Source organism: Glossina fuscipes, unplaced genomic scaffold (assembly GCF_014805625.2).
Source record: "Glossina fuscipes isolate IAEA_lab_2018 unplaced genomic scaffold, Yale_Gfus_2 214, whole genome shotgun sequence".
Lineage (NCBI taxonomy): Eukaryota > Metazoa > Arthropoda > Insecta > Diptera > Glossinidae > Glossina > Glossina fuscipes.
The window spans coordinates 84,876-156,964 of record NW_023998557.1 but is presented as its reverse complement, the minus strand read 5'-3'; the positions used below and the strand labels follow the sequence as shown (position 1 = coordinate 156,964).

The 72,089-nt window shown below is 32.8% G+C and overlaps 1 protein-coding gene across 3 annotated transcripts; it reads right to left on the bottom strand.

Annotated features, from left to right (window-relative positions):
• Positions 1-37,937: 37,937 nt before the first annotated feature.
• LOC119642111 (calbindin-32) lies at positions 37,938-71,249 on the bottom strand. 3 transcript variants are annotated; one of them, XM_038041093.1, is made up of 12 exons: positions 71,114-71,249; positions 70,759-71,051; positions 70,155-70,240; positions 66,277-66,366; positions 65,630-65,716; positions 64,681-64,821; positions 59,660-59,715; positions 57,759-57,804; positions 49,544-49,555; positions 44,307-44,363; positions 42,056-42,127; positions 37,938-38,187 (listed from the first exon to the last, which is right to left on the bottom strand). In XM_038041093.1, the coding sequence occupies exons 2-12, from the start codon at positions 70,961-70,963 to the stop codon at positions 38,041-38,043; spliced, it is 999 nt and encodes a 332-aa protein (XP_037897021.1). In that variant the 5' UTR covers positions 70,964-71,051; positions 71,114-71,249; the 3' UTR covers positions 37,938-38,040. The 3 variants fall into 3 exon arrangements, with proteins under 3 accessions (XP_037897021.1, XP_037897020.1, XP_037897022.1); XM_038041092.1 differs by having other exon boundaries at positions 70,759-71,249; XM_038041094.1 differs by lacking the exon at positions 49,544-49,555 and having other exon boundaries at positions 70,759-71,249.
• Positions 71,250-72,089: the final 840 nt, after the last annotated feature.

Here is a 72,089-nt window from a genome sequence, read left to right as displayed (position 1 = left end):
TTCGCAAAGATGATGATACCGCCTACAAATTTGCTAAAGAATTAGAAAATGATCCAAATTTTTCAATAAACACGCCTGCAACGCTCAGACCTCTACATATATAGACTTTGTTTTCCCTGACTTTTGCTTGTTACTCATAAAGTGCAATACTTACACCATATACGCTTTTTATTCTGAAAATAGAAAAAAACCAGCTGCGCCCATCCAATATTAACGAGTATGAAAATTTAACACTTTTCTTTTTTTTAGACTTATTTTAGGATATTCGATGAAGGCCGAAAATAATTTTCTCTCTTGTTTCGTTTATTATATTTACCTATATTTTCAACTTTAACGGAATTAGCGTTTGATGATACAATTCAATGTCCGTCTCGTATTAATAATAATCATTCATCATTTTCATATGACGTTGATGCAAAGTCAATTTTTATCATTATGTATTTATAAAACGGACTAAATGTTACCTTATTTAAGCATTGCTTTGCCTCCTTCGTTTTCCTATTTCTTTCTTTCGTACACGGTCATTGCGGGTTACGTTTAAGAGTTTTTGACATTCAATTTATCTTAACTAGCCATCAGGCAAATAAAGCGCAAGCGGATACGGTAACCATTCCTAATCTGAGAAAAGGCTCCATTAGCGCTCGCAAATGAAGCAATTCTCGAACATTTTACGGGTTATCTCTGTAAACCGAACTCAGCTTTTTTCCAGAGGTGCGTAAAATAAACAGTGATGCAATTTGGGTTGATTTGGCTTCTGGCAAAGGCAATGTGCGCATGAGAACTCTTTTGGCCACGGTTTTCTTTACGTCAGATGCTTCTAAAATGACACTGACTTGGTAGACGCGATCCTCATGTGTATCAATGGTTACATATATAAGAAATTAGATCAAGGATGTATATAGGATATTCTATTGATTAACTCTTATGACGGCTAATGAGGGTTTTATAGGTCTGCGCGCATCAATTAGAAATGTCTCATCGGAAATCAACTTTATTCTTAAACATAAGGGACTTTTTAGTTAATTACCATAAATTTATAGTAACGGGATTAAAGTGGCTTATGTAAGCCACGAAGATTATAGTCATAAGCCATATCAGGTAATTTCAGTATAATTACTTTTCCATCAGATATCAGAGTCAAGCATGACATTATCGTATCGTACAGTATACAGTATCGTACAGTCCATGTTCATTGTTTTTTTTTTTTAATAAACTTTGAAATACATAATTTCGAATTCTTACGTAAACTATCAAACCATTTTTTAACAACTGTAATAGAAACAAAGTTGAAGCACCGGATTTAAGTTTTAGCGATAAAGGGTTATTTGAGATCTAACTCAATGAAACTGGAGCTATGCTGCTATATCCATAATTGTATTGGTTCGCTTAGGTGCTGCGTCCGATTTGTTCAGCAACTGCTGTTAATAATTGGATGATATTACTGAAGTCAACGCCTGCTCATTCTTTGGTGATAAGACTTAAAGAATATGCAGAAGATTTAATCTCGAACTGAGAAAAACAAAATGCTCTTAATGACTTCGCTGTTTATTGTGTTTATTGGCATCTGTCAAAATATCTTCATAGGAGCATTTGAGACACAAGAAATTTTTCCATGCGCCATGATGTTTGGTTAGCTTGGAATTTTTGAACTGTTCATATGTGCATTGAAAACTTGAACGTCGTTGTTGCTGATTTAGGTGCAGCAATGCAAGACCACTTTTGACCAAGATGTCTTACCTCATCATGAACATCATTGCAATCACCGTCAAAGAATTCTTCATCGGCATAAGTAGTAAATTCAAATAATTGTTGAACGATTTCTAATGAAAAAAAAGTCGATTTTTTCAATTGCGAGTAAAGTGAAAACGCATATCAGTGAAACATGTCATGAATACAAAATTGTAAATTGTAAATTTGGCAAAGTGCTTGTAAAGAACTAATAAGCACCTCAAACATTACGCTAAATTTCTTTGCTGCATCGTCATTACCATTTCTCCCATTCAGCAACGTAATTCCCATAGAATTGTTCATTATACACACTATTAAAGAATGTGAAAGTACTCTGTTTTTGCAAGCAATTGAATTACCCTTCAGAAATTCGGTAAAGCTTGTATATTCTGGATCAGTAGATAATTCCGGATGGATGTAGCGATCGCAATACCCTTCACAAATTCTGTAAAGCATGTATATTTTAGGCCTGCAGATAATTCCGACTATGTAGTTGTTTGTCTGTCTAACCATTAGCTTAAAATGGCGCAATACCCTTCACAAATTCTGTAAAGCATGTATATTTTAGGCCTGCAGATAATTCCGACTATGTAGTTGTTTGTCTGTCTAACCATTAGCTTAAAATGGCGCAAGAACCCGGAGTCCACGCATGTATGCTGATTTTGCAAATGGGCCAAATCGCTCGGATGGGGCATCTACATTAGAAAAAGAATTGAATTCATTTTTCCCAGACTATTGATAATCTTAGCTAAATTCTCTGTCCACAATTTAAATTCTCAACAAACGATCAGAGCTAACTCCCTTCGCTTCGTATTCATGAGACGTCTTCTTCAAAGTGTTTTCGCTTATATGTAAATCTTTACACGACATGGAATAAGTCTGATCGGCAGTTAGTATTAAATATAATTACGACACGTCAGATTGTCGCGGCAGTCAACATAAGCAAACTGATGTGTATTATTAGCTTGTGAAAATGCCCAAGGGGCGTGAAATTGCATAGACCATGAGAATCGTATGCTTTCTGAATTTTTTTAAAAATTCGCTCATGTTCCCGAAACCATTATAACAGAAGTGTTCACGCACGACAGCAAAAGCTAGCGAATTTGCACGGCCAATATTCGGACTAGCACGTCTTCCGCCTAATGCTAGTAGTGTGAATAGCGATTAATTAATTACGGGTTTGAAACTTTTAATTGAATTAGAAAGCATGAAAAGTTTTACATAAGTAAAATTCAATTCAAAGTTAAGGAGAAGGATTTTTAAAAGTGCATCGCCAATGCCTTCTCTTTAACAATTTCTGATATAATTTTTTCTTGGAAATATTCCATATTAGCTTGCTAGAAGCTGACCTCCTTACTGCGCGATGTACTCAACAAGCATGCAATATTTCTTGTTGCGGCACATCTGGTACCGATTCAATTGTGGGCTGGCTTGGTAAGAATATTCATATAGAGATTTATAATTTGTTCGGAGCCAATTACAACCACATAAAGTGCTGGCCTGGCCGTATCCAGATTGAATTTTGATATCTAAATTCGATACGGTGACCCAAATATACAAGCAATAATATGTTTGCGATAAAGTTTTGCGAAATCTCTAAATCCGGCTTTAATAGTATTCTCCTCATAATCACCGACTAGCGATGATTCGTGTTCAACAATTTGAATGTTTTTCGAGCGATCTTGCATTTCAACTTCAGGATCATGCCGTTGATTAATTAATTGTTTACCAACTTCGTCAGTTTTATGATGCTCGCAAAGTACATTAATCCTGTACAGAGACGATTTTGATTTGGAATTTTCATGCCAATTATCCGTAAATCCTGCTAAGGAATTCAACCGACCTCGGAAAGTGCTGACTGGGTCGATAAATTTCAACATTGTTTCTTCTTCACAATCGACACGAGCCCGGACAGTAAGAGTTTCTCAATCCCTACGAGTGGATTGATGAACGATCCTTTGTTTTGCAGGCTAAAGCGATCTAGTGTAAGCAGCTTCATCAACATCTGAGTTATTTGTGGATGGAAGGCAACGGAGTTTAAAAGATGAAATTGTTCAAATTTTTGTAGCAGTTTTCGGGGGAACTATTAGCTGATGAAATGAAACTTGGCAACGATGTTGTTTCACGTCGGTTTGGTTTTTTGGTTTATGTTTAGCCGCACGATGCTCGGTTCAGTTCGTCCTGGTCTGCTTACATAAATTTACGCATTTTTTAAGGTCGCCATAGCCGTTTTGTTTCGCGCAAAACGCTTCATGCCATGTAAAATAGGAACTGAAGTAAAATTTGCACCTTCCGAAGAAGTACAACTGCTACTATGGCTTAAATTCTGATTACCGGGTTTACAGTAAACGTAAGCTTGTTTTATTTTCAATTGTTTGTATCAATAGACGATTATTGTAGTCCGATTGCATGTTCATGATATCTGCTGGTGTGATTATAATCTGGTGATCCGTTTTTTTTTTTCTGGTAGGCATTATTAACTTCTTTACAGTGCTATATGTATATACTTAAGAGTTTTTGCAAAAATTAGCGATTATTTTTTATTACGGTCTATTCAATCTTAAAGAAGCAGCTGAGGGATATTAGGAACGGAGCAGCGGTTAGGTGATAGAAGAATTTAAATCTTGCGAACTAATCATCTGCAAGTTGGAGTCCATTCCTTTGGGTTCACAGGTACCCTTGCCAGTATATACACTAAAAAAGCTACAATTTATGTGAAAAATGCTGATGGCTTCTGTTTTAAATGGTGCCTATTAGCGGTAATCTCTTACAGACAAACCGACTAAAGTAAAATAATTGCCACTAATTGCCTATGCTGAAATTAATGCCTTTTTAATATATAGTATTCGAGGTGGCATTACTCAGTATACCCAAAGGTTGTCCGAATCAAAAAATAAGCCAAAATTACGATGAAGTCTGAAAAGTTTTTTGTCTATATGGATGCAAACAATTTATACGGTTGGGCTATGTCTTAGAAACTTCCATATGCAAACTTCTTATTTTTAAGCGAAAGTCATGTAAAAGATTTTTACATGTACTCCATTGGTATCGATGGAAGTAGTGTCTGTATTTTGGAAGTTGACCTAGATTATCCGTTTGATATTCATGATACATATGCTGTCTACTTTTCTGTGCAGATAACAAAATTCCTCCTACTTGAAAGTATAAAAAATTCATAGCAGATTTAACCCATCAAATGAATTATAAGATTAATTTAAAAAATCTGCTCCTCGGCTTGCAACAACGGTTGCAGTTAAAATGTATTCATAGAATACTATAATATAGTCAAAAGGCTTGCTTAGAGCCCTGCATTAGCTTAAACAACAGTAGAGGAAAAGTTGCCAAAATGTGTGGGCATGGATGGCAGTACTAAAATTATGACACTGATGCTGGTCAAATACATTTACCATGTTCTGAATAGTATCCGGCTACTACAACGCTGAAGTCTTTCATGAAACGATTAACTGAGCTGGTTGGTAAGAGTAATGCAGTAGTATTATTTCGAAAGCCGAATGGAGATATTTTTAATCAACTTAAACTTTTACTTAATAATGTTGATTTGCGCGTTATATTTAATTTGGAAAAATCATAGTTTTACTTAATGCAAAATCTTTCTAAGGAAAAGCAGCTTAAAATATTGGAAGCACAATTGTTTATGAATCACATAACTGTTAATACTGGTCGCTCATCATAAAATATTACAAACCAAAGCAGCTTTATATCCATTTAACAAAGTAAAAGTCAAAACATTCACTCTGTGTCCTGGAAACCATACTCTATTATTAGAGAGTGTTGTCATAAGACAACTTCCAATTTTTATAATTTTTTGTATGTTTTACAATAGCGCTTATTCAGGCGATCGAAACAATGGTTGGTTTCAAATATCCTCTCAACAACTCGAATTCGATCACTCTGAAGAAAAATAAAGATCAACCAAAGCTTGCAGCAGATAGGTGCTTTATACTAGCGTTTGACCTCTCCACTGATCATTGCAGTAACGATTTCTGTGCAATATATTAAGATAAGGAAACAAACGCATTGAAGGTAAATCCGCTAGGCTATTATCATCAAAGGTAATTTGCAAATTTACTGCGTGTATGATTTGATGTTGGAGATAAATAAAAACAGGAACGTTAAAATTACACTTTAAAATGAATACGATACCAATAGATCAAACATTTAAGTCTCTCTGCAAAGAAGTATTTTCAAAATGTTTTCCCATTTAGCAAAGTGAGATCTTATAATGGCAAATACAAGTTACTCTAATCAACCAGGAGAACATTGGGTTGACTTTTACTTTAATCCGAAGTTCCGAGCAGAATATTTTGATTCATATGATCAAAGACCATTAAAAAGAGAATTTTGCAATTTTTTAAATAGAAACTGCGAGACATATGCACAGCAGCATGGTTTGCCGGAGAGCCCATCAATGAGATAAGCAAAAAGAAAAGGACTCTTTTCTGCGGCCCGAAATTCGCGTCGATGTTCCCCAATATATGTACTACAGCCCAATACCGTTTGAACGACTACTATAGGTACTCGACGAATAAAATGAAATAAAACATAAATTGTATTAACATGGCTCCACATGCGAATTTGCAATTCGTTCTAATTCAACAACTAGAGTCAAGTCAATTTGCACGTATTCTACCTTCAAAAGATCTCATGAGGGTGTTCGGTTTGCACATGGGAGAAAAATGTACGAACGATTACTACATTCACAGCCATACCAAGTGACTTCGAATGAGATTATTAAACCGGTTAGAATCGTCGGTCCCGTCTAATATAAGTTTTGGTGAAACGAACTGCACATCGTAATTTGTATATTGCGCTTTTAAACAAGTTAAAAAAGATTATAGTTGGTTTATGATCCATCGTACACCATTTTGCTTAGTATAGCTGTATATATAACGACTTTTCAAAATAATGTGTTAAACAAGTAGTCGAAAAAAGCTTGGATCCGAACGATTTTCAATAGTGATTTGCGTCGGTGTCCTAAATTTCATCAAAATATCTCATCTCAAAAATAACATGCGAACTGTAACACAAAAATGTATGGATAGACATTGGTCGGACGGACAAGCTTACATCGCCTCAGAAAGCGATTCTTTTGCGTATTGTATATATTGGTAGAAACTCGACGTATAGTATGGCACAAGTGGTATAATGTATAAAAATGCAATTCATTTTTTATATCTTTAGATTTGCTTTTTTCTATCGTTTTACTGAAAAAACGTACTCTTTTTTTAATTTAAATGCCGGCATGCGATCGCTGAGGGATTTGTTATCCATAATGTGTATTATAATCGTTTAACAACAAACCATACAATAATTACAATTTCACTTTTGTTGTGGATTTATTATATGTACATGAAAAAGGAACACATTCTGCTTTAAAAAGAAGATAGAATAAGAAAGCGAAAAGAATTCCATTCGTCGTCTCTATTATTTGTTGCTCGAAGATGACGTTCCGCATCGTGTATAAAATGATAGATAGTGTAAAAAATATGGAGCTTTTTTATCAGACTTGAACGAACAATCCCCTAAGTTCTAGTATACTTAGGTTGCCTTTTTTCACTTTGAATTGAGATATCTTGTACGGTTTATGAGGACCAAAGTCATAAACTCGTTGTGGTCCCACTTACAAGCATCTTTGTTTTTTACACATGGTAGTGTAGCCAAAGAATTTAATGTAAGGGAATATGACAAGGTACGGGAATATGAACAGGAACGTTCCTTTTGAATATAAGGATCTCTCTGATCATATAGAATGATGGAAAATTGGACATAAATTACTTCGTATTGTTTTAAAGTAAGTAAGATATATTGTCCGTGATATAAGTTCAAGATTAATTCGCCGTCATCCTTAATAACCAAGGCGACATGAAAGAATGAAACCGCATGTAAATAGTCTATAAAACACGTCTTTCGATTAGTTAGCGAATTAAGTTGTAGTATTGGGGTTAAGTTATAGTATTAAGGTTTATATACTATATATTATAGGATTAGCTTAAGGTTTTGACATTATTCAAAAAAAGTAAATTGTAACGTTGTCTTAAAGTCAAAGTGAATGAAAACCAATATTAATTCTTAAAGTAACAACGTAAATTTAATATAACAAACGAACACATCGGCGAGTTCCACACGAAAATTTTCAATGTTTGCAGCTTTTAAGTTGAAGACGAAAAAAAACTTCTAGGATCAATACATACAAATTTTAATTAATCCTGCGTTGCGGGTCGCTGTCTCACAATAGAACTTAATATGAGAAATTTAAGTGTTATTCCTTAGATCATTGTCAGCTTTGTTCGGTTTGCCAGTTTGGTCGACAAAAATAGTGAAATATTCATATGCCGTTCATAATTTACTATCTTAACACGGATTAGTGTATTTAATATACAACCCGTACATACCCGTTCCCGAAAGGAGACGGAAATGCAAGCGTAAGAAGAACATTGCATCCATACGATGGACACACTGTTAGGAGTATGATCAGTTTGTGTGGTACTTTGCGCAAAAATCTTAACTTGTGCAACTTAACCAGTAGACGGTGACACGTGATCTGAGGGCGAAGGAATATCAAGTGTTCTCTCTTCGTCCTTATTCAAGAATATGGATAGTTTTATCACAAAGGATTTCTTATCCAAAAAGTAGAGTGACAAAACTTCGTCATTTCCTCATCTAGAGGTCTAGTCTCGAAGTCTTGCACTAAATGCAATTTTACTCACGGAGCATGTATATATTGCACTTTGTTCAAATCTAATAATCAATCATAGTCACTTCCCGACAGTAATGTCTAGTCATAAAATGAAGAGTTTGAACATCTCCCGCCTGCAGTTAAAACACGATAGGCGGTTTTAAGAGCGAACCCGCATTAGGAACAGATATACACAATGCTTAAAAAACAAACAACAAAACAACAAATATCAGGCCACCGTCACATCATTCATTTCGTTTATATTTGCCTTTTTACTTATATTTAGATTAAATGCTTTTAACAACGTACAAGGTAAAAGTTAATCCGGGCATACACTTAAAGAAATATAGGCACTGATCCTATTAAAATCGGAATATCGACTTACTGGCATAGCGATTTAGTGTCGCACGCTAAGTGGACGATGCACCCATGAATGTTTAGACCTACGATTCTCAAAATAAACTCACTTTTCGTCCGCTGTTGGTAAATATACCTTCCTTCCAATTGTTCTAGCAAAGAACAAATACTGAAGGTGAACGCCTTTCTTTTGGTACAAAAGTCGACCTTTTCGACGTTCGAAAAGTATTTTCGCGTTATGGTACATGATTGATTGCTTATTTTTGGCAAGTATTCAAGCACTAAGATAAAACATTCTCCTCTTTCTTCCATATTCAGTGTTATCTATTTTATCTGCGTTGCTATAAGCTTAAAAAGTCTTTTGAGAATCTCCATTGGAAGCTTCCCAAGCGCACGAAAATCATTATCGAGCGCCTTCAGTAATGGCATTGAGTAATATAATTGAGTTATGAATAAAAACAAAAGCAGACGCAGTGTGCTAAAAATATGGTGTTTCAGCATGACAAGCAGTGGAAGCACCCCACCCTCCGTATTTATCTGATTATCCGTTTTCGTTTCTTGTTTTATGTTAAATTGATTTCTACTTTTTTTTTTCTGATAAAAATTTCGAAATAAACTTTTTATGATTTTATAAAAAAACATCATCTTTTGATGTTCACGGTTTGAATTTTTGAATAACTCTGCGAACGTTTCAGGATTTAATAAATTTTTTAAAGAAATGAAAAAAACAATTCCCGTAACACTGAACTTTTTCCCGCGAATAAATTTAACAATTAGTAATTTATGAGGATAAACATTTCAAACGTTCTGCATGATTAATGGCGAAGGAATGTCAAAATGTGAAGAAATTAAATTCATAGAATTTCCTCTCTTCACTTTTTGCAGAGAAGCAAAGACTTTCTTTCCTTAAAAAGACCTTGTAAAACTTTTTAAATAAATATTAATCAAGAAACCATAAATAAAATAAAGAAAACTACTTAGGACAAATAAGCGAAATGGAAACAACAGGAAGAAATTACACCTGGGACAGGACGAAACCCCAATAACATTGGGTGGGCGTTATCAATTTGTTCCATTTTCGTGCTTTTGCTACAGCATCATCCGTAGAATATGGTTTAAAATTTTTGTACATTTATATGTTATAGCTTACGTGGTGGGTGTGTCCTTCGTCCATTTTTGCGACCACAGACATTGTAAAGATCTACACTTAGACGGACAGAAGGACACGCAAACAGAAATCAGTTCACAATTTGACGTATACGTGAATATCAGATGTGAACATCTCAGTCCTTCTGTCCAAATGTTTGTTAATTGTTGTACTAAACCTGCTCATGGTTGCAAAAATGGGGGTATCTCCTTCAAACATGTGATATAAATTTTCATTTTAATTTAAAAAAAATAGAAAAAACGGGCCACGCCCATCCACCATTATAGAATATGAAAATTTAGTTCTATCCGTTTTTCTTCGACTATTTTTTAGAATAACGGATGATGGAAATAAGACATTCGGGCGATATGTCGATATGAATGTACATGTGTATATGTGTGTAAACAATAGTAAAGCAAAATCTTATTTAACGATGAACAATATTTTCAAGCGTCAATCGTAAGCATCAACAAATGTAAACAAACGTTGAAAAGCATAAAATTTAATGTAAGAATTACAACAATTTGCAACAATCTAGGATTGTTTTGCAAATTGCTCCATCTCTGTGGTATTAAGAAAAAACAATACTTTGCCTGTAGGTAGCGATTTACACAACATTTGTGTTACCTTGAATACTCGCATACTTGTCTAAGAAACATGAAAAGTAACAAAAAAAAATAAGAAATTCGATATAAAGCTTGCATTAAAAAATCTACACATTTGTGTCTAGGTATGGGCAGATATATTATTTCCCTATAAGTCTGTGTAGCGTTTTCAGATATTGTGCTTGAAAAAGAACACATGAAATTTGTTATTTATTCAAAAACGAAAACATTTATCAGTCTCGATATGTTGGTGTTTGTGTTGCTTTTAAGTTATTACCTGTTGACGTTTTTTACCTTGTACAGTGCATGCACGAAAGGTTTAGTTAAAACCCTTGTTCAGCCTTTTTGAGAACGTTAAAAAAAAAGTATCTGAAATGACCGTACAGTCCTTATAGTCACTTACTTAAAATTGCAAATAAATTAAAATCGCTTCGTCGCGTTGCTGTAATGCGGTTCATCAGTGTCACTTAATATTCGTTTGTTGTAAGTGACGGAGAGGACTGACATAGTTATAATTCTGAAAAATTAATTGAATATCCACGTTTTAGATCCAAATGACCTAACTTTTAATAACGAAGAATATCTGCTTAACAATATTGAATGAAATAAAAAGACGTGCAACAAAAGTCTTAAAGAACGAACCGCTCAATTTGCAAAGTTCATGTAGCTTAATTTTCAAAAGAAAAAAAAACAAGAGAAAATTATGTACGGTTTTGGTCGAATCTTCTATACGCGCCGCCTGCGTCTCGAAAAAAAAAACTTCGATAAGCTTTAATATTGGAATGGGGCTCAATTGTTTGTCTTCGTTCTCTTACTAGGGAATCAATCATGGAGTACTCTTGGAAATTTTTATTGTAGTGTTTGTTGCAGTTTATAAATAATGAACAAAAAACCTAATTTTCTTCCTTTTGAAAAATAAAAATGTTCTCAGTTTATATTGTACTGTGGCCCGTTTTCGCTGACAGTCTTGACTGATTTTCAATAACCCACCTGCCTCCAAGATTTTCTCATGGAGTGTGTTTACCACAGACAGGCACCCAGGCGGACGAGCAAACAGACGCGTAAGTGCATGCAGTTGTATTTAAATTTACTGCCCAAGAATATCTATGCTTATTAGGGTATAGCGCCTTCATGCGTCATTGTTAAGTACAAAACCAAATAATCTTTTCCGAAAAATGTTACCTTAATAGTATCTCTTCGTTTAAAAAAAAAATCCATTTTTTAAAGAAAACGGCCTTGTGCGACTTTCAGAAAGAACGAATAATTTAATTTAAACAGGATCGTTTGTAATTTATAATTATCATTGCCTCATTGGACCTCACTCTCAGGGGAAGAAGTTAAAAGTAAATCGGGTAGTGAGTCTAGACAGTTTTCTCTGCTTATGGGCTTTAACGATTGCGAACCTGTTGTGAATTCACCTTAGCCAGGCAGCCTACGTATCAATTTAAGATATAGAAAGTACTGTGTGGCGGAAAGAGAGATTAAAATAATTATTTGCTAGCTGTGTGTGTGAAAATATTGGTTGTCCCACTTTCAACTCGTATTTCATAGATTCCGTGTTTGAAATTGTGTGGAATTTGAAAAACGTATTGACTTACGACTAGAACTACGTGTTTTATAGTTCGCGACCAGTTTATTAACGTAGCAGATTGGGAATCCCACTTCACGCGCAACTCGCCGTACGGCCAATCGCTGACACCTTAACCCCTGTATTGTTCCAAACGCCTCCCAAGGCTAACTTGTCCGTTTCTGAAGTTCATAAGAAAAATAACGTTTTCTTGTGCCGGGCGTATATTAATGAAAAAGAACTGAAATGCCCTTAATGTGCTTTTTTTTTTGTTTTTTTTTTTCTTAATAAAATATCTAAACACAAGGAGGTGAAAACCGAAAAGTGTTATCTATGTCTTTTAGTATTCAATTGAAAATTATATATTCTTCTTAAAAAGTTTTTTTTTTTTATTTTTATCAATTTGAATATAAAGTTTCATGGATTCTATCAAAAAGCGACGGATAATAATAATTTGATTTGACTGAGTTAATCATCAGAATACCTGTGTAGATCCATTGCTTGTCAAAAATCTGTTGAAATTTTTACTTTTTTGATATTTCAATTTCAAATTTCCGAGTTTCGAAAGTTCTTCGGGCTAATGACCGGTCACAATACCAAGCTATGGCCGCGAGTTTTTTGTTTTAATGAAAATGAAATGATACAAGATAACGAGCCAAATAACACGAAATCACTGTCAGATGTTAGTGACAGTCGATTGGCAATCAAGAAAAAGCGATAAAAACGAAGCTTAAATTATTATCGTTAGTCTTTCATCTTTTATCAGGTAGCTTGCGGACGCTCCACCGATAGAAGTGTCTTGATGAAATAGTTATCGATCCTTTCTCGCAGAATCTTAATTTTCGTGAATCGGTGATCTACTATCTATGACTACACCAACCGTAATCATGAAGCAATCGTAATCAAAAGGAGGCAGTTCCGAAATATATGTTGCAATCAGGCAAGGTTTCCAACGCAAGCTCAAGATCACTTAATGACTAGCTCTTGCTGCGGCCACGGATGGACATGTGCAAAGGTACATTATCCGATTGATATTTTTTGCACGAAATTTTGCAGCCGAAGAAAAATTAATCATTTTTATAGCTTCAGCTTCATATTTTTATTCGGTTTAAAAAAAAAAATAAAATGCAGTACCGTAAAGTCTATTTGGAAATATTCATTACTTTGCATTTTGACATACAGTGAGCAACAGTTTTTCAACAACTGACATTTACACCGTATGAATACCTGCGCTAGTTATACTCAAAATTTCAGAAAAAACAAATGTGTTCGGTATTTTTTATAAAACAACCAAATGCAACAATGAAAACTTACCAACAATATTTTTTAAAAAAATTCTCCCCGTTTTTTGAACGCAGTTGCCGGATGAATTTGAAATTCGTATACGCTCTCCTTTCACATTAACAAATCTCTGGCCAGGTTAATTTAACGAATACTACACTTGCAATGATGAACATAACAAATGGCAAATTGAAATTTTGTAAAACAAATTCATTTAAAAACACTTGTGTTGTTTACATTGTATTTTTCAAATGAAACAGACATTATTACAAATGTATAGCGTGTTCACTTCCTTCACAAAACTTTCGCACAAAACTTTCTTGTTGTTTTTAAATTTAAGTTATTCATTGTTTTATAAAATTTTGTTAACGTTTTTTAAAAACAGCATTAAAGTGTTGAAAACCGCAAATGCCTGTTGGAAAAATAGTTTTAACCGATTTACTAGAAAAACTTACGATTGGCAGAAATATTATGATTTTTATACAATATTATTTGAGCATTCAGGGGTATGCAAAATTTGTCCTGATGTAAATATACTTTCAGCTCTAATTGTATGGTTATGACGACGTTAAATAAGCGTCTAATAGGCGTTGTTTCAGAAGTGTTACGTTCGTGTTTTGCTCATTTTATGAATGCATTATTTATAATTTAAAAACGTTCATTTTGTAATACAGGTGATAATTGAATTGCAAACTTATATTTGATAACTTTACGTTCAACACGCTAGTGTTTTTCTTTTTTCCGTTCTTTTAAAAAAAAAGATTAAGTTCGAACAAAATTAAAATTGAATAAAAAAGAAGTTAAACAAAGGAGCATAATTTCAAGAGAAATGAACTTTTTATTTGTTTCTTTTAATAAGAGATTCATTACTTTCTTTAGGTGACAAAGCTACTTTTTCAACAAAAAAGGAAAAATATTATATTCGGTCGTGATCTTTTTCTTTTACGCCCATCACACTAATTCTAAAAAAAAGGAAAAATTAAATTTTCATAAAAAGAAATTTTCAAAAAAAAAAAAATTCTGGTTAGAATGCAAGGAAACTGTATTTGTACGCGTATAAAGCACTACAAACGTCTGCGCTCTATTTCATTTTCATCACTCCCTTTCCCTTCCATTAAATAAATGCTTTCAATCATGTATTTAAAATCCATGAGAAGGCAATAAATTTAAACCATGAAATGTACTTAAGTGAGTTTTAGTATTTCAGTCATAAATCTTTAAAGACAAATCATTTTTTTTTGTTTATATTTATTTGCCATCCTTTTAAAATTATATCCTTACAAATACTTTAATAACTTTCAATTATGCTCTTAAGAAACTCGACAGTTATTTTATAAAAGTATTTATCAGCATAATATTTAAAATCCTTGGTCTAAGAATTTTCTTATTGCTCTTTACAAGATGAGTTTCTTCATACAGAAATTTACATAAAACAACAAAAATTTCAGTATCCGAAAATGCTAAAATTTTAACAAAAATTATTCCAAATGTTTACCAAAAAAAACTAAAACAAAGTCCTTGAGAACTTTCAAGGTTATTAATATAAGGAACGAAGTTATTACAAATTATCTAAAATTGATTCAAAGTAACAAATTTAATGTACCCGGCTGGAGTAGAATTCTCTATACAAGCGGGGATGATCAATGGGGAAATCTTTACAAGTTAAACAAAAAAATTTACCCACACATTTTTTCCGTAATCGCATCATTTTCATCATCCCTTTAGTTCCGCTGACGAAAGGCAACATATTTCTCCTATAGATATGCTGCTTCGTTTTTGCAGTCCTTTGCCTTCTTGTATGCTTTTCCTTTCTTTCCTTTTTTTTGCTTCGCACGTCTATATTATGTAACATTGAAGCTTTCATATGATTTCCTTTAAATACGCTATGCCTACGTTTCGGTTGTGCACTGATTTGATTTACTTTTTCATATTTGGTAAATGATTCAACTCGTATCCACATAGGCGGTTGTATGTCTAACCGCATCGAGTATTAATAACATTAGGTCACCCTTTAAAAGATGGTTTCCTAAATTAAATTGAATGAGGTACAAGTTACAACTGTTTAATTTAATTAGTTCATCTTCACAGGCTATCTCTGCTGTACAATTATATATAATGCGTCTTTTTCAATACGTCCCTCCCTTATCTTTATTTCAAACTCAAGAAGAGTACACCATTAGTATAACTGTCGTCCTGCGCCTTTCATTGAAAACTCTAGGGAAACCAATCAAATGGAATCATACGGCGGATACATGGTGGGTAAGGAGCACCCCTTTCGATACGGATTGTTCGGAAGAACTAATTTGTGAAATCTAAAACGCTTATTGTTTGACGTTAAGAATATAACTACATTCTCCCTCGATCCGATGGAATTGAGAGATCTTATGCGAACTTTTTTATAGGATTCCAATTTTTTTAATGGTATAAGTACATCTTTCTTTATTTACGTCAACCTCGACTTTGACAGATCAATCCAGTCTGTCGTTTACATCTAATCCCCGATTTGAAAAATTTCATTATAGCCATTGACATCAGCTGATGGTTATTGTTTGATGTCTACGCTATTATAAGGTTTCTTTTGACCACGCTTTTGTGTCTAGTGAACTTACAGAGTAAAAATTTCACAAAAAATCCAACTTGAGCTTTGCAAGATTAAAACAAAAAAAGACAAGTGAAAACATCGTAATCGGGTACGACTTAATCCGTATTATTTTCCTGATAAAGTACAATACATATCATAGGGTGCCTTGCATGGGAGCGGCCGTAAAACGTGAACATATGGGACGCCGATAAACATCTCATTATTCTATAACAATTTTCTTCACAAAATTAGGCATTGTTTTATGCAAATTCTCATCAGATCCATACATGGATTGTTTTTTGTTACCAACAATTTCTATCTCAACTTTCATTATAAATTGTTAAAAATACAATTTTCAATGAAAACCCCCACACAAATTCTAGTCCAAAAACGTTGCCTGCTTCGTAAAAATATGTTACAGTTGACTTTTACTTTAATATACTATCGTGGATCAAAAAATATTACAAATTAGTCCTTGTTCTCATATAAAGGTTTACTTTTCATATGAGCAGTTATAGTGGAAGTAATTAAAAATCATGCCTCATCGCTTTACTAATACTATTATCTAACAAAATTTTTTTTTCGATGATATTTGAAAATTGCAATTTGTTCCAGATATGTTATTGTATCCGAAGTCGTTGTAATAAAGATCAAAAAACCTCAGCGTAGTGGCGACCTGCATAGATGGACAGATAATATAAACCTAGGCATACAGACAGAAAGCTTAAATTATCAGAGTCATTTTCTGAGTGGATTGGTCTACTAGAAGGCGTGTTGTTCCTTGAACCTGTCTGGGTGTTGCATGCATTTACATAAACTTAATATATTTTATAGGTGAGAAAAAATTATTTTCATCTTGCTTTTACAGGACGCAACATTAGCTTTCAAAATATTCTTACGCAAAACCGCAGTACTTGTGAAGCGACCTAATTCTTTTTTGTGGCATTGCGAAAATATTATACTAATAGACTATATATTATATTTGAGTTTCCAGTGTTTAACAATAGGAGCTGCCGTTATCGATGAATTCTTACGATTTTTAGATAGTATCAACTTTAAAAAGAAAATGTGCGAAATTTCATAACACAACTTGCAGCTGTTTGATATTATTTAAATTGTCCCTACAATCGAGTTATCCAAGTGTTGTAGATACGAAGATACGAAGGCATATACTTACGGCGATTGCCCATGCGGTATTCGCTTTCCTCTATGTGCCACACGCGGAATAGTGAGATAAGATAAATCCTTTCTCTAAGAAGAGCTTTTGATGAACTGTATTTCAAACAGTCTTTTGAACCCATTTCATAAAACGCACTGTGGTCCCACAGCTAATTTAATAATATATTTACACAGTGTCACTCCGTAAAGTACCATACAAAATACAAAGTATGTACACGCGTAGCAGTTTTTTCTGCTTTTGTCTCTTGCTTCTTTTTTGCAACTATATATGAGGTAGTATAGTAGAGAAGTATTGTTCACATATCAATTATTTTTTAATTACGTACGCAATATGGTAGTGTTTAAAATATAAGATTTTTGTTTTGCTGAAATTCAATAATAGTGTTGAGATGTCAAAGTTTCGTAGTTAATCTTATATTTTATTTACTTTTACATTTTAAATTAGTTTTATCAGTCATTTTATGTTATTTTTCCGTTTTTGCTAAAAAAAAGCGAGAACTGGGATGTGTAAACACAATTAAATATAGGAAAACATCGACATCATTAAATTCACTTGACACATAATCAAATTTACGATTTTTTGAAAAAATATCGCATAAAATTAAAAATTTCCATGAAAATTCAAAACAACATTGGACAACAAATTTGCGATATATAGTCGCCGTCAACAATATGGACAATGTCAAATTTTGTGGCATTATTGAAGTGTCAGTATATAATTGCTGACAAAATTTGACAAGCAAAAACATCATAGTGGGGCAACGCCCGTTGATACTTATCCATACATCGTCTCTTCATCTTATAGCGTTATATGGGAAGAGTTCGAAAAAGTGATTTGATCCGAACAATTTGCAATAGCGTTCGCCCTTGGCCGGAAATATCTCAAAAGTTACATGCTGTAGGTTGAACACAAAAATACGTGAGCAGACATCAGACAGACGAATGAACCGTCAGACAAGCTAGAATGGTTGTCCGAAACAATCCGTACAATAAAATGTGGTTCTTGGGCAAAATACGCGCTTAGGAAATGATCCTGAATCGATCAGTATAATAAAATATGGATCCAGAACTTAAGCTCAGTGAATTCTTAACACACTCTTCATACACTTTTCTACCACAATTGGTGTAACGTACAATTAAGAGGTTCTCAGGTGCATTCGAAATGATGGGGAATATTTTCATCTGTTTGAGTATCCCACTTTAAGTTTGAAGATAAGTTGTCAAAGAACTCCTTCAGCAACAACGAAGCCCAATTTTGTAAGATTTTTCAGCTGGCGGTTTAATTGAGTTACTGTACACAATGGTTGTATGGCGGAACTATATTGAATGATTTTTTATACTCTCCATCGTTTATGATACATTGTATACTAAGTTAGCGCGAAGGTATACAACCGTACTTACTTATTCAACTGTCTGTTATTATACCGATCGATTCAAAATCAGTTTATGAATCGATCTAAATTTGTCTGTCTGTCTAGTGTCTATTCACAAAATTTTGTAAAATATACGCAATATATACAGCCTGTCTCAGAGCTCCTTATAATACACATATCTGGCGAGAAAAGCCCGGTGCTGCCACTTATAACATTTTTGAAAGATAATTTTTTTAATGCATAAACTTATGCTTCAGTAACCTTATCATGCAGTATTATTACATTGTCTTTCTTTCCATCCCAAAAAAGCGTTAAAAATGGGCTTTTAGACTTTTATAGTTTACGATCTTAATGAAACACTTTCATCCAATCATCCGAACCTATATTTAAAATTCGCCTCTCTTTGTAAGCAGGTATTTGTCGTGGGAAATTGGTTTCCACGTAATACTTCCTCTTTATACCCAGTCGCAGAAAAGACTTCCTTAAAAAAAAACATTTTAGCTGACCACCGACCGACCGTTAAACACCCAAATCGCCCACCCACTTCGCCTAAAGCAGTTATTCAATCGTTTTGATAATAATACACCAAAAATTACACATTACATGCAAAGACGAAAACGTCAAATGGCGTAATCCAAATTCAGCAAAGTTAAGTTCTAAAAATTTTATTATTTTTCAGATTCCGTTCACGTAAGGATTTAATTTTCATGATAAACTCTATATATGTTAGGGTCCATCGTTAACTTTTTTTGGGCAATTGCTATTATGGATCGATTTTCATCACAAAATATTAAAAACTAAAATTTATTACTTATTAGGACTTACTATTGTACATGGAATGGGGTCCAAAAAATAGACTTATGTGTCTATTTAATTTTTATGTCATATTACAATCATGAACAAATTTTCATCACAATTAGGCATTTTCGGCATATAAAGACTTACGTTTGCTGGAATACTTATATGCGGTGTTATCCAAAACATGGATCTACGTGGTCGAAATTCGGTAAGGCTAAATTCTTTCTCAATTTACTACTGTGATTCAATTTTCATCACGAAATGCTGAAAATTAGATCTTTTTAGTTTATAAAGATTCAGTTGGTATTAGAATGATTATATGAGAGAGCGTTCAAAAAATCGCTTCAGCCGAAGAAAACTTTTCATGCCAATCCAGAATTTGGTCCAATCCAAATCATTTTCAATAGCGTTCGTCCGTGGGCCCAAGCATTTCAAGAGATGCGTCTTTTAGGTTGAACACAGAAATACATGAACAGACATCAGACGGTCAGACATATGAGCTAGAATCACTTTCTCAATCGATCGGTTCAATAAATCGTGAGTATACCTTAAGGCCTGCATACATCCAAATAAACTTAGTATACCTCGTACCACAAGTAGTATGACATAAGTAAGAAGATGATAAAAAAAAGAAGAATTGAAACTATATTGAACGAAGGTTCAATAATGTTGTTCATATATTATGAAGGTATACGCGTAATATTAACATAAACCTCATGGGTGAAATTGCTCAATTTTTTTGTGTTTTCTCTACAGATGCAGACACATACAGAGAAGATGAATTACTTTGTTATAACTAGGGGCTACAATAGTTTTTCTTTATATTTTTCATATATTGTTTATAGCAATACCGGTTTTGATCTGATATTGATCCATTGCAAGCATATGCAGAAATTTAATCGAAATAATTTAAATTTCCCATCTTTTAAGGTAATTGTAGCTAAACGAGGCTTTCTTTTAAGTTCTTGTATTAAGTAAACTAAAACTTAAATCTCATTAAAATTTTTTATTTAAAAAATGTTCCTTTCACGACTTCTCTTTACTTTTCATCAAAATATGATATACATATACAAATTGAAGCCAGACTCAATGCTTTTATCTATGAAAGTTATTTTATTCTCCGGTCTTCTTAACATAGAACTAGTTGCAAAATCACTTGAAACGAGATCTACAAGACATGTTGATTAAAACGTAGCATTTTTTATTGTAGGCAATTACGATGATATAGAAAGAGTAACAATATTATCACATTGTTATTATGTTAGTTGCAATAGGAGGAACTTTAATGAAAAATATATCATTCCACAAGAAAATTTTGTTTCATACGTTACTCATTACTTAACATATGGCGGATGCAATGGAAAATCATTCCTTACTTTGAATATATCCACCTCGAATAAGATAAAATTGGTCATAAATAAGTTTTGCAATTTGCTAAAAAGCCCAATCGAGTCCAGACATTTAAAAAAAAAATACTCAAATATTTATAAATATGTAAACCCCTGAGTATTAAAACAATCGATTTCATTTGGATTTCGCAAATGAGGAAAGGAAAGATGAAGCGTTAAGGGTGGGCGTTTTAAAAAAAAAAGAAAAGCCACGCCTGATTCTTTCTTAAAAAAAATATTAAAAGTGAAAAACCCTTTAAAATTTTAAATTTTCACCTCTGAAAGCAGCTAGACTTACTATGAGAAATCTAGGCTCTATAAGGCTTGTTTTTAACTTATTCAAGCAGACATAGTATGCCTAAGTATATGATTTCGTATAAAAACAACATTGCACTGAATGTAACGCAAAATCTCAATATCTCCTAAAAAGCGGGGTTTTGGCTTTGTATATGAGGTTGGATTCGAATATGCTTACACAATTTTTGTATTCTAAAAACGAAAATTAATATCGTAAGCCTTATAGTATGCATAATGAACATTTTAAATACAAACCCAAATATATCTATTTTCTTGCCGTAGATTTATATAAAATCTAATAAATAAATCTTTTAGTCGACAGAACATAGAAGGAATAATTATATACAAAAAACTCACATTGCGCTATATGAGAAAATTAATTACATTTTTTGCTTTCTTCTTTAAACTCTTCATCAATGATGCAGTAGCGCTTTGGTAAAGTTAAGCTAGTGAAACCTATGCTGAAATCTCGTTTTATAAGCTCTTGTGGAGAAAGAAAACTAAAATTCCCCGTTAACTTTAATCCTGCACGATGCTCATAAAGTTGCAAAATATCTTTACCATTTCTCTACCATTTTGTTGTTTATTTGCTCCTTCAACGTTCGTATACTCCCAATGCATACGTATGTTCATGTTTTTATTTACATGTGCTACCGATGAAATCAGAAACCGAAATCAGCATACATATGGTCTTCTTTAAAAGCAAATGTGAATTAAAAGCTAACGAGTAAGGAAATTATAACCGTTCATGAGTAGATCTTTTATAAACATCACCGTTATTCTAAAAAACAGTAAAAAAAAATTAAAAAAGTAACCAAATTTTTGCAGTCTATAATATTGGATGGTCGCGGCTGATTTTTTCTATCCCTGTTTTTATTTTACCCGTAACACAACTGATATAGGGTATATTAAGTTGGTGTAACACCCAGAATGGCTTAAGGTACACTCTTATCAGGAAAATGAGGAAAATGTTTACCACAGACAGACAGATGTTACACAGTTGGGCAGATGGACAGATAGACAGATGGACAGGCGAGCAGACGCATATGTATTCTGAATTTGAAATGGGCCAAGAATTATTTACTCTATGGGGTTTTAAAGCTTGCTTTCTAAGCCTTATAAAGATATTGAAAAAACATTCAATTTTTATATTCTATAATGTTGGATAAATGCGGTCAATATTTCCCATTGCTCATATATTGTATATGGTATGCTGTAGTTTATGAGTAATGAGCAAAACACAATATTTTATTTCGTTTGAGATAAAGAGGTGTTCGGAATCTACGTGGTGCTGTAGGCATGTTCCTTGATCAATTTGACCCATCTTCAATGCCAATCTGCGTGCAAGCAGAATTTGCATTCTGCGTGAGAGGTGAATTTGAAGCCGATATCTTCATTTTTGCGGCCAGGAGAATGTGTATAACAGACATTACACAGTCGGACAGACGGATATGCGTAAATCCGTTTAGACTTTGATACTTGTCAAAAAGTTATGTACTTTTTGAGACCTATAAAGCTTCTTTCTGGTGATTGTAAACTTCTTGACGAAATGACTGTATCCCCCATCATTCGGTGATAGCTCTAAAAAAGAGGTTTGTAAAGCCCTTGAAACCTATGAAAAATGTAAAAGTTTAACACATATTAGGTTTCATACTATTATGAGTGCGTGTGCACTTTATGTGGAGCTAGGCGTCTTAACATAATCATACGTTATTATGTAGTGTAGTTGCCATTTTCTCTCCCTGTTGTTGTTGGCTGATAGTTGTGGAATTTTCATAGCGGTTAATCTTCCTGTTTTGGTTTTTTCGGTAATTAATTTTGTCCCACCATACTATTTAATTATATATTAAAGTGTTTTCATTACTTCTGTCTACAAACGCTAGAGTAAGAAAGTAAAAAAGTTATAAGCTGGTTAGGGAAGAGATTGTAAAATAACGTAATTTTTTAACACAATATTATCTTTCAGCATGGGACGGCTGCACATATTACGTATGGATTTCGCCGTTTCGTTTTTAACGTACGGAAGGAAGTTTTAAATTTCTCACAGAAAGCATATCCATTGTATATAGTACAACCAATTTATAATTTTGAAGAAGTTGCGAACAGGTGACAAATGCTTTGTGCTGACTTACCGTAGGGATTTTGTGCACCCCTTGCAGTACAAGGTCGTGCATGCGGTTGCGTAGAATACCCAAAGAGATCTGAGATAGACCCACTTTTTAAGCTAAGCTTGTGCGTATGTCCGTCTTCCACTTTTGTTTTTGAACTGTAAGACGCAATTTTTCAGACAGCTGGATGCAAATATGCGGAGCATGTTTTCGGCCCCTTCCAGAATTCCAGAATTCTCGTACGAATATGGAGAGATAGCTTACCAAGTGAACATATCTTCGAACGTCATTGATAACATTCTGGCTGATGCTGATGAAATGAGCTAAAAAAGAAAAAAGTAAAAACGATTTATTCAATGGGGGGTGTAAACCAGAGAGAAGAGTTTTTTGGAGAATTTTTATTGGGATACAAGGAAAGGTAGTATATTCGATAATAATATTGGCGGAGGTTATTAAGCGTACCTTGAAGAAATGTATTAGTTTCGAAAAATATAAGAAACAGGTACACCACCGCCGTACACCGCCGGCAGCATTTTGTGCTGAAGGGACTCTGCGACAAACAGCATATCTGACGCAAATTGGAAAAATTAAACAAATAAAAATTATTTGATTTATATTCTTATATCCCTTTCCGTCCAAGTTCCTTGTCTTTCCCTTTACTCGACAATTTTCTGCTCAAAAGTGTCTCTTTTGTTGTTAAAAACAGAATCACTTGTTTCATACGTTAGATGAAAAAATGAAATCAATCAGAAGATTCTATAGTCGAAAAGTCATAATAAATTCCAAAAACTTTTCACTAAACTTTTAAAAGCTTCGAAATCACCCTCAGCCTTGTATTTACTTGAATGTTACCTTCACAAAGCCATATGTACATATTTTCGTTTCTTTGAATATGCTTTTAAATGCATACAGACTATTTCTAACAACATTCGTTAGTGTACTAGAGGAGATAGAACCATTAAGATGCAACCTTCCAGCTAAAATTCATTTGAGAAAAGTATTCTTGTCGTAGCGCTTTTAAGGTAATTCTAAATTTTCATGGAAAATACTTTTTGCGGGCAAAGAATTTTCTGCCACGTATAGTACAAACAATGCATCTATTAAACCAAAAACCAAACCATTTTTTTGAACAATTTACATTGGATTACCACTTTGAGGTGAATCTTGGTAGCTCCTCAAGTAAAGTCAAAATTGTATCGTTTTTATGTTCACCATCGAAAAATGGGAATATAAATGAACGTTTTAAGTCCTCTTGAACCACTCCGATATACACATCAAAATCGAATTGGTTCTATTCACATGTGCGTCCTTCTGTCCGCGCACGCTTCATTTATTATGCATGCTTATAGTCCTTAAAGGAACACACCAGGAAGTTTGCATACATGTTCTTAATGATAATCTAAAATTGAAGTTTGAAAATAATGGGCTCTGTTAACTCACAAATTCGTGTAGTCTAAGCGAGCAATTGAAACAAGAAACAAAATTAATTAACATAATTTATAAATGACTGCATATACTGATTTATGACTCTCGCAAATATTCCCCAACTGAACTCTTTTGCGGAAAGGTGTTTAAAATATCCCTCTAGGACTACAACTATTACTTTTTCGCTTTCCAAGCTAACATCTTTCGAGGTTTGCCGATTAATAGTTGCCGAGTCCACTTAATTTCCAGCACCTCGTATTTTAATTCCTTCAATTTTTTCATTCAATCGTCCGAAAAGCTACAATAAGATTTGGCTAACAATAAGATTTTGTTAATTTACAGGTAATCAAGGTGCAAAATGTCTCCTAGGAACCTTTGACTAATTTTTGTTTTCATGACCAGTCACTTAAGAGATACGTACGTAAACGTAGTGATGATCACTCGTCAAGAAGCGGGGAAAGCGGGTTCCACTGTGCCTTATTTTGAAAAGTCGTATGAAAAAAATTGCAATTTTCTAATATCGCTACCAAAATCGCTGAGTAATAGTATTTCGGCAATCTAAATTGATGTAGATAATTTTAATCGAATGGGACAGTTTTTGACCTCCTCCTATATAAACAGTCTTATGGAAACTGAATCTTTATTTTTTAAAAAGTAGTCCTAATGTTCAATATTTCATGTTCGAAATTGGTTCATAATAATAATTTCCAATAGAAATTAAATTTAACTAATTTAAACTAAACAGGTTTACCTTGTCAATTGCAGCCCTTACAACATTCCCAACGAAATACTAGCTACTTCATGGGGCAAAAATATTCATTTTTTTATATTTTATAACGAAAATTGTAGTTTTAGTAACGGAAGCAATCAAAATGTACTTCAATCAAAATCTTCAAGAGATATATTAGGTGTGTCATTTCGAATATTCTCCAATATGACCGTTTTAATGAAATGTCTGCCTTCATATAAAGATAATGTATAATTTTTAGCACATTATGACGAAATTCGATGTATCTGTGTTAGGTGAAAAATGTACGGTGGCTAATAGTCGGCCTTTCTTGACTACAATATTACCACTTGCTTTAATCATCCTAAAAAATTTTCAATATCTTCAAGCTTTTCATTTGTTTGTCCATCTGTGCAAACGTTTTTATTCTGCAAATTCTCCAATTACCCGCAGTTTGCATAAAAACTTGAATAGTTCAACTTACATACTTCCCTCAAATCGACATGTGTCAACTGCGTTCGTAACAGCTTAGAAAACAAGCAAGTTTCAAAAAATATACATTAATACTTATTTTCAGTATATAAATACTTCGAAGGTTTCTTTTCTTCAATTGTTCCCCGTCCACTTAGTGATGAAAATGTTTTCCACCCTCAGAACATTCCAGGCAGATGGAAAGTGCAAAAAGTCAGCCAAGGACACACATACCTTTCCTACTCACTTAACTTACTATATTCATGCATAGAATAGTATTAAGCGATAATAAAGGTTTAGGATATGTTATGTAGCACAATATGGTAAGTATTTCGTAACGTGACGAGTTCCTAGCGAATATACTAAATAAATCAATTTAAAATTTGAGTTGTTGAGCAAAGGAAATCTATCGATATGTTCGTAGCGCGGAATTGCATTGAATCTTACATTCTTAGGTGCAAGAAGAAAAACAGCACTGAAATTTGCATAACAAATTTTTTTACAAAATGTTTCCTCTTTTTATTAATTTCAAAGAATTTATTTTCGCGCAACCTTTTCTCGAAATGTATATATATTCTGTTTGCTTCCGTTTAAAATAAATTAAAACTCATGTTGCCACCCGTGTCCCCGCAAGTGTAAGTAGCCTTTCCAACAAAGACGAATAACAATGTGGTACAGTTTCTCCACTGCCAGTGTTGCAGACCCATAATTTTTCGAAAAAGCTGTTGGTTCGATCATGGCAGTGGATCAGAGCGTGGACGCTTATTTTCAGCAGAATGATGCCACCTATCATACAGCTTATAAAACATTGGCTTAATTGGCCCTTGTTCCTCCCGTTGTAAGAAACTATACACATTGTCCATAATTGAATAAGTTTGCAACGTAGGCGAAGAAGATTGTTAACACAAGATACCGTAAAATTTTTAGAAACGATTGGCTAATGAAGATCGAAACTATGTCGTTGTCGTATATTAATCGACAATAACTGACCGAGCACAGAACTAGAATAGTTTTGAAATTCTTGAAAAATTTCGTATATTTCAATATTCGAACCACACACGGTTCGGTTAAGTTTGCTTTCTGTTTTTCTTTATTCCAAATTTAAGAAAATTCATCAAAATTATTCTACAAAACTTTCGAAATGTATTTAAAATATGTGCACGATACTTGGGCGAGTGTACAACTACAAACGAAAATCATTGAAAAGAATTTTCATAAGCCTCTACATAAAACTGCCAGCGTAGTGTTACTCCACCTTTGCAACGAGCTTTCAGATGACGGTGATGAATTTTTGTATGAGGTCGGTATTTAAAATAATTAAAGCAAATGTAACTTTCCTACTTGGTTTTGTTAAACATCTCACAACAAAGTTGTCATGTCTAACAAACATTTAAAAAAAAGGTCGTAAATGGTGACAAACACATACAATACACAGCTGGTAACTATATTAAAACTGTGAATTTATTTTTCACTTATTTTTTGCTTTAATACAACCCATTGTATGAATACACTAACCTGAAAATGTTGTTTACAACACTTACGGTTGACTCACCCTTTATTTTATATACCAAGTCGATTTAAGCGTTTGTGCTTTTCTATTCAGTGATAATGATCGATGATGAAGATTGATTTAGTTGCATCTTTATTTTAGACGCTGCCATGATGGGATCAATTTAACTGTGTCTTTTTTGAATCTCTTTGTTATACCAAATCTATTTCGTCACGTTCAAAGCAATCACCCTCCGGTACAATTATATCAACGTTTTTTCCAATCCTCGAAAACTTGTTATATTCGATTTCCATAACGGCATTCAAAGTTTTCTGCGATTCATCTGGTCTGTCTTCAGTAGAGTCAAAATGTAGTATTACTTCGCCGAAAGGAACCCCTGTCCACACAGTAAGCTATTTTCTGAACTTGAAAAGTTGACTGAAATCTCATTATGATATTTAAATTTGTGCCAAATTTGTACATTTCTTTAATAAACTTCAAGTGAAGAATAATTATTAGATGCAATCAACACATTAATGCGTGTTTATTAGGTTTTTGTATTATGTATAGTCCTTGACTGAGCTGGTTAACTGAAAATTTCACCTTCGTACATAATATAAGACTTGGTCTTGGTTGGGTTACGGTAGAGTAAATGGTGTTGCCAGATATCTAGTAGTCGACCAGGAGTTTCGCTTTTCACTAAATTTCCATTTTATGCGAATAAGTATTGCTTCAGTAAATAAATAAATCTTACTTCATAATATAGAAATGCAATTGCTTAAAGTTATATATACGTCCCTGTGTATGTTGCGAAAACAAAATGTGACTTAAAATTTATGATTATTGCTTATGTAAAGTAGCAAGCAATGCAAAAAACAGGTATTATACCAAAATAATGCAAATTAATGCGTTAAAAAAATAATGTAGCCATAGAAAGCTTTCTTCCTCTCATTAAATTTTTCGAGTCATTTGTTTATACAAGATATTAAAATTTAGTAAAGGCAAAGAAAAGGAAACATTTATGTCTATATGGCCATAATACCAGCATAGACTCGAATAAACGCTTTTCTTACCTTTTTCCTAAGCCCCGTGAAGGAGTCATTGCGCAGAGAGTCATTTTCCAAATTTATATAATTTAGATGCCATGCCGTAATTCATATGACGACTTTTCAAAATAATATGTTATATAGGAAGTGGTCGAAAGCATGGTCCGATCCGAAACATTTTCAATATTTCTGTTTGGGCCAAAGTTTTACCAATTTTCATCAAATTTTCTCAAAAATCTATAGCATGAACGCAAGAAAGCAAGAAAAACACACTGACAGATGAGCTTAGATCGATGCATCTATAGGTAGAATAAAAAGTGAGTCTATCTTAATCTCTTCTGGGTGTGGCAAACATTTGCATGAAGTTTATTTGAACTTGTACCATAAGCGGTGTGGGGTACAGAACGTAAGAAAACTGTAACTGTTTATAGTTAAACATTCTGTACTCATCACGGTTATCTTAGAAACAATCAAAATAAGTCGAAGAGAATGAAATTTCTATACCAAAAAATGTTGGATTTGCGTGGACGAATTTTCGCATTTTTGCGTATGACCGTAGGATCACTCGTAGAACATATGTGAAATTTGTATTTGTGATAGATTTATAACTAATAAGCTATTGTTTCATTTTCTTCGATTTTGAAAACGGAAGTATTCTCAGTTTCTATTGTATTAATAGGCGTGTCTTTTGCCGATTCGGCCCATTTCTAAGCCCCATCCGCATGCAGGAACTACCGAAACTAAAATGATCATTTGAATTTTTGCGACTGAGAGAATGTTCAGCACTGACGCGCACACAGACAGAAAAATAAAGGATTGGATAGATCTTTGTCCAATAAGTATGTGAGACAGATCAAAATAACAATCTTTGACAACAAGTAATACAGTTATATTCGAGTTCTTTTACTTGATAACCATATCGCCGTTATTATTAAGAAAAAATTAATCGCGGTTTCTACTATATTCATTTTAAAATGAACCCACTTTTATGCAGACAATATATTTTCATTTGCGGAGTGTGCAAAATAGTTTTAAACATACTACCTTGTTTGTCTTATGATTATAAGAAATAAGACCTCAAAAAAGTGAAATAATAAAATTTAATAATCGTAATTTTTTATGGGCATAACCGATTTGTTCCATTTTTTGGCCTAAAGAGTAGAGTATTACGTAAAGTAAATTTGGACAATTTCAGCTTTCTATTTTTAATCGTTTTCGAGTAACGAGTAAAACTCCAAAAATGTTTGTTAAAAAAAAGTGGGTTATGTTCAGCTTACGTCCCTCTGCCAATTGACTAATTTGACCAATTTGACCAACACCAATCTGCATGCAAAAACTTCTAATGTGTCTACTAAATTTGAAGTCGACATCTTTATTTTTGCGACCAGGGGAGTACCAACATTACACCACACAGACACACAGCCGGACAGACATGACTAAATCAATTCAGAATTTCAGGCTGATCAAGAATATATTGACCGAAAACTTTGTGAACGTACGAGCCAAAATCTAGCGTGTACCACGGGCCTTTTTAATAATTCGCATGAATTGCTTCGTTATAAAACATCCTTGTTTAACGATGAAAATTAAATCCAAAGATTTGTTTACAAACACCAAAAGATTATGTACGTACGACGGCAATACAATAATGCAATATATATCCAACACTTTTGTAAACAATTTTTGAAGGACACGATTTTGCTAATAAGAACAAATGTATTTTTTACACGATTTTTTTCCATCAGCGCGAATGACAAAAGAAACTGATTTTAAATTCTAATGTTGAGTTTCCGAGTGATTTGGTCTTGGACGCGAATATCATAGAAAGAGTTCTACAAGTCGATGTTCATTCGTTGGTATTCCAATACGTAATACACGTGCACGCTTTTTAAGAAGTGACAATGAATAGTTGCGAAATTGATTTTTATACCTAATTTAAATTTAAATCTTTTTATGTTGTTCTTATTAATCGAATTTTCCCTGTATTCTAATATGAGTGAATAGTTTTTCTTTTATTACTAAATATTATAATATGGATTTCACTGGTATTCTTTTTGCACAGGTTTTCGGGAAAATATTTAGAGTTTTTTCATTTCACTCGATTCTTTGAAGCTGTGTAATATATTCCCGAATTTACCATACATCGCATGTACGTTTTACGTGGTTTTTTTGAATGATTTTCTAAGGAACGTATCTACCGTATAAAGAAAGACTTGGCTTTATTTACATACTACATACTACATCTTATATATATTTAAACCCTTTATATATATATTGTAAGGATTTTTGCCCATTGCTTGGTGCTGGGGTAAGCTGAACAGCACCAGGCTCGTACTACTACAGAAATTTTGTGTTTTTGATGTTTTTCTTCAAATGTTTTAGAATTCAGAAGCTTTCAATTTATTTATTAATTTTTAAATTTTGCTTACAATCAGCATCAATAATGCTATTCGCTTCGCCAGCTCCAAGCGTACTACCCTACTGCCTAAATTTAACTTACTCTTAGCCTAAACTTAACTAACTCGTAGCCTAGACTTAACTAACCTTTCGTTTGGATCCCCCTTTGTTCTGGTTACCCTACTCGACTGAACCAGTCTGCCCCTCGACAAAAACTATTTGAAGCCAGCTCTTTTGTGGCTCCGTCATGGTTGCCGTTTGGCAGCCTTACCATATCCCAATCAGAAACATCTGTTTCTGACTGGGACTCCCCTATCTCACGTCTTCCGTCAAGTCCCTCGCTTAATCCTAATTCCTAACGTATCCTAGTCTGGCACTCCCCCCTCCGAGACGAAGAATCTGTGAGGCCAAAACTAAGGACGACTTTGGCTCCTCACAATATATATAAATATGTATGTGCATGTACATATTTACATATTCATATCTACATACATTATAGTTGTTACTTTCGATCGCCCAAGTAATTCCATCAAATGTAATGATAACCGTTCATTAACAAAAACTGCTAGCGACACCATGGATGAGAGGTTACTTTCTTTTTCCTGCCCATTATTTTCAATGGTACGCAATTTGCTTACTACAAAACACTTTTAAGCACACCATCATCGCCACAAATGCCTGCAATATCTGATCTTGTAAACACATTCGCAGAAACGCTTTGTAAATATCTTCAATAAGCGAATGTAAAGCACAAATACAGGCATACGATATTCGTTTGTTTGATGATTAATATTCGTAGGACTGAATTTCAATTTGGTTATTTCAGATGGATCCTGTTTTCATATTCCTTTGCAAGGCTTTTTGTGTTCCCTATTCAAAAAACGATAGGGTTACGATAAACATGTTATGCTGTTTTCTAACTTTTAAAGCTGTCCGAGACCTCACAATGTCTACATTCTTGATCAGCATGAGATTCACAGGGCTGCGAAAATCGCGATACAAAGGTCAATTTACAACACATGTACACATAAGTAAGTATGCGTATTACTCATCGTCAACTGTGCATTTTATCCATCTTTCTGTCGGAATATAAACTCCATACCGCACGACAACTGGCCATTGCGTGACTACCTACGCAAGAACTCCTCAAAAAAATGGGCGCGTTCTTGAATAAAAAGGCGAACACCAGCTGAATATATGTTTTGATGACAGTACATTTCGATTCAGTTTTGTTAATGCTCACCGTTTCTTCAACTTCGACAGCGAATTAAGGTGGTCAATATGGAGTTTAAAATAATTCAATTGAGTTGAATATCTGCCTACATTGAACATTTTATCTTTATTAATATCTTCTTTCCTTGTTTTCAAGCCTTTATTTTTTATATCTGCAAACCATTAGTTATTTGTCTAACTACGATCACTTTATCACATAAGTGGACTACCTTGAGCGAATTTGTTACAATAAAAGGTAAGGGAAAAGCGTAGTTACATGCAAAGACCATGGCAAAGTGATAGCACTGAACGCGATTTGTGGATTATAACTTGCGTCAATTTGTCCTAAGGATTAATTTCATTATATAATATCAATAAATAAGACGGTTAAACATCGCAGTTGACTCTCCACAAATTGAAAAAGCTTGACCGGGAAGTCTTAATGCTTTCATTAAGTTCGAGTGACATTCTTTTCGCTCTATGATAAAGTCAATTAATGCTTTGAAGTTGACTTCAAAGGAAGGAAATGACTTTAAACTATTTTCGAAATAAGATTTTTTTAGTTTATTTATTTATTTTATTCCACTTATACTAGAAACTCAACTAAACAAATAACAGTCGAGTTGAATAGGCTCTTAATGCAAAACTAATATTAATTAACAATAAAATTGAGTATAAGCATAATAAAACAAATAAGAAGAAAAAAAAAAGAAAAAAAGCATGTACACTATCAGCATAGGAGCACACTTACAACCGGTGCAGGACCAAACTGCAAATGAACCCCTAAGCCATCGCAAACATGCATAAGCCTGGCAACCGATAATAAATTGACAATAATTCACTTTCGAAACGTAACGACTTTTTAAGGATAAAAGCTAGTTTAAATACGACATGGGTAAATCGCGCGTATTAAGCAATGTTGCTTTAATGGACTTTAAAGAGTCCGATAACGAGAATAAGTGGTTCTTGCAAACGACTCTGAGCGGATTGAACAGCTCATAATTAAATTTACACTGATTAAGCTTAACCAAGATAAAGTGCCTAGAGAAGCGGTTAGGGACATTAAAGCTTATTTCACCAAGTAATGAAGGCGAGTCAATAGCACCATTTATTCCTTTAATTAGAAAGGAAACGCCAAGAACAAATCTACGTTTCTCAAGAGACGGTAGGGACAGCAGAAGCAACCTATTTTCATACGGAGGAAGAGAGGCAATCGGATCCCAACCCAAATTTCTAAGGGCAAACAGCAAGAATTGCTTTTGAACAGATTGAATTGAATCTACGCAGCGCCTATATGAAGGAGACCACACAACGAGTATGGGTCTAACCAAACACATGTACAGCCTTTTGTAGGGATCATCAAGCTCTTTGGACCACCTTTTTATTTTATATTGTATTGAAAAGAGCTCCAATTATTTTTTTTTTTGTCGTGGTAATACCAGTTATGTAAATAGGAAACCGCAATTGGCATGTACATTGCATTATATTTCCTTGTTGGCGTTTAATAGAAACATTGCAACTCATAAAAGTCCTAGTTTCATTCAACGGCATACGTAATTTGTAATAGCGTTGAACGAGTCGAATTTAATCCCAAAAGAAAGCATTCATCTACAACAATTGCTAAGCAGAACGAAAAGAAGTTCTTTTCTTGCATCGTTATTGGAATCCGAGGCGCAAAAAATTTATAGAGAAATTCAGAGGTACCATGCACATTGAACGCAAGATTGGATCGCTATTGCAAACGGTGAAACGTTTAATACCAAACCCTCTTCGTTGCGTAAAAAGCAGCGAGAATATCAAAAAAAGCAATAAAAGTACACGATTAAACATCCATCGATCCATTAAAAAACCGGTTCGCGAAATGTTGGGAGCCCTCAACTGGTGACATTCTGTTTAGTCACTAATAAGCATCAGATTCTATTTAAGTCCTTCCAATTACCCCCTGTTTGCATCGACGGGTCACGCACTTATTAAGCAAACCTCTAGTTTGTATGAAAAATGAAAAAAAAAGACAGGATGAACAGCTCGCGATAAATTGGAAGTGCTCAACGGGGAACTGATAGCCCCCAGAGTTTACTCACCTGGCCAAAGTCTTTTCGATTACCACCTGCTTACATCAATGGGTCACGGGTTTGTTAAGCGAACCTTTACGTCATGCGTAGATGTGAAAAAAACGACTCAATGAACGGTTCGCAATGGAAGAGGAAGACTTTTAAAGGCATGAATTGTCAGAAGAGTGAAAAGATTATAGCAAGCTGTGGAGCGCCCTAATAAAATATGGAAAAATATGTTCTACCATTTCATCCGACAACAGACGTGTATTTTCTATAAAAGAACTACGGGTTCATATTTGCGTTGATATGCATTAGGCTATATCTTGCATTGTCTTTTCTTACTAACCCTCCTTATACTTACTTGATTTAATCTTTTAATAAGCGATACTTGTAGTTCTTATTATCATATGACTTTTATATTAACTTTTATTCATTGTGTCCTTCGATTTATAATTACAACCATTCAAACTCGTATCAGGAATAAGTTTTCATATTAAACGTTTATTCTTGGTATAATTATTATTATACTTTTCTTCCTTTCTTTCCTTTATTTTCAATTTGGAGGAGCAGAAATCTATTTTTTATTTATTTAATATTTTTTTTGTTCTAAAGCTTTGATATGATTTTGAGTAGGATTTAGGGAACATGCTATAGTAGTATAGTAGCACAGATTTTTTTTCGTGGAATACATTAACAATAAAGACAAAATAATTAAAGATTAGTATTTTTCAAATGAATTAGTAAACAAAAAAATTTTTAGCACCGCTTAGTTAAGACAGTATAAATTATTATATATATATGTATATACACATATTTTTTTTTAAACAGCTTCCAAGTTTTTTTAATTTTTTAGATTTTTTTTCTTCGTCTTTTTTTAGGAGCATAAATTTTCTCATAGATTTATAAACCACTAATATTTGGCCTTGTTGCTGTTCTTCTTACATATATAGTTTAAATGTAGTTTAGCATTGATTTAAATATTTTTCTTCTTAATAGATCTTCAATAGTTGAAGTTTTTACTTTCCTAAAAAAAAATTATTTTTTCTTTTTTTTGGCATTGATTTCAAACAATTAACGTTAATAAAATTTTAATGGCATATAATTAAAAACAAAAAGTGATTATTTTCAGCTATGAGTCATTGTTTATACATAGGTTGTTTTTTTTCTATACCTACCACTCGATTTGCATCTCATTACATTGAAACACTTTAAGATTATGTTAAATATAAATTTAAAACGTTGAAAATCACATCACTTAATAAGACCCCAGCCGAGCACGTTCATGGCAAAGCTATTGACATATTCAAATCACTTTAGGAGAGAAGCAATTTTTTTATGATAGATGACAAAATTTTATGAAATGGTGCCCAAGTGTGTATGACAGTAAGTAGCAGTAAGTTCTAGGGGCCTTTGGCCAACATGATCCTTCCCGATTAGTGTTTTTCGGAAGAAGTTGGTATGTCGTATTAAAACACGATATTCGAGATAACTGTCAGGCATTATTGAGAGAAAACGAAGAAAGCTCTTTGATTTCTTCCTTCGTTTGCTAGCGAGCACATGGCTGAAGTAACTAGTATTGTCGAATAACGGTAATATGATGGCTTCATCGTATTGAATACTATGTATCCACGATTAGAATAATAAATGTAATTAAGAAAACTGTCATACGCGAAATGTTGCTAAAATCGTAAGCCTCTTTTGACAGAGGATCATGTTCGTTTAAAGTATATACGGCCTAATAAATTGGAAAGTGAACTCAAGCTATAAATAAATCTTAAGCGGCGTCATAAAACGGAAAGATTGTAGTCTGCCAAACGCCGAATGCTCTCACCGCATGCTGCCGTCCAGTCTAAAGCAACATTCTCGGCCCTACTTTTATGTTCCTCATGAAGTTAACTTTGTTGATGAGGTTGCCCATAAACGTCTTTATTATCGTTAGTCGCTGCTTTTATGAAGTGAGACTAAGTTGAGAAGTACTTTTGAAAGATATTCAATGATTTTGCTTCAATTATGACCAAGCAAAAGAAGAATAGAGTTAAGGGGAGGGAGATTCGGCAAGAATCTAACCTGTGGGAACCGTCTCTTCGAAAGTCTACATCGTTCATTCAACTTAACATTTGTAGACTTCTTTCCTTTTAACTAGCTAAAGTCAATAGTGTTTCAACAAACGAAGAACCTTAGAAGATCTCTTACCAGGATTTTGCTTAAAAAATTATAGAAAATCAATTTCCGTGTTTGGGGAAGGCACCACTCCGTCAATGGCCATTAACTGTCTTTCGATAGTAGCTAGACAATATTAAATGAAATCACCTCTCTATCCATAGTAGTATTATTATTACTATTACTAATTAAATCAGAGAAATAAATTCTAAGACTAAACTTTTAAAGCGGTAGCATCTAAAAGTTATGGACGATTGAAAATTCTTTCTTTTGTGTTATTAGTCGAGGTCCTTTGCCAGACGGATGTGGTATAATTAAATTATTTATCTTCCTTTATAAAAAACTACGTGAGGATTGCAGGACCTTCTGCAATTTCAATTGATAGATATATCCTTAAAATCAGCTTTAAGATGAATAAAGTTCCCTTCATCTTTTCTGTTTCTATTATCTGTTGGTAGAAATATCTACATATTCGTTAAGAGAAAAATTAAACACTTTAAATTAATTCGTAAATTTGACCTTTAATGTTCCACCTTCAGTAACTAATTATCGTTATCGCTATTATTTTATCGTTCCTTTCACTTGAATTTGTTACATTTTTCTAGGAATTCTTTCTGCTTTTTTTCTATTTATTAAATCTCAAGTGCAATTGATCGATTGGTAGTTAAATTGTACAAGGAAACATATATATATATATTTATACGTATATTTATATGTACATGCTCAGACAGAGGCCAAACTGAATTGAATTAATGTGATAATTGCGTAAATTTATTAAAGTTGCCATCTTCGCTTTTTCGTTAAATCATTAATTTTCATAAATTTTTTCGTATCATTTTTTTTTTATTGTATTTTAATATAATTAAAAAACATTTATCTACTTATTCAATTACGACTATAATAATAACAATAATACAAAATATTTTCTTTCTCAAAATATAAATAAAATCGATGTTTATTTTAAAACTTACTTTATGCTATCGTTTTATTATATTTGGTTGTGTAATAATTATTAAATCACAAATCTATATACGCCTTAAGGCGAACTTCGATACCCACCACCCTCAGGGAAAATATGAAATTCTCTTTTTTTTACACTCAATATTCAAGGCGATGTTGCCTTTGCTTTATTACTTCATTAATAAAAACGCTTCAGTGTATTTTATATTTTTATGCCCTACAGCAATTGCAGTAAAAACGCATATTAATGTATGCAATAAAAGTATGCAACATCGAGAAGGATTTCAGATATATCGAGCTTTTATTATCGAGTCATTTATTATCGAGTTGTTTTCTTGTCTCTGACGTACGCAGATCACCATTTTTGAGATATTTCACTTTTTTAAGAGTCTTTCTTTGCTTTGGTGTTTAACTGTCGGAATTCCATGTAGAGTATAGCAAACAGACCAACACAGATGGATTTATGTTGCCGTTACCTGTGGCTGATCATGAAAAAAACCAATGTTGCGAAGTTATTAATAAACCAAATTTAACACTTTAGGCTCACATTAATGTTTTGTCGTTTAGTAAAAATTGAATGTTTACTCATCAGATTGCCCAACATGGGTATAAGCAGCCTACGTAGTACGTACTAAATTCTAAACAATAATATTTTTGATAATCAATTCTGAAGTCGAGGCTTGAAAGCGTAAAGCCCAGTTTCGTAACTATATATATAATTTTACAACTAAAAAACTAAATTGTTTTCAAAAACTTGGGCGTTGGGATTTGAGTTTTTTAGAAAACATTAAATCATTATTTTATTCTTTTGGTTTTGCGTTTGTTTTTCACACAAAAACTTTTCAAACTTTGATTTTACTTTTTTAATTTAGTTTTTATAAAGTGTATTATTTGGTTTTGTTTTTGAGAAATGTACTTAAATTAAAATTAAAGGTTATAGCTTTGCTCCATTTGTTACGAATAGTTTCTTTTTTTTTGTTTTTTGTCTCTTTTTTACTGCTCATCTTCTGGTGGCATCTTAGCCAAAGTCAGCAATATCATGGTTAATTCTTTACGTGAAATTTTACCATCCTTATCGTAACCGACACCACGTAAAATCGTCTCTTCGAAAGCTTTTAAATCTTGGGCGTCATAGTCATCCTAAGTATAAATATAAAGAAAATAGAAAAAACGGGAAAAAGAAGCAGGAGAGGAAATAAAAACATAACCGTAATATTCTCCAATGTAGTACGCAGATTATGTACAGTTAAACTTGGATTTGTGTGGTATTTTTTATGCGACTTATTTTATTTGTGCGGTTGATTTTATGAGACTTAATTTGCTTATGCGATTTGCTTTATGCGACTTATTTCGTTTGCGCGATTGGTTTCTATGCCACCTATTTTATTTCTGCGATTTCTTTCGTGCAATTTTTTCTATACGGTGTATGAAAACAGAGAGAAGAAGAGGTAGCTGTACAGGAATAATTAGTGATTGGACTACGACGAATGGGATTAAATTATGTAGGTTTCCAAAATATCTTTAAGGTTCAGGAGATAAATTATTATTTATTAAAATACTTGCATTCGCAACCTTGTTCCTTGTCTTGTATGGAAAGAATTTTCTAGATATTTCATAAAGCTTTGACATATTATCTATGCGGTCCCTCCACACCGTATACAATAATGTTTGCTAATATATTGCGAAAAATGGTTTGTTGTAACTATCTCTTAAGTTTCTGTACTGCACAAAAGTAAGTTTACCTGAATAATCTTGCATAGGAATGATAAACTAATTTTAGACACACTGACAGAGAAAGAGAGAAAAGCACTGAGACAGAGTCAAATCAATTCATACATTCATATATTTTCTTTCATTAGAAAAGTGTATTGAAACTTTTATAAAATCAATAAGTATACCAAGTATGTTACCTTATAAACTCAAATTTGATTGATTTATTTATGTTATTTTCTTTATTTATTTTACTTATTTAAGCCAAATTAACAGTAGAATTCAAGTAAATCTTAATAGTAAATCTTGTACTAATTATTTTAAAAGCTAGCATACAATATATAGAAACATGTGAAAAAAGAGTAATAAAAACAAAGTAACTTAAAATAATAATCATGCATAAATAAATAAGAAAGAAAAAAAGCATGTACACAGCTAGCACAGAAGTCCGCCCACAACAGGAACAGATCAAGCTTACAAGTGAACCTCTAAACCATTGTAAACATGCTTGGCAACCGACCAAACAAGCTTGGCAACCGACCAAATCAACAAATTAGGAATTGAAAACGAATTAGTTAACGGATAAGGGTAGTTTGCTGATAAATCGGAAGTAGCGGTTGAACAATTTCGTTGGAAGTATTCAGCGAAGAGATTTGAGGTTTCAAAATCTTTCGAGCACCCAGAGCCATTGAAAGAGACATGCGAGAGATTTATGGAGATTTTTCTTTTAGAGTTAACAAACTTAAAAAGTATTCAGGATTAGCAAACAATGAGGATTTTATAAACTGAAGGTTTCTGCAATAATATTGATGATTGAGGAAATTAAATCTACGCCTTGCAGATGAATAAGCGAAATAGTCGCAAGCAGAGCCATTTTTCGAAAATTTTTTGAAAAGCTTGATTTTTCTATTCTGTAATATTTAATTGTCTTATTAAACCACGGGGTGCACCTGCTTCGAGGTCGGGACTGCTTGATCGGTTCTATTGAACTAACTTATAATCAAATAATTCGTTAGAAAACTAAACAACTCTATTAGGTGTTGAAGTAGGAATCCAACAGCCAGAATTATCACTATAACACCAAGTAACTTGACGCAAATTGAGGTCACCCAACGCTATGACTATGTGGGTAGGTTTACACTGCTTCGCCACTTCACAAATGAGGGCAGCCTCTTTCTTAAATATGCAAATATCCGAATTTAGGGGAATGTAGGAGCAGGTTACATACAGCTGTTTATTGGGAATTTTCGCTCGAATAGCAATAAATTCAATGTCGGAGTTGTAGGAAATTCAAATGAATAGGACGGGATTACCAAAGGTATAGCAATTAAAGCGCCACCAACAATGCGATTTAATCGGTCTCTTTTAAAAACCGCAGGCTTTAACCAAGTCTCAGTGATGGCCAAGCAAGAAAACTCCGTGCTGAGTGAATTTAGGAAAGTAGGACAAATAATCGAATTTAGACCCCTAACATTTTGATAAATGAGAGTTAATGAGCCTGAAGAAACATTTAATTTTTTGAGGGAGAAAAGGCTACGGCGATAGTAGATCGATCGCGAGGTATAAATTCGTTAATTAAGGATCCAACTGGCCGCAATGGTTTATTTAACCAATTTCTATGTTCTCAGTCGGAAATAGTACTTCAAAAGACGAGAATGCTCTAGACTGATGGGACTTTCGCCGCTAGATAACTTTTTATGTTATCCAGAGGTGTATCAGGTGCCAGTCTTGACACAAATATTGCCTTTCTGGGAACTGCCGTCAAGCAAATGTCATATCTACTGGGAACGGGAGGGAACATAGGAGGGGGGTTTTGCATTGGGGAGAATATAGAAGGGGTAGCCATACTTGCACAAGCAACTTGAGCGGCCTGCTCAAAATGGTGGCCATTATTCACACTCAAACACCCAGGGGAGAGGTGGATTTATTATTTTCTTTATTAATTTTAGGCGATAACGCCTGAGTAGAGTGAGTGACGCCACGGAGAGGCGATACCCTTGCCTCTTCAGCTTAAACCAGAAGGAGTTCCCGGCTTATTTGTAACTTTTTTACTAACGACCGACTTAATAAAAGCAGAAACGCTAACGTTTATTGTACACATTGTGGAAGCGCTGACTTGAATCAATGGGAGAATGAGGGAACTCGGAGGTGACGCACCACTACGAGTTGTAACTCTACCAGCTGAGGAAGAAGATGAGTGCTAAATAAAACGACACTCATTCATTTTTTCAAACTTATGACACAAGCAGCCAAGATTTTTGCTCAAAAAGGAGAAACTATTTCTCGTTTCCGTGAAGAATTTATAGAAATCAATGTCCCACTTCCTACAGTGAGGACATCACTATCGTAATTTTGTAGAGGAATCCATGACTGCAGCTGCAACACGGCCATTAATACCAGCACACTTTGCATGACAAAAACATTCGCAGAGGAAGGGCGAGATGAATCGTTCAAATTCTGGGCCTGTTTTCACACGACATGGTGTAAATAAACAATCCATGTCCAGTGTCCAGAAGGAAGGAGATTATGAATAAAAAAAGGAAAGAAACAAACAACTAAAAGATTCTACGATACAAAAATTGTCAACAAATGAAGCGGAACTTCTCATCTTCGTTGACACTGTAAATATAGAGCGAAAGCAAAAAACGGTAAAAACAGATTGCCCAAACTAAATTGAATTTCAGGTAAAAGATTAATATATTTCATATAATTTAGATTACACACTTTATTCTCTTTCTTCTCTCTTTCTTTTAAAGATTTTTATACTTTAGACTCGAAAAAAGCAAAAAAGCTAAGAGATATAGTAAGAAATTGAAATATTACTTGCTAAGAATTACAACGCGATTACAACGCGGATGCAGAGATGCCAAAGACTTTGGGAAGTTTAAATAAATAAATTTTTATAGAAATCACGGTAGGGTTTTTCGCCCTGGTTTTCTCTACAAAATTTTCTTTGTTTAGTCTGATCAGGCATTGCTGGTAAAGGTTTCATTTCTTGGCATATTTCATACCATGTATTAAAATTTCCAAATGAACTTTGATGCAAAAAGTGCTTCGTCTGCACGAGTATGACAATCTAAATTTGAAACGATCAATGTAACCTGTTGCTGTTAGATATATATTTAAAGCTGAGTTAAAAAAACGGATTTTGTTTTTTCCTATAGACAGTGTCATTAAAGTAGCTTGTTTTTTGTAACATTACGTTTCAGGTAATGCAAGTACAAAGCACGTAACATAAGATTTGTTTTTAATTTGAAGTAAACAACTTGTTGCGCTTGCATTGAATAATATTACTTACCTTTTTAACTAGTTCCAATAAATCCTTAAGGAAGCCTTTCAATTCTTCATTTTCGATAGTACCGCTATTGTCCTACAAAAATTGTGAAATATTTATCAAAAAACTTTGTTTTATTATGAACTTGTAAATTCAATAAATAAAGCAGCTGAGTAATTTGATTCACTTCTGGTTGACATATTTCAAAATTTTTTTTAAACAAATTTTCATATTTTGATCTGTCAACCGACAACCGACATTATATAAGTTAAGAGTGTTCCTTTATTGGTCTATTGTATATTTTTACATATAATAAACGTAAAATCTCAAAAACGTCGTAGTGGGCCACTGCCCAATTCAGCGTCCTACGCGACCTTAGAGATATTCATGTAATGACTTTTTAAAATAAGGCGTTATATCGGTAGTAAGAAAGAATTGGAATACGAAAAAGTATTTACAACCGAACCGTTTTTAGGTTACGAAATATCATTTAAATATGGAAGAAATTGTGATATATAGGTTGAACATGAGAAAACCAGGTGGACAGACGAACAGACACGTTTAGATTGAATTTGAGATTGATTCCAAATCGATCAATATAATAGAAGGTGGATCCACCTCAACTCCTCCTGGAGTTTTAATTATGGAATTTTGCTGGTCTAAAATCTGTCTTTAATTTTGAAACAAACAGATGTATAGATAGAAAGGCTAAACTAAGTGGAAATTTTGTTTTATACAATTTTCAACAAAATTTTAAATGATTTTGAAAATGCATTCTATGTGAAAAATTATTCTGTAAAACAAAAAAAATGCAAATAGGAGCATAAAAATGAACCCTGAACGTTCAGCTAGATTTAGTGTTCTGAGATTGAATATCTTTTGCAGATAAATTTGTAGTTTGAATTTGTGCTAAAGTCCTATAGTGATTTCGTAGTGATTTTCAGGCATGGCACAGGTAATAGTAAGGGAAAAAGAACTGGAAAAAATTGGAATTCACTCAGGGAGTTTTTGCTGCACCCATACAAACGCAATGATGGTAAGAGAGAAGGAAGCGGGAAAACAGGAAAAGTTTGTGGCCTTTACCAATCGATTATTGCACAATAGCTGCGGAGGCATAATACTTATCGATTAGGCACAACAACTGCTAAGCCCCTTATCTTTTTTCGTTCCTTCGCCTTTTTTTTGAACGTATAGTCTGTCACAGTAAGAATTGAATTCAGGTATGTTGACTTTACTGTCGAACTTGCTATTCACTATTCAAAACTCCAAAAAAGAAAAAATGATTAATTGATTAACTTCAACTTTAACGGAAGCAAAAGATATGACGAAGACATGACCCCATCAGCCAGAGATATTTTTTAATATGACCAATTACTCATGTATCTTCAAAGATATTTGTTTTTTGTTGAAATGTCTACCCGTGATCGACAGCTCTACAATGATGTTATATACCACATGGATATCTTCGTTTTTGGCATATACACGGTTCACTGTTAAAATCCTCCACCTCAACTTACGAAGTTCGTTGGAAAGTTTGGACAGTTCAAGCATTCTTCAAATAGAATTGTTCAAAGAAATTTTAATAATAAAAATTAATAATATAAATTAAGAGCACCTAAAGGTACATAACATAAATACAAGGAGTGCCAGGTTGAGTCCAAATTTCCTAGTATGAGTTAAAAAAAAAAAATTTTTGTTCCGATCACTTTTCCTTTTTAAGTATTTGAGGTGGTAAATCTTCTCCCACGCCGTAAGTGTTGCTTATAAAGAATAAATTTATCCGCCTGATTGGCTAAGTAGGCAAGAATCTCGACTTTCAAATCAATTGTCGTGGGTTCAAATCTCAAGTGCGGTAGAGTTTTTAATAGAGCCGAAAGGCTTAGATGCTAGCGCTTTAAAACTTTAGTCTTAGAATTTATTCTCTGGCTAAATTTATAATAATAATAGTAATAAAGAATAAATGAAATAAAGAAATTGAGTTGCATACTTTTGAATGCAAATTGTAATTTTTTATAGAATGTAAGATGATTACGATCTTTTCCTATGAAGAAAATATAAACACATCTTCGTACTTTTCTTTCACTTTGTGTTCACACAAACGCACGAATATACATTCAAGTAAATTATTGGGTAGTTATTGAAAGGTAACAAGAGAATTTGACCCAAATCGAATCTAATCTGCTTGGGTTTTGATACGTTTTTTGCTTTAGTTCATTTTTTTTTAAAGAAACATTTTTTTAAATCATTAATCGAAAATAAAAGTTGAAGAACTTACTCTATCATAAAGAGAGAAAACTTTTTCAATATCTTCCTTTGTCAGCTTAGCAGCGCCCTGAAAAAAATATTTGCAAAAAAAATGTAGAAAAAGAGGAAAAATAAATCTGTGTTTATGTAAATGAACGACATCATCATCAACAAAATTCAATTTACAGGAAAAAGTTTATGTTATCATAAGTTGTAGAAAAAAAGAAAGCGTATATAACAAATAGTGGGTGTAGAATTCTTACTGTTACGTAAATACATTATTTAATATTTTGATTTTTAGAAGTATATTTTATATTTATTTTGTACATTATGGACATATAAAGTCTTTTCTTGAAACCAAAAAAAAGTAGAAAAGAATACACACGTACATACACACACCCATACGCACACTGTACAAAGAGTTAAAAATGTATAGTAATTTAGATTTTCAATGGTATTGTTGCTGTTGTTGTTATTAAACTTTTTACTTCTTTCATTCTTTATTAACTAGCCTTTAATATAAAGTTTTCTATGCAAAGTAATTGAACTTAATTTTAGGACAGTTATGAAAAAAGGAAATTAAAATAAGAACATATTTATATTTTGATTTTTTACAATTTGTTTAAAGTCTATCGGGACGAAGAGAGAGAAAAAGAGGAAGAAAGGGCGGCATACACATAGGAACAATGCGTTAAATCAACATTATTTATTTCCATATCATAATTTCCAAATTACGTAATTTATTGGATTTTACAACGCTCCTCTATTGCTTTTCATGCATATTAACCGACCCACGTCAACTTTACAAATTGCATTTTGCACGTAGACATTAAGAGCATATGTCATTCTTTAGTCCCAACATCATCGTTTACCGTTAGCTTTATGCATACATTTACATCGATTGCACGTATTTACGTGCGATTTTAAAGCAAGGAAATTGTAGTGAATGTGACTAAGAAGCAAGTATATGCTCAGATAAAATATAAACTTTATACAAAAAATATTTGCGCCAAATTGTCTCTGCGTGAACGTCACCACCATTAGCCTTTTATACATTGTTAATAAATTTTATTTTAGTACGCCAACGATAAAGAAATTTTGGAATGTATTAAATTACTCATCGCGTTTTTAATAATCGCAAGTTTTGTAAGTAAAATAGATTTGTTGAAACTGAAAGTCGGTTTGCCAGTATCTTCATTTACCTCTTCCATCATTCCAACGGATCTAAGAAAGTTTGCTCAAACATTCTTTAACGGAACGTATTCATTCGTCATCCCACACCTTTTGCGACAAAGGGCGTATGAAGTTTATGGGCTTGTTTGTAATATCTGAAAGCTTCTAAGAGGGGCTCGTTGTTTATTATGCAGATATATAGTCTGTCTGGCTGGCCGTCTTTATGTCCCTTCGTCTGTCTCTCTGTCTATCGATCAATCCGTCTCCCCGCCTTTATGCTTGTGCGTCTGTCCGTCGCCTCGTTAGCCTGTTTATATGTCCGCCAGTTTCGCTGGTATCTATCTATATAGTTTTATGTTCAACCTCCACAACGCACTTTTTTGGATATTTTTTCGCAATTCCCTGACGCACACTGGCGAGTTTCGGTCTAAGACACATTTGATACTTTAATTTGTACTAGTTGTTCTATGAAAAAAACTTCCGAAATTTCTCAACAAAGACCGCTGATTAGTAGCCTCTTGTCACGCAAAGTTGATGTGAAAAATTTGGGTCTGATGGGTGAATTTTTTAACCCCTTTCCTTATAAGCACCTCTTCGAAAACTAAAAAAATTATGATTAAAAAATTGAATTTAATTTGATGTGCCGATTAACCGTCCTAGATTTGGGCCACGTGAGTCTACTTTTTACATTGCATTCCATTCCATTGCATTCTTGTAAAAAGTCAGCAAAGAACTTTAATTATTAGTATGTTATCGCGAAAATAGATGAAACTAAGCGAATTCGTTTTGTTAAATTTTAACTATGAACGCTCACGTTTTTAACACGCATCACGGATTCATCATGAAAATAAATAGTAAATTGTTTTAAGCGAACTGGTATAGATTATTCAATAATCGGCTTTGTCCGGCCTTAACGAGCAAGCTTGTTTTTTTCTACATTTAAAATGAGTCTTAATAAATACCGCACCTAACAGTAAACGCTTTCATACAATATTTTACGGAAAAATTTGGATCAACATATCGATTTAAATCTCTTTGAAGTTCAAAAAAAAAAAAAACAAGGAAAAGACCTTAAGAAATCCTATAAGCTACCAATATAATGTTTTACGGCGTGAGATGTCATAAACTAATCGATTATCGCTTCTTTCAATTTTCAAACTTTTTACTCACACTTGAAGTTTAATGTGCCTGGTTCAAGATCTTTCACAAAGTAGCAGTTAAGTGGGTCAGTAACTATTCGAAATGACAAGAACCCATTTTTAAGTCTAAATCAACTTCGCTTAAGAAGTAATGCAGCCTTGTCAACTCGAATAAGGCGTTATTTTCTCAAATTTGTTCATCTATGATGAATCGATGTAATCGAACGGGTCATTTTTAGGCATTTGTATATTAGTTGAGGTGCTTAAAAAGATTTTTGAAATTGTTTTTTAAAAACGACATTCGAAAAAAACCGATTCTTCTTCTGAGGAAGACTCTTACTCCAGTTTCTAGCCAAAATAAAACTTTAGATGTTAGTGAAATACGTATTTCAATATTTTGTGAGATACAGAACATTTTTTTTTGAAAAACTTTAGCAAAAATTGTTTAAAGTCAACAAATCAAATAAATTTTAATCGTTCCACTGGAGAGTGTTACTACGAAACTCCAAGTAAATCAAACGAAAAAAATATAAAAATACGGTCAGATCAAAAAACATGATGAGTTTTTAAGACTCTATGCATTGGCTTCGCCCGAAAAGTGAACTTTTCGAGAAATACAAAAAACATACCTTTGAGGATAAAATCTTTTGATTGTCGTTTTCAAATATTTAACGCATGATAAGAGAAAATGGAAATATTGAAAAAAGAGGAAAGGAAAATAAGGTAATACCCCTTAATCTATAGATTTTGGCAAAGCAATTACAGATTTAGTTATTTATGATTATGGATGGATGGTATGGCTTTTCGGGCGTAGCTTGGAACAGTTGCAGGTTTAAAAGAAGCCGAAAAATTCCTATAAGAAGTGTATAACATCATGACATGGTTTGAGTAAGTCTACAGACAAAACGAACGCATCAACAAGATGAACAATGCGCAATATTGTTCTTATTGGCAACGAACTTTAGTAAGGGGTTTTTAATAGGAAATTTTTTATGTGCCCTTCATCAGCACAAAATTTTGGATTATCAGGGTTTATAAAACAGTTAGGTAAGTTAGTGAATCTTTTGCATTCTCCCATGATTATATAGTAGAATTGAAACCATGCTGTAGCACAGCGCAACGATCAATTTAGCTCTCATCATAGTGCACAATTTCCTTAGGTTTGCTTAGGTAATCTGCTTATAAATTATTTCTAACCTTTGCTGAAGAAATATATAGCATGTTGATAAAGAGCAATTTAAGTTTCATTTCTAAGCTTTAGAGGAGTCAAATTCTCATTAAAGAAAATATTTTTAGCCCCTTTTTTTATTTTCAAACTCAAGGCATTCAATCCGTTTAGAAGTGTTTCGTATCAGGTTAAGTTAGGGAAATTTTCCACTCATTGAAGTGCAGCATCATTTTCAATTTTCGTTCCTTTTTAATATTTTATTTAATTTAATTTACATGGAGTTTTCTTTGAATTAAGGCCAATGTCGATTTATTAGCTTACTATGAATTCTAAGTAAATTCATTTTGATCGCGTTAATATTAACTACACATTTTCAACCATTTTGCTGAAAGAAAAATGCAAAAACAAAAGCCACGCTCGCCTTTGTGACGAGTCTTGGTTACCCACCACCTTAAACCAACAAACATACATGAAAGTACAAATGGTGCTCATTTTCAAATTTATATGGAACGTGTTATTAGGCATAACATATCATTTATCTTAGATTGATGACTAATGTAAGCCATAAATTATGAAAGTTCTATTGCACAATTCTTCTTAGAAACATTCTTAAATCAACTCAAAGACCCGTCGAAACTATAAAATTCAAATAGAGCATTCGATGTATACTTCATGTTCGAATGGAAAGAATGGACGGACAGATGATCAGGCATACTAACTTCTGAAAAACTTTTCAGTTAAGAAACACAGTCCGAACGTTTATTGCTAAAACCATTTAGATATATAGAACGGATATACAAGTTTCTAATACATTTTTCCTTTTAGAATTTGATCACTGGACGTGCGGAGGGGATTCCTTTTTAAAATATAATGAATTGACGGACGAACGGTAGCACAAATTTCTTTGTATTTATATATAATTAATATATAAATATCTTTTTTTTTTAGAACTCCACCACTGGATATGCGGATGGATATTGCTAAAGCAACTTAGAACTTCATGAAATTTTTTTTTCAAGGAAATATCAACAATGACTGAACAGGCAGACATAACTAAATTACTTGAGAATCTATTAATAAAAGGTAGAAATAATTTAGCAGCGGTATCCTTTTCTCTTGTAAAGGCTGATAAAAGCGGAAGACACGATTGGACCAACTTATCGTCCTATAACAATAATCTCGAGAGCATTCTGAAGTTTGATTTTTTTTTGATGGGGAAGGAGAAGAAAAATACTGCAATTTATACTTTTTGATACGACTATAAACTGAAAGACAAAGTTAATATTCTCTTATTAGTCTTAGGTGGCGAGCTTCAAATTAAATGAAAAAAAAAACAAAATAGCAATATATTCACTAAAACTTTTTAATGTATATAGAGAAGAACAGAAAACTTCATGCACATTAACTCTCTATAGAAAAGTTTTTCGAAAAACACATGAAAGAAGAAAACAAAAATAGCATACGAATATAAAGTCATAGAGGCAAGCTTTTTCCAAGCTTTAAAGGCTTATTAAATTTTAAAGTTTTTTCTTTCGTGATTTTGTATATTATAGTATATGTTCAGTGTCAATCCAAAGAAAAAAGAAGGATAACAAATATTATATAAAGAACTTTAGTTTTACTTTAAAAAACATTATTAACAACTTTAAGTACGAAAAATATTTAAAACCGAAAAACATTGAAAAAATTTTTACATGTTTTTTTTTTTTTTTTTTTTGCCAATGTTATGCAAACAAATACGAATGTTGTAGTTACTGTTTGTTAACTTGTTTTAGTATTTGTACTTACTTCAATACCTTCCTATTTAATCATGTAAAGTGGATGAGTTAGTTGGTAATTGTGATGGTGGTAGTTGTAGTCATAATAATTGATGTTATTGTCGTTGTATAGTAATTGTTGTACGATTGTTTTTTTATTATTATTAGTACTTTTTGTTTATCATTATTAAATGTGTACAAATAACTGAATTTTAATTTTGAAATGTGAACATTTAAGTAGAAACTTTAGTGCAAACAAGTTTTTAATTTTTGTATTTAAATTTAGAGGGAAATTAAGTAAAAAAAAAAACAGAATAAATTCTTTTTTAAATAAATTAATTTAAAAAAATTATAACTTATATCTTATTATGTTGCTTATTTGGAAAATTAATTTGCATGATAATAATGAGTGCAAAAGATACTTTTAATTAATAATTTATTTTTTTATAATTTAATTATGTATAAATTCTTAATTTTATTATTATTTTTATTAAAAGTAAGTTTATCAGCTTATACCTCCTAAAGTTGTTACAATATTTAGTGATGTCCACTGTCCCCTTATTGTAGTGACAATTGTGACTTAAAAATTTTGTTTGTCACTCTCATAAATGGAAAAAAAATTTTGTTTTTTCTTAGTGCGACGTATCACTCAGGGGATGAATACTGTAATCAAAAAGACCAAGACCATTATTTATGTTAAATTTGCCGGGTTATACAGAGTATCAGAAATACCACCCGGAAAAAACCGATCAGTCGATTTAATATCGTGTAAAAGGTGAGTTAGGACCGAAACCGTTCAAAAATTAAGCTGACGTTAATTAATTTCTTCGATTATGCGATGTGGCGCACTAAGAACTCCATCCCCCGGGCCAAATTGTTAAAATATTCGTATTTGTGGATTGCTTTGAAAGCGACGAGATAGTGTTGGAATAATGAGTGTATTTAAAAAATCAATTGGTTATACATTTTAGACACAGTTCTTTCAATGCAGCTTTGATTTATCGTCCAACTAAATATTTGTATGGTTATCGAGTTTGCAAGATTCAGTTCAAATCGAATATAATTTTTGTATTTTATTATGTTTCGCATTATCTTCTCTTGTCCACAACGATTATTTGTTAAATTAACACAACGATCCGCATTCCGAACCTGACAAATAGCTGTCATCTCTAGAATAAACCGTACTATGCCTTTCATAATTTAACGTTATTGTGCTTGTTTGTCTACGAGTTACAAAAATTTTAATTGGCGCCGCTCCTGTTATTTTCATGTCAATGGAAAAGACCTTTAAACGTTGCTTTTCGATGGGCAAAAAACTATCTTTCAAACTTAGCATTAGGCTTGAAAATTGTTATGGAAACTTTTCTCTGTTGAAAATAATTTGTCGGAGATTTGCTAATTTCGAATGAAGTCATATGTGTACCGATGACACCGAAAGAAGGGAGCTCGGAAAAGACGGTTACATCCGAAAACTTCAAAATTTGTTGAATTCATTGTCTGCAATCGAAAAGTGAACTTGCTACCGACAGCTGGCATTATAAAAACATCAAAAGACGGTGTATTCTGCTTGAAAATTGAAAAAAAGAGCAAGCAATTTTGCAGAGTCATTTAAGGTTTATACACACACACGAATCAACAGTTCATTAAGGTAAAAGGACTCGATGGGAGTCGTGCAAAGCAATAAAAAAATTACCAATGTGTGGACAGGTTTATTGTGTATGAAGCGCACTTGGAATTTTCCTTATCGACTATCTTAAAAGAGAGAGAATAATGAATAGCGATTATTATATGACTTTTGATTGGCTTGCAAGAAAAAAATCACCAAAGAAGTGACCTTGAATAAGATAGAAAAAAGGCTCTTTAATTAAGATAATTCTCAAAATCATTACATTGCCAAATCGCTTTTAAAATTTCAATTTCTCTCGCATTCAATGTATTCTGCTTATCTAGCCCCCGACGTATATCATCATTCAAATTTCAAAGATATATTCAAGACAATAAGTCTTGATGAAATGATTAATGATGTCATTGTGCGAGCTACAATATTTTTCGAGAGTCTCGGGAAATCGGTTTATAAAAAACTAGCTGTTTAAAAAAAGCGCTTACAGCAGCATCGCACTGATACTATAACTTTTGAATGAGACCATGTTTACGGATAAAGTTATATTATTGACCGATGTATGCCTATTCCTTTAAGTTAACTTTATTTGTTTTTACTCCAAACTTTTTGTAAAGAATGTTTAAATTGTAATTTATAGATTGTATTATCTTTTATCGCAGACTTGGTTTTTATTGCGGATGCCTTCTTATCGACACTGACCAAGAAAAGCTTTGTATTGGTTTTAGTATCTTACAAACTTGTATTTTCGGCTTATTTATGTATATTTGTCATAGAAATGGTCATAAAAAGTAAGCCCGAAACGTTGAGGCGGAAAAATGGCTACCTATCCTAAGATTTTATTAAGTGATGATGTTATGCATTCTTGGTTCAGTTTATAAAAGCCGTTTAGAAAAAATTCAACTTCGCAATTACGAAAACCTATAGCATGATTTTTTGACTAAAGCGCGCCAACATAAACTTCTATAATTAACAATAAGGTGAGTGGCTTTAATAAATAAATGAACCTGAGAAGATGCAGAGATAAGGAAAATGAAAAGTGGGTGCTTTAGCAAAGCTAACACAAAGCTTTTTAAACAGTACCTTTCTGGAAGTCACGCTACAAAATCAACCCCTTGACCTATCTTACCCAGGAGACGCCTTGAGTCATGTGGAGGGGGAATTGAGAACGATTAGGAAAGATGACGAACCGTCCTTGATAATGATGAATAAAAACATAATAAATTAAGAAATAAAAAACGTAATTTCTTACAGAGTTCGTTTGGATTTGAAAATAATTGTTCAGTTAAGGGTCCCTTTACTAGTGAAAGCAACTTGAGTTAGTTGAACTTAATTTCTGTGTTATCGATTTGTGGTAGAATAAAAATGAACAACATCTCAAAACGCTTCTCTTGAAGGTTTTTTCTAGGATATGACCATAAATTTTCCGCTTTCTTTTTTAAATACTTCAAATCAATATTTAATGAATTTTGTTTTTTTTACTAGTTTTCATTTCACCTTATTGTTTGTAGTTTATTCAATTTATTAAAATTGTTTTATTATTTTTCTGGTGATTGTGAAGGTATAAAGCTTTTACTTTAAAGTTTTCAAAGAAATAAAATAGTTTTACATTTAATGAAAAATAAAACAGTTGTTTTCTAATTGGCGAGACAATGATTGTTGTGAGAAAGAGTGAAAGAGTATCGGAAGTTATGCGGAAAATACATGAAAAAAATATTACGGTTTTAGGGAGGAAAAGAGAAAAACAGATATAGTATACATGTGTATTTATTTTTAGAAGAATAGTTTCGCGTTAGAGGTGTTCGATTAAGATTAAATGTCGGAAAAGAAATTAACAAAATAAAAAACTTACATGGCAAACACATGGGAGCAAATTAAACAAAGGTTCATTTCGTTTCGCTAAGCCGTAGAAATAATTGTTTTTGATAGTTCTGAGCTGAGATATCATTCATACAGGGATGTAATTCATTGACTTACATGCATTCGATAAAATTGTGCCAAAAACTAGATTTAAAAAAATTTGTTTTAAAATTTCGCGCTCTTCTCAACGCTTAAAAAAAAAAAAAATAAGTAAATAAACTTATATGAAATGATGACGAAAAAAATCCCGTTCATGGGGAAAACTATTCAGTTTTTTGCCGTGGCATGTAATAATAAAAATTGATTTTTTTAATATTTTAAACATCTATAATAATTTTTTTTTATTTATTATTTAGTGAAGTGATAGAGTGAGATAGATTAAATCGGTGAAAAGTTGAAAAGTGGGGCGAATATTTCAGACCAAAATAATTTTAAAAGTGGACAAAAATCTAAGCGTATCGACATATGGAGAAGAGTAGACGAATAGGCAGAATCAAGCTAATAATGCGGTAATTCGTGTTAAATCCCGCCAAATAAATAAAACTATACATTGTAACTGAAAACACCGAGATCCTTTTAATCGTACACATCGGCGAAAGATAAGGGGTGCATTCATTTTGTGAGAACATTTGAAAAGGCCAGAAGGAAGGTTCAGAGACAATGCAAAGTATGTTTATTCTTTAATTTTAAGCATGTCCCTCTGCCCGCCTGTGCAATGTCTGTTGTAAACATTGTCCTGACCGCAAAGATGAACCTGTCCACTTCAAATTTGGCAGAAACACTAGAAGTTCTAGCACGCAGGTTGGCATTGAAAACGGGCGAAATCAGTCGAAGGGCACGGCTACAGGAGTAAGCCTCTGTTAAAAAATTGGTTCTTTTGCTCACTACTCACAAATTACAGAAGACAATTCTATAAAAATATGAATGTATGTTATAAGGGTGATGCTAATATTTCTATAAAACTGGAAGAAATCGCAGTACTGCCATTATTACATTTTTTTCAAAAACTTTATAACAAACAGAGCCACTCTTCAAAAACCGCATGTACAATATAAATTCTTCACCAGTTTCAAATTCGGAATGCACGTAAGCATGTGCGTCCGTTCATCTATCCATCCGTTCGTCTGCGCTGCCGTGTGGAATCTCTGATTAACATTCGTCCTTTCCTAAAAATAAGAGTATCGGCTACAAACTTGCGTGGGAATTTGAAAAATACGCCACATACGCCTATATAACAAATACTTCGAACACTTTTGCCTCCCATGTTTTTCGTTTGTTACTTATAAACGCATATTTTAGAAAAAAACAGCAGCATCCCATATTATAAATAATGAAACTGTAATTCTTTCCTCTCTTTTTTCCGGCAAATGCTCTTGATCGAGCGATGTGGATCAAATTCGAAAGCGACCGCTAGACGTCCAGTATGGTTTAAAATTTATAGCAAGCATTCATCACCAACTCGCTACAAGCAAAACTTGTTCACTTGAGAATTCAAAACGAAGTAAGAACACATTCAGTCTCAAAACATTCCTGAAGTTGACGTAAATGTGTAAACATATCCTTCAAAAGTTTTAACGTAATCCTAGCCTTGGTTAGTCCACACTCAATAAACTTTATCTAATTCTTGTATCCTGCCGGAAAGAATTTTTTTTTGTTGCTGTTACGAAAAGAACGATAAATCCAAAATATCTAGCGCTACAGAAATGGGTCACTGTACAAATGCAAACAACTCGTAAACGTAAGGGAAAACCATCTGCGCGCACGTTTAGAGACACACAAGCTCTTTTTTGTGTATGTGATAGCAAAAATCACAAATGAGAGGAAATAATTTTTTTATTGCCTCGTTTTTTTTACATCCTACGCTATCGGTGGTAAGTGCACATTAGGACTTGGACTCAGAAGGACTGGGGATGCAATTAAATATCATTATATTAATCAGAATCATTTTCTGACAAGGATCGGATCGGAACATTTTCATAACTTTTTCTCATATAAAACTTCGTTGTAAATCTCATTATGTGAAAAAACGTTTGAGATATTTTCAGCCAAAATGGTTTGAAAATAGTACTTGGACATAGTAATCAAGTGTGGAAATTTTGAATCAGATGGTACTACTTTCTTAACCATTCTCATGTAAGAGCTCTCACGTTGGCGCAAATTAAAGTTTTTAATGTTTCATTAGAGAAATGGATCTGGGAAAGTTTCCAGTAGCAAGTTTAGATAGCGCAGTTCTATCTTTTAAATCCATCTCAGGATAAGGGCTCTCATGAATATAAAACCAAAAGGGCAAAATATCGAATTCTCAAACTGTCCTAATAAAAATTAGTCTATATCAGAATAATAAAATAATATATAATAAATAATAATAACAAAAACTAAGTGCACCAAATCTGGACAGCGTAAGCATACGTTTCAATTTTCTTTTTGTATAAAAGTTTTCATTAAAATTATGCCTTTATATGGGGAAAAGGCATTCTTAGCATTCAACAAAAATTTATAATTTCTTTGAAAAAAATTTACTTTGCTAAGCTTGAACTGCGTCCGCTCATGAATTGGACCCGCTCCGCTACAACGATTCTCATAAAAGGCAAGCCCTCGTACGGTGAAAGGTGAAAAAGGGATGTTGGGCATAGGACATTTAATGGTCTCCCTCAGCAGCCTACGCGAATGTAAGTTGCTTTAAAAGTATTTAATATCTAATGGTATATCTATTCAAATTTGAAACCCCTACTGCTTGCTATGCGCGCAAAATTTTTGTGTGGATCTACTATCTTATTATTCTAGATTCCGGATAGTATTGCAAATTTTTGTTAAAAATATTTAAATTAACCTAAGGGCAGCAATTTTTAAGATATTCGCGTAAGACTTTGTACTCTAACATACTTTGATCCTGGGAAGAATGCTGGTATTAGCTTTTCCATTATTAGGTTTATTTTCTGGACAAAGTCCAACGAGTTATCAACGAGTTTCTAGTAAAAATGCATGAATGAGATTTCATTTTTAAAATCTTTATGAGATAGCACTTAGATGAACACAGTTAAGCTGATTCTCATGCCATCGAAAAATATAAATACACTACGAACGAGGTTTATGATTAGTATTTTTGTGTTCTACAAAAGGAACGACCATAATACTTATCCTTTGGTGAAGGACATGAATACATAGAAAAGCTAACTCCTACGCATGAGCGTAAGACCTTGAACAAACAACGGAAAATGTGTATGTAACTATACATATTTTCTTTTTTCTTTTTTATGTTGCTTTTGAATGTTGAAAACAGTAAATCCTTGAACTTTGCCTTAGCTCTTTTTCTAACGACGACGTCTGTGGAATATATTTTAATAAATAGCTGCGTTCACAACGTCATCGCCATTCAAATACATTCATATACAACACAAACTGCAACCACACAATAACTATATAAATAGCAAAGACCTAATATGCAAACACGTGCTTACACATTCAAACGTATAGTGAGAAGTACAGGCATTGAAATATAAGCTTAAGCGGTAGGTAAACAACATAAATGTATGTATAATATATATAAACATTTACGCTTTTATTGACATAGAACATGTTATTGTGTTAAAACAACGAAACTTTCCTTTAAAAAAACAAATTATAAACGAATTTCTGTTAAAAAATAAAAAAAACAAAGTATTAAGTATAAATATTATTATTTATTAAAATTTTTGTTTTTGGCACAATTTTATTTCCATACGCTTTTTTGCCTTTCGTTTATGGAAAAAATCCATCGAAACTAAATTAAGCTTAAATTTAAATCTCAGTTCAATTTAAAGGCAAATTTGATATTTATTGTCATTTCTTGAGAAATTGAAATTAAATTAAGTAAATTACGAGATATGGAAATTTCAAGTTTGTTACTGAGCATCTACAGAGAAAAAAGGGAAGAGAGGGGGGAGATAGGGGAATAAAGAGAGAGAGAGAGAGAGAGAGAGAGAGAGAAAGAAAGAGAGACAGAGATAAAGATTGATTTTGCTTTCACTGATTGCCTGTAAACTCGAAATAAAGGATAATTTCCGTTGGCATATTACTCGCCGTTCTGTTTCAAGGATTATGTTAAAGATAAATTAATAAAAATATGGATTCATTGATGGAACCAACGTGATTCCAAATCTGACTGCACTAGAAGTTCTTATACGTGCTCTTGCTTGCTGAGATTGTCTCAATGATTCACGACGATCAAGAAAGCTTTGCTGCCCCGTTTTAGAGTACCATCTGCTATGCCGATAGTTTTCTTCTCGCTTGATAGCCCCAAAAACATGGAGCAGATGTATGAACGAAACATATATATATATATATATATACTTTATGGACCTCTCTCTTTTCTTTGATGGATATAAAAAACTAAGATTGTAAAAAGGTCGTAAACAATTAAAAATAAAACACTTTTCTGTAATTAAGACTTTCTATATACCGTGCGCCTAAATAATGTTTTCACTTCCCATAAGCTTTTCGTGTCACACCCTGTACAAATGATTCGACTTAATTATGCGTGAAACAACTTGCAAACAAATACAATAAAGAAAAATTACGTTATGTTGAAAGAATTTAAAACCAAACTAAGAGCTTCATGAAAAAATTATATATCTTTAAATTAATTTGTGCTCAATAAAGAAAATGTTACGAGATTATGCAAAACAAATGCAACTTTTTTTTTTTCTTCACCACTAAAACGTATAGTTTTTTTCTACTAAGTTACGCGAAGATTTTCGCTTATAGCGTCGATATTCATGCTAATACTTGCCTTAAATACTTGGCGGCAAAGGAAATTTTCTTTTACGGGAAGCAATCTGTGAAGAGAAAAAATTACAAAAATTAAAGAAAGGAAAACAGTGACGGAAGTAGTAAAAAATTCTAAACTTTAATGAATCTGTTCGATTATCTTATACCCTTCTGAGTAGTCATTTTATATAATGGGAAAGAGTAGTGAAGACTTTATACCCTCTGAAACAAACTGCACCATTCGTTTAATGCAGTTACTTTTTACACTTTATTTTAAAAAATCGTTGTATGGGAAGAAGATTTTGTATTCGAACCGTTTTCAAAAGCGTTCGTCCTTGGATCAAAACATGTCAGTGTAATAAATTTCCGAAAAATATTTCAAGAATTGCCGAATGTAATAGAACACAAAAATGAAGGACTTAGGCTTAGACTGTTTCAGAAGGTGATTCTGAATGGATAATAAAAAATGGGTTCACCTCAGGTCCTTCTTAGCTTTGCATGAATACTCAAGTGATGTTGGGTACAAAGACAAAACAAGACAAAAAAATCGAATTTGCGGACTCCCTAATATTAAGCACGCGTGGTTGATATTTTTTTATTTTTATAGAAAACAGAGGAATTTTCATCGTGCATCTATCGTAGCTTATGAGTTATTGGCAAGAGACCAGAAAGCGGAGGTTTTCTCATGTTACGTTGCTCTATGTACGCGCTCTTTAATTGAGCCACCTTTAATACCAATCTACTTCCAAGAACTTATTGCAATGTTTCCTGAAGCCGAAGCCGCTCAAACACATATCACGCAGAAAGGCGAAGGCGTAGATTGATAGACGAATAAACGATCGCGCTTAGATGTATTTCGAATTTGTCACTGGCCAATATAGACTTTACTGGAACTTTCAAGCTTCCTTCTAAATGTTACGGATGTTTCAAGAAAATCATTCAGTCACAGGCATAAAACACATCACTTTAGGCATAAGGTTAGTTCCGAATAATAGAAAAATACAACGGGAAAGCCAAATGTTTATAATCATTACTTTCAATACATTAACATTTGTCACAATCGACGACTTATTATCTACCTGACGCTCGTGTCCGTTTTTATGAAGATACGTGAAAGTCGTGCGCTAACATAGATAGGGTCTAAAGATAAATTGTGGGAGAGAAGACAAATATTTCTGGCTAACGAAGGAAAATGCTTTCAAAAACAAGCTTTTTAAAAATCTCAAATAAACACTTTTCTTAAAAAAAAAAAAAAAAAAAAAAAAAAATCAGCATTGACTTGTTTCTATAACTTCTAATCGTTATCGTATTATAAAAGATAAAACTAAAAAACTATACACATTAACGATTTAAGGCTCCAAAAAGTAGAAAGAAACGACATAGTATAAGTAAAGGAGGGAAAGAAAGGCGCTATTAGTAAAGTACGCAAAGTACTTCTTCAACAACGTTAAGTTTAGCCTCGGATTTCGATTAAAACTTATGAAACAGTTGAATAACTGCTTAAGTTCTGTCGTTGGTGATGCCCTTTATGCAAAGATTTTCTGCAGCTCTTTAAATAACAAAGCGAAAAATTAATAAGACAAGTGCCTCTTGTAATTTTTTTCATTTGTACATCTCAAGGCTTTGTTTATGAAACCTTTTCTTATCTAAGTAGCAGATTGCCAGACTATTTCATGATATTTGTTTTAGGAAACAGAGAAAGTATTTGCTTTAAATAAAACAATTGCATGTCAAGTTTCTATCACACATATTTCAAAACTCGCAATTTCCTCTTCACTAATCAATTACTTATCCGCTTTAAGGTTTTATTAGAAAATGATCGAATAATGTCTTTAAGTTGATATTACTAATCTCAATGAGAAAATTCTAATAAATTATGAAATATTTTCGATACTTTAAAAATTAAAAGAATAAGACACTTACTTCGCCATTTCGGAAAGTTGGAGACGGCCATCTTTGTTTGCATCAAAAACTTGCAACTTGAAATACAAAAAATATGTTAATTTTATGTTAATTATTTTTTAACATCTTGAAAATTGGTTTTACTTTTTTATAGAATCGTAAGGCATTTTATTTTCTAAAAATATTGTTTTTTTTCTGATTTTGTTTATAAATAATTATACGAATACAATTTATAAAATTTTATCGATATACATGTATTTTTAATTACGCATTATTCATTTATTATCTTTCTACGGCCTTTATATTTATATTCAAATTGACATGAAAAAAGTGCTATGATATAATTCCAAAAGAAGTAAGTAAGAAAAAGCTACTGTAAAACATTTGTAAAACATTCAGGCCAACTAATTAAAACTGATTGTTGCATAGTTTTGAGAACTTTTCTTAGTGATAATCATAAAACATAACAACAGCGTTTTTTTATTTTTTTGCTTCTTTTTCAAGGGAAAAGTTTTTATATTAATAGTAAAACAAAGTTAAAGCAGAATTAGAAAAAAATTCAAAAAATATTCAAGTTTGTTCCTTTTAATTTTTATTAAACTATTAACAAGAACTTAGTTATTGGCTTACATAATGTAAGTTATCGCGAAAAATTCACGTCACAAATTTTTTTGATTATTAGTTCAGAACATATTTTATCACGTGTCACATATTTTTCCGATGTTTAGACTCTCTGGTGCAACGGGTTAATGATAAATAAGTAAAAAAGAATAAGAGTAAAGCAAAATAGATTGACTTTTATCATCTTGAAGTTGAATTCTGAGCATTCTCTATCTAAGTCATGTTCACGCACGTACTTGTTATATATACGATTTTCAATTCGTTGTCTATCAGACGAAGTGGAACATATTTGTCGGCGGCTTTAAAATCAGTCAGTTAACATGAAACGTTGCTTAAAATATATGAAATAATAATAAACAGCTCATTAAGTTAAACAAGAAAGTTTATACAGTAAAAGAATTCCATAGAAATGAAAATTCTTCCGGACACAGAAAATGCATAAAATATGTCACTTGCGAAAAATTGTGATGAAGTAGTAAAAATCTTCGAATTTCGCACATGCCTCTCTTATGATAGAATATAAATTCCTAACATTCCTAATATTCCTTGATAAATTCCTAATGGTGCGTTTTACTAGCTTTTTTGCTGCAACGAATATACGACGATTAGAATATTTCCCATACTTTTATAAGGACAACTATAAGGGCGTAAAATGAAGCCGATGCATAACTTACGCTTTTGATAAGAAATTTTTGTATAATTTCTACAATAGTCAAATTTGGAAAGATTGTTGAAGTGTTTAGTGAACAATAATTGAATGGTAAATGCAAATATAAGCGAAATAATGATTAAATGATTAAGTGATGCAAAAACAAAAAACTGATCTAATTTCAGTACAATTCACAAGCAGACAGAAGTACATTTGCGCTTAGCAAGCAGAATTTTAGTTGGATCAATTACACGTTTTGCTAAGTTATGTATAATTACGCGATCAAGACACGTAAAGCTCTATTGTGCTAAAATAATTTAAATTGAAGTATAAAAGAATACGCAAGTAACACTAAGTCTCAAGAAATAATGCAATGTTTGCTTGTAAAAATCAGCACAGTTTTCGTTCAGTATGGAAAGGCCTAAGAATGGTTATCTAAGAAGATCAAGATAATAAGTTGCTCGAAAGTTTGTGAAAAGCCGCCGAAACGTTTCCTTCCTTCACAAAAAAATAATTCCGAGTTCCGGAGAGTGTAAGCTGAGACATTGCAACGTTGTAGCACCGACGTCGCTCAACTGATCTGTTGACTGAATAACAATTAGTTTCTACGAAACAATAAAGGCTACAAGGCCGCGAATAGCCAAAAGGTGTAGGACAGAATGCAAGACTTAAATAAATGAATTTTATAATGCATGTTTATAAGATTAGCCGAGGGGAATGACAATGGCTTTAATATCGCTTTCAAATGTTAAATGCAAAACAGGACGGCGGCCCAACAACCAGAACGTGTTATATTTCTCCTGTGCATAACAGTGACGACAACTTATACAATGATGGCAAACTTAATAAAATTTGACAACTAACATGAAAAAAAATTGCATTCATTAACCAAAGTCATAAGCATTGTAAACCATGATTGTTTTTACAAATGAACGATGCACAGGAAACGTTATACACAATTTAACACAACCGGAATTAATTTCTACAAATACCATTAACGAATTGATTTGTTTTGTTAATTTTTCACATCAAATTATTAGTATTTATTTTAAATAATTCTTAATTTCCACTTTTTAATTAGCATGAGATTTTAAATTTATCAATCCGGTCTGCCTCTTTATATTGCTTACCTTCGAGAGATTAAATCGCGTACCCGTAAAATTGATCGACAATTACTTTAACTTCTTTTATTTGTTCAAACCCTTTATCGTCATCCTTTACCGTCAAAGAGAGCTAACTTTGAATGAATGAAGGATGCCAAGGATGCTTCGCCAGATTTCGTTATGGAGATTAGAGTCTCAAAGAAGATTGACTTTCTGGGTAATATATGATATTTTATGCCCCGTGTCGGTGAAAAACTCTCTTCTAATCACTTTCCAATCGCAAAAGAACATTACTCGACTGCTGAGGAACACATCAAACCTCTTCAAAATTAAAATATTTCATTTAAAATACGATAGAACTCTCCTGTCGATCTATGATTATTACTATTGTTATTAATTTAGCCAGAGAAATAAATTCTAAGACTAAATTCTTAAAGCACTAGCACTAGCACTAAGACTATCTGCTGGTGTCACTAAGACACAAGTGGTGATTTGAACCCACGACCATTAAGTTGTTACTCCTTTACCTAGTCAACCATGCGGACATCAATCTAACATGATAAAAATTTAAATAAATTTTTAAATACAAATTTTTTTCCATTAGTTCTTACGTTCTAAACGTTTTAATAAATTTGAATTTTTCATTTTGCGTGTATCTTCCTATCCCATTCTTTCTGTACATATATTTACATAGAATAGAAAAAAAATTTGGCAAAACAAATTCCATACCCAATCGCGCAAACAATATAAATTGCACAAATAAAAAGTGAAAAATACGTGCAAAAACAGCTTTGACTATTGATGTCCTTTCAAGTAACGTATAAACATAAAATATAATACGCAGGACATATATTTTTTCCAATCCAATGCGATATGAAATTGTTAAAAAGTAGTTGAAAATATAGTTGAAATGTGCCTTGATAAGATTGGAACTAAATCACCGAAAAATCCCGGAAAATAATTTAAAATCAAACTCTACTACGAAGCTTCACATTCCCGCTAATCGACATTTTGAAAAACTAAAATTTGGATACTTCTTGCTTGGCAAGGATTTACTTGTAAAAAAAGGTTTTTCTTTATAAAGCAAGGCGATAGAAATATTGCACTTTAGTATATTGTAGAGCAGAAACACAAAATGTAGTGAATCCATATACAACCTTCTCTTAACAAAATAAGAAATTGTAAATAAAACTGAAATCATTCCTTCATACCATTGATACATTTGCAATAACAGAGGCGTTGCACGCATTTGTAAATAAAAATGTAATGCGAGGCGACACTTCACATAAGTGTATCAAAATGATTATGATTTTTCAAGAATGTAAACAATAGATTTCGATAGAGCTAAGAGTAGATTTTACGACTAATAGGAATTGTGTATATAAACGCAAAAAAGAGATCTATAAAAACTATTTTGTCATAAATCGTCTGGCGGTAAAGCATTCTTGTTTTTATTTAAAACAAAATCTTTAGAGTCTAAACTAAATGTTTGGAAGCACTGACGTGTTTCATCGTGTCGTTATTTGAATTTATATTTTAATGGAAGCGTTTAGAAATCAAATATAGAGATATGAAAGCAGAGAATATCTGCCGGTGCTCTAGGAGGTACTACAAATGGCTGCCTTATTAATCTGTCATAAAATATTTCTGCATCCCCAAAAGGATTACACTTCAGCTAAATTAAGCTATAGTCTGCTTGAAAATTTAGTTTTCCATTGATATAACTCATTAGCCAACCGTCACATATAAGCACCGTCACATATATATGACATATTTGTATCAGGTTAAAATATCTTAAGCCGTGCTAGTTTTGCAAGAAGCGAGAGAATTGAAATGCACCGCACTTAATAGCCATTTCGATACAATACGTTAAAAGTAATAAACGTTTGCACGGAATAGTTTATCTTATTGTTATGTTAACTATTACTGTTCATCTCTTTGTTTATCTTTTAGTATATCTTGCTTTCTGCAATAAAAGCCACATTAAATTAGTTCTTATGAAAACTCTAAGCAAGCAATTACTGTACATTTACTAATACCATAAATTATAAATCAAAAAAAAAAAGAAGTGAAAAAAACTGCGTTGTATGGAAAACGATCGAAAAGGTGCTCCGATCGGAACTATTTTGAAGAGCATTCTAAGAAAACAAGACGGACAGAAACACGGATAAGCTTAAATCTACTTAGAAAGTTATTCCGAATCGATCTCAAGTACTCCTGACTTTCGCACAGACTTAATATCCATGTACCATAGGTGGTAGGGTAGGGTAGGGTAGGCCATTAAAACAAATGAAAACATAATAGTTTCGAAAAGAGTTCGTTAAAAACCCCACACCATTTTTCCCAACACTAACTTTCCATTAGGTGGGGAATGATAACAGAAGCGGATATTGATTAAAAAAGTGATCCGAAGTGAACCATTTTCAATAGCGTTCGTTCTTAAGCCGAAATTGCGATCTGTATGTTGAACTCGAAAATACATTAAAGGGACACGTAGACAGAGTAGCTTAGGTAGGTATAATGAACACCTTTCTGTGTTTTATATACGCATAGTGTTGTATAAAAAAAATATATCCACTTTTTACACTTTTGCTAGAGTTAATAATTTTTAATAACTTCATTTACAATGTGCTTTTTAAATTTATTATAATTTTTATGCTAACACTTACCATAGTATCTGTATACTCAATTAATTTGTCTTCAGAGACATCGTTTATTTTCTTAGCTTCCTTTAATAAGTCTCTTAGAAAATTCTTAAGCTCATCGGCTTCTATATAACCCGAGTTATCAGTATCATATTCACGCCAAATCTGAAAAAAAGTGAAAACAAATGTTACCAATAAATTTCACTTTATTTACTGTGACAATTGCAACATGAAAGAAAGAAAAAACTCTATCATTAGTGTAAATAATATTCTGCAAAACAATTTATATGCTCTAGAAGAGTTTTCTGCATAAACAAATTATAAATTTTGTCATCAAAATATGATCCCCGCTTATTATACCAAAAGGAAGAAAAAAAAGAAACAATAAAGAAAACTATATTCGGCCGCGATCGAATTTCTTATACTTAACACCGTTATTTTAAGAAAGATTGAAAGAAAAAAAATTAAATGTTCATACTCCATAATATTGCGTGGACGTGGCCGATTCTTTTCATTTTTTCATAGGACTGGAAGATAATAGAATATAAATGCAAATTTTTATCGTTGTATTTGTTATGGTTTGTAAGCGGTTAGCAAAAAGGAAATTTTCTTATTTTTGAAAACACAGGTGGTTTCAGATTATATTGCACTGTGGTCGTATCCTTTCACCAGTTTGGCTCAGAGTCAGTACCAACCTGCGTGCAAGAACTCTCAATTTTTATATCAAACTTATAGCTGCGAAGATTGTTTACCACAGAGATTAACCAGAGATGCAGACATTCGGACAGCCGGGCGGACAGACGATTATTCTTAAATCGGTTTAGAATCTGATACTGATCACGAACATGTACAATTTATATGTGTCTATTAAACTTCCGTGCGAGTGTCGCAAATGTTTCCACAAAATGTATATACCCGCCAGCTTTCAATGATGTATGGTATAAAAAAAGTTTTCCATTTCGTTTTTTATTACCTTCATAAATTCTACACTGGATTCCAGTGGATTATCAAACCGGAATAATAACAGGAAATTCTCCTCCATAGGCAGCAATTGTGCTAGCTAAAAAAAAAAAACGAAAAAAAGACAAAGGAAGATAGGAAGAAGAACAAAAGAGCATAAAAATGAAAATACATTAATTATTTTGTCATAATGACGGAGAGTTTCGGCTTTTATTTTTCCGAAAATTTCTTATATTCAAAGCCATAATAAAATACGAAAGCAGTATCTTTAAAAGATTTCCATTTTCTTTATTTTAATTTTAACACAATAGGCAGACAGTTTAACCAAAAGTATATATATATAAAAAGTATGCTTAGTATTATGCAAATTATAAAACAAAATTTTTAAGCCATAGAGCATCCTTCTGCAATAATATTTGTTTATGCAAATTTGGGAATAAGTTCAAGTTGTCAAGGCTTCTATTCAATTTTCTACATGAGAAAATCTCTCAGAATTGAACATTCACTATATACTTTTCTTTGTATGTAACAACCGAAAGCTTTTCAATGTATTATGTATTACTACGCAGGCAAGGTAAAGAACAAATTTTTCTTTTGATTTTAAAGTCAGAAAATGAATTTAACGTTTGCTAAGGTTTTCTTTTATTACCTATTACTTACCTCCCTGATATCTATTTTACCATCTTGATTATCATCGTAGGCTTCCATAAAACATGACTTCAATTCCTCCAACATTGTGTCGGTGACTGCCTGCATTTAACAAAGAAAATTTTAAAAGCACTTAAAAATAGGTAAAAAATATTTCAATTTCTTTTTATTACATTCTTTTCCTTTTTTTCTTTTTCTAATAAAAGCAAAGCTGTAGAATATTATATGTGCTTGTATCTATCCGTACATATACGCATATATATATTATTTCTGGCAAGCACACATTGGACTTTAAGCAGTAACACGCTAATACCTGTACAAGATTTGAAAACATTAGCCACACTCATCCCATATTATAGTGCAACAAAATTTAATTTTTTTCGTGAAAGCCTCGCCTAGAAGCAAGCTGCAAAAACCGCACAATGTATACATACTTTTGAACAGTGTCAAATTTGGAATGCAGCTAGACATGTCCGTATGTCCGTCTGCCCAAGTGGATAATACCTATAGTAATACCTATGGTGAACCCTGTCCCATTTGCAAAATTGGTTGATATGCAAACGAATTTAAAAAAGGCAAAGCCCACATGCCTATGCAACTAAAACTCATAGAAAAAATCAGCAACGCTCACGCTATGCTGTAAACGTCTAGAGATCGCTGATCGATTTTCGCTTATGCTTACGTAATCTTTTGCATCCTTTCCAAACACCAGCAACCATTCAGAATTCATTTTCCCAATGACAAATAAGCATCGACAGTGATCGAAAGTTTTCGAGGAAGTTGTTATTTTTCTAAAATAATTAAACCATCTAATTCAGTGCCTTCGATATATCCATTACCTATAGACAAAATTAATTTTTAAAGCAAATTTAAATAAAAGATTGCTATCGGAAATGAAGTTTTTTTCCCTAAAGTATACGCAATTTTTTCATCGTAATAATTAAACCTAATATTATATCATGATTATTTGTTTTTGCCACCACGGATAAAATTATACTATAAATTTTAGGCTCTTACGATTTGTTGTCATTCACATTATTTTTCATGTTCGGATCGATCTGTTAGTTCTCCATAAAGTAGAGTGTCAAGAGGAAGCTTCTGCTTTATTTTTTAGTTTGTTTCAAAATAACGGCGATGGATGCGAAAGATTCGGTCACAACCGTTTATGATTTTCTTACTTGTTTTTGTTCATTCTTTATTCACCCGAAAATTTTCACATAGTTTGCAAATGTTTGGTAAAAGGCTTCTTGTCATCCTTGAATGAAAATGCTAGTGAAATCTTATTTTACTATTTTTTATGATAGCTCAAACGGAGAAATGGTGTTTAAGTAAACGCAGAGCAATATTTAAAATAATTTCTTCGTTCTTAATTTAAAGGTTTTTTTTGAAAAAATTTTTATTTTCACAAGACAAGTCAAAGCAGAACAAAGAAACAAGATAAACAAATATATAAGAAAGTTAAGCTGTTGAGTCGATTGTAAGGTATTCCTAATTAAAAACTTTTTTTAAATATTTTTCAATACAATTTGAAAGAATTTTTTTTAAATATTCATTTTAGAAATCAATTATCATAAGTATTAAATCACAAGATTAACACACTCTAGCACGGCAGGCGGTAAGGTGTAAAAAATAAAAATAAAATAGTATTTATCTTTTAATCAACTTTTAAAAAGAGAATTTTTATAAAAAGGCCTTTTTGTCCGAATCTAGTCCTCAATATCCGAGTCTCTCGTCGCCATTTCCCCCGATCTTGTTTACAGCATAGAACAAGTCACCTATGGCAGAGCCAACCTTTGCTCTAAAAATCGCAGAAGTCAGTAATTTCTGAAGCCGAGCCTTAGCCCAACATACTAACCGGCGTCCACAATATCTGCTTTAACGCTTCGTCTTTTGCGCCATATTGATAAAGAAACAGGAAGTAGTACAAATATTCAATTGCACGATTTTGATTGATTGAAAATTTTTTTGTTTGGTACCGGTGTATGGTGTGATAATGTAACCAGCAGTAGTTTAGCTTTATATAATAAACAAAATGGACGGATGGACCGACAATCAGGAAAGCTTAAATCGGCTCAGAATCACTTTCTCAATTTTTATGATCTCAAGTCCTTTTGAATGATGCGTACAATCGCACAAACTTAATAGTTCCTTGTTCCACATATATAAGGTATGACAACATAGAAGCAGTTTTTTTGCATTACTTTTAAAAAACTTCTAATGCCTTCTTTAACAAATTCGGAAATTCGCATTTTAATGTCTGGTTTATAAATGAGATTAATTCTCTTAATTTAAAAACACATATGCTTAGAAAATTTTGTTGGTAACAACAACAGAAGTAAAGAATGAAACAAATGTCTTATCTTCTTTTTTTTGTACTTGAAAACTTCAATCTGCATACGTGCTTTAAGATCAACTTGCTTGTATTTCTTAGGATATGTTGAGCCATAAATAGAATTTCTCTATTAAATTGGAAATGTAATAAAAGATACCAATCGGCAAATGAACTCCTGTATATATGTTGGATAAGAAATTATCCTATGAACTTTTCGCCTCAACCCACCCGTGGGTTTAAAAGTCAACTATACTAATATTTCACTCCCAGCATACAAAAAACAATGTACGTCAAATCGTCGCGGAAAAAATTCAAATAGTGGTCAGAATCTTCTTCTTTTTAAGGAACATCACTGACATTTATGAAGATAAAAGTAAACCTTATATAACAAGTTATATTAGTCTTTGCGAAAATGAGCGAGCCAACTCCACGGTAGCGGCATCTAATATTACTGAATTCAAAAGATTGAGCTTCAAAAACATTTATGTTACTATAGTTACCCACTCCACTCTTTTGTTAATCCTAATATAGTTTCACTAGTAAAAGCAACGAACGTCCAGAAAGTGAAGATCGGAACACTTGCTAGTATTCTTTTGAATCTTAACCATGGCACAACAATAGAATCAGCCGGTCCGAACCACTTTTAATATCGTTCATTCTTGGGCCAAAATACACGGGTGTCACAAAACTTATCAAATTATCTTAAAAATTGCGGCTACTGCGTTGAACATAAGAGAGCAAGGCCGACAAATATACAGACGGACAGACAAAGTTAGATAGGATCTTAAGAATCACTTTCTCAACCGGACGTTATAATAAAAAAAGGATCTATCTCAAGTCCTCCCGGGTGTTTCACACAATCCGCATCGATTTAATATACTCTTGTAACACAAGCGTTATAGGATACAATGATAAAAGTAGAGAAGGAGTTCAACAAGTTCCCTACCTTTCAACAATAAATGCTCAAAAAAGCCTATAATTTGACAAATGCAATGAGACGTATATCCGCATACACATACAAATCTAATGTGGTACAAAATATAAAAATCTGCTTTAAGAATTTATATGTAATAACACAATGAAAACTGTTTTCGGGGAGTAAGCCATAATATTATAAAAAAAACAGATAGTATGGAATGATGTTTCTTAAAAAAAATAAGACAAACAATAAGGCATAAGTTTTTTTTTACTTCGACAGCATTCTTCGCTTATTAGTATAAGAAAAGCCAAACGTCCTTTTCTTTCTGAAAATTGCTCTTTAACGCTAACTCAATGGCTTTTCGCCAAAATTATTTCAAAAACATTACCGGCAAAAATCTGCTAATCAAACTTTCATGAATTTTCTTTGGAAAGTCTTTGTTTTTTTTTGTTTGAATTTGTTCATTCACGGTTAGGGCAGAATGAACGTTTTTCTTTTATTATTTTTATTTTATTTCATCGCATTATTGCATTCAATTTTACTTTCTTTAACTAATTTTAAAAGATCTTCTTTTCTTTAAAAGATCTTACTTTTGCATTTGTTTTAATAAAATACATTAAAGCATGTTTATGAACTTACCTCTGGACTTACGTCTGTAACATTGGCACTAGCAACGAATTCACGCAGGAAACCATCTAATTCAGTGCCTTCGATATATCCATTACCTATAGAAAAAATTAATTTTTAAAGCAAATTTAAATAAAAGATTGCTATCGAAAATGAAGTTTCTCTCCCTAAAGGATACGCAATTTTTTCATCATAATAATTAAACCTAATATTATATCGCGATCATTTGTTTTTGCTACCACGGATAAAATTATACTACAAATTTTAGGCTCTTACGATTTGTTGTCATTCACTTTATTTTTCATGTTTGATCTGTTACTTCTCGAGCAAGTTGACGGCTATTTTCGCAAAGTCAATTTTACTTACAAAACACGTTTACCTTAATGTGACCAAACTCAAAAAGACCAAAACCATATACTTGGCCAAATTTTGTATAGAAAGAGCAGCACATACGGATTTTACAGCTGTAGATAAAGTACGTATTTTTCTTATTATCGGAGGAAAAATGTTTCAATCGTAAAATTACTGTTGAGTAACGTAGTCAAATTACGATCAAGAATCATAAATCGGATCCAGATAGCAATACGCCTACAATTATTTTCTTGAATAAACTTACCGTCCTTATCGTAATGCGCCCATACATCCATAAATTGATTTGCTGACAGTTTTTTCAGTTCTCGCGATTCGGGATCGCGATATTGTCGCATAAAATTATGTGCTTTCTCTATTTGTACACGTTTAGCGGCAGCAGCAGCAGCGGCTGCTGCGGCAGCTGTAGCTGCGACAACAGCCCTCGAACCAGCGCCATGATTAGCAGCCATGACTTATTTGGTTGTATATTCGTTTATATTTGCCTGACAATTGATAAAAGTATGTGTTGTTCTAAGCACGTATTGCCTGCACGTCGAACTGGAAGCCACTCTTTAGGTTATGATATTCGTTGTTTTTATTTTTTTTATATGTGTACATACATTTATGGGTACACGTTTACTGGGACGGCTTTTGAAAAGTTTTCCAAAGTTTTTACGGCACTCTCTTATTTTGCAATAACTAAAGGGTAGCTGTCAGACACGTTTTTAAGAACTGTGTCTTTTCTCCGCTGTCTTTCTAAAATGATAAAAGCCAACAAAACCAATTGAATTGTGTCTATATTATCCCAGACAAAAATTTAATTTCGAAATGCTTAATGTCTGATGATTTACATACACCTGTGCTTTAATTTTACTATATAATAATGGGACGTGATTGGTTTTTTCCATTTTTGCAAAATAAGAGTATGGAATTTTATATTGTGTACCTGTTGCAGTTCAAGAGCAACGAACAAAAGCCACGGACAGTAAAGCTGTTCTCAGATTTGGTTGTATAAATGTGTAAGTGTTATAGGCGTGTTCGTGAGCTGTATGGGCCATTTTCAACCTCATTCGCAAACTTGTAGACGAGAGAATGTGTATCACAGATGCTATTCCTTTGGGCAGATCAATGGATGGACGCTTAGACGAACGGGAAGATAGACAGACGAACAGACAGACATGCCTAAATGTATTTCGATTTTAAAGCTAGCTAAGAATTTGTATACTTCACTTTCTGAAGCTTCTTTTTACGCGTTGTATGGGTATTGAAAAAAAAAAAAAAATGTTGATACACTGATCAATTTCCCCAATTTTTGTACCGGTACATCGCTGCTCATGGAATATACGTTCAGATATTTGTACATTTATCTGCTGTTATCTATGAGTAGTGATGAAATCATCTATCTTTTATTCCTTTTGAGAAACAGAGGTATTTTCAGTTTACGTGATGCAGTAAGCGTGTCCTTCGAACGATTTGGCCCGTTTTGAGGCTACGTGTAAGAATATCTAAAGTTTTCGCCAAGTTTGAAGTCGGTAGTTTCATTTTTGCGGCCAGGAGAATGTTTACAACAGACATTGCCCTGGCGGACAGACGATG

Excerpts from the sequence above, each read along its gene's own strand:
- LOC119642111 (XM_038041092.1), bottom strand. The coding sequence starts at position 70,963 with ATGGCTGCTAATCATGGCGCTGGTTCGAGGGCTGTTGTCGCAGCTACA. Across the intron at positions 70,241-70,758 it reads GGCGCATTACGATAAGGACG|GTAATGGATATATCGAAGGC; the intron begins GTAAGTTTATTC and ends TTTTTTCTATAG. Across the intron at positions 64,822-65,629 it reads CCAGTGTAGAATTTATGAAG|ATTTGGCGTGAATATGATAC; the intron begins GTAATAAAAAAC and ends ACTTTTTTTCAG.